The sequence below is a fragment of the Mya arenaria genome, chromosome 3 (genome assembly GCF_026914265.1).
Source record: "Mya arenaria isolate MELC-2E11 chromosome 3, ASM2691426v1".
Classification (NCBI taxonomy): Eukaryota; Metazoa; Mollusca; class Bivalvia; order Myida; family Myidae; genus Mya; species Mya arenaria.
In genome coordinates this window covers 75,666,415-75,738,503 of record NC_069124.1, presented here as the reverse complement: position 1 = coordinate 75,738,503, position 72,089 = coordinate 75,666,415, and the positions used below count along the sequence as shown (strand labels likewise).

The window sequence follows — 72,089 nt, the reverse complement described above, 5'->3', positions numbered from 1 at the left end:
TCAAACATATTTATGTTTAAGAAAATCATACTCACCTGCAACATGATGAAACATAAATTATATTACAACATTTTATTTGATTTTCGAGTTTTCACAAGAAGGAGTGTTTAATCTCAGATTTTTCTCGGCCAGTCGACCACCTCTGTAAGCTCTTTATCTGTCAGGCTTGTTGTTACCGAGACATACTTTGCTCATGTTGCTTGTTCATGTTGTATGTGGTAATCGGTTTCCCAAGTGCTTCAATGAGACTTCCAAAATAATACCATTGATTTTGTTGATTTCTATAGGAGGTTATAGAATGGTATTCAGGGAATAATAATATTATCGGGTATTACGAAGATGTAATGGTTATTCTGAGAAGAAGCCACTGTTTCCATTAGAAAGTTATAAATAATAAATCATACCACCTGTGGATATATTTTGGTTTTGTCTAGTGCACTGTGTTTCCATTTTTTATTTGCGTTACATTATTTTCACACAAAAAGACGTGTAGTCTAAACTCCTCGCGTATTTGATTGCTTATATGGCATTTAAATTGACAACAAATTCAGAACCAGTCACTTGCTCAACATCCACATCAGGATTAAAACGCAGCCAAAAATAAACCATTTACTTGGATTTCAGAATGCTCAACTGCTTTATGTATTACATTCTATAATGACAAACAAAAAACAATAGACGAAAATATAAAAAATAAAATGTCGACGAATTTCATAAAGTACTAAAACAATGGGAACATAAAAAAACTAACATTAATGGGTAAAATTATCGTAGTAAAAACATACGCGCTACCAAAAATCATCTACCCATTCACTGTGCTCGCAAATCCAAGCAAGTATTTTATTGAGAACATTAAACAATCTATCTTCAAGTTCCTTTGGGACGGGAAGCCAGACAAAATAAAAAGAGATATTATGTACCAAAACCACGAAAACGGTGACCTAAAACTTACAAATGTTGAACTCTTTCTTAATTCCATAAAAGCTGTCTGGGTTAAAAGATATTTAGACGGAAAAAACAAAAGTCAATGGAAATTTTTTCTTAAAAAGAAGCTTATCAATTATGGAAATGAATTGGTTTTCGAATGTGAATTAAGCAATGGCATAATAAACACATTTTCAAAAGAAGGTTCATTCATAAATGATGCCCATAAAGCCTGGAGTAAAATTAAACAAATATATGACTCAAACTCAATGAAAACAGCTAAAACAGTGATTTGGAATAACCAAACAATTTGCAGTATAGGAAACACTCTGTTCTTCAAACAATGGTATTAAATATCTTGAACATATTTTTGACTATAGAACAAACAATTTCTACGAATTTAATTAAATAGAATACCTATACAACATAAGGAATACAGGTTTTATAAAGTATCAATCACTTATTCGATCAATTCCAGTACATATTAAGACACAGCTGACTACAGATGGGATTATTCAAACTAATATTCAACAATTTAAAGAAAAAGTTGAAACATCAATCGATTTTGTTGCAAAATATTCTTCAACCGACTTCTGAAACAAAATGGAAAGAAACTTACGAAATTAGTGAAAATCTTGATTGGAAAACTATATATGGTAACATTTACAAATCAACGTAGATATAACATTGCGTAGCTTTAACTACAAATTCCTTATGAGAATACTACCGACCAACAAATTGTTGTTTAAACTCAAATTAGTTGACTGCAGTCTATGTACATTTTGCAATTCAAATATAGAATCAATTGAACATTTATATTGGGAGTGTCAAAAAACACGACAGCTATGGAACAAATTAAACAACTTTATTGCATTGACACCAATGAATATAACAATTTACAAACACGAAGCCCTATTAGGGATAGTAAAAAAGCAAGTACAGTAATATCTGTAATTTTTTAATTATCTTAATTAAATTTTATATAGACTCAACAAAATGTGATGACAGACAATTATCTTTCGATGCATTTTTGCATTATCTAAAACTAAGAATCAAAATAGAAGAGCAAATAGCATTAAACAATGATAAGTTTGAAACCCACAGAAATAAATGGGAAGTACTCGATATTCTAAACCACTTATATACATAAGCAGACACATCTAGCCTAAACAACGCATATCACTTCATTGTTTCTTTTTCCTAATATAAATAAATTTATTTTTTTTAAACATAAACAGGGACATCACTTGAGTGTGTGTGTGTGTTGTGTGTGTGTGTGTGTGTGTGTGTGTGTGTGTGCGATAAAGAATGCCTTTCTACACAACATAGAAATGTTTAGGCATATATATAAATGTTCTTGATGCATTATGTTAATTTCATATTCCAAAATGTTCAGCACGTAGATAAAGCGCATACTAAGTCATCTCGCTCAAATACCTATTCCAGTATTGCACTCTTCAAAATATTAATGAACGCTAATGTCTAATGTCAGTTTTTGAAAAAGGTCATAGTGGTGAGCCAGTCCATGTATATTCGACTGTATTACGAAACTGTTCATCCATAGGGGAAAAAATTGAGTCCTATCGGTTGAAAATCTTTACATACTTTAACATTGTACTGTAAGTGATTTCAAGTAATGTCTCATCGCGCTAAAAACCGATTCTAGTTCATAATATTAAAAATGAAATATCATACTTCTAATCGCGTTGACTACAATGCAAATTGACATCCGTTTATCTTTTTTTTGTTTCTCTAGATACTATTGTTTGCAAATGAAGTAAGCATTTGACTGCTTTGGGGCATTGATTTATCTTTTACTCCACCGAAATACACCAAGTGAATTTCAATTCAGGTGTAATATCCATGGCCTATAGACTTCACACATCTGCCATCGTCAGTCAGTACGCGTATTTATTACGTATCAACGTGGAACTTCTTTCTTAGTCGTGGACTCATACTCCCGAAAAAGTATCATATCAGTACATGAATAGTTTGCCTTGGTTCCCCATCAACCGGCCAATTAAATTGAAGTCTTAAATTACGCTCTTTGAAGTGCCGGAAACTAACTCTTCAAAATCAATTTTTGGGTGTTTGTCCATGCGTTACAAAAAGGCATTTTGAGTACGCCTATATTAGCTGATTGATGAGTACCCTTTACTTAGTTTATTGCAAACAGAAGTAGAACTTATAATTAATTAATGAAAAAAAAATACTTCAAGGAAAACGAGTTATATGTTACAGCGTGTAATGCTCTTGTTAACTGTCAATAATTTATTGATCGCTAGCTTCCGCATTTAAATTGTGAGTGTAACCAGTTGGACACACAGATTTGCATGACTTGTACTTAAAATGTTTCAAAATTGCCGTTTAATAACCATCTGAGCTGAATAATGCTGCCAAACGTTCACCAAAAGTGTACGATGATTAAAGGTTTTTGCTGTCAGTAACATCACTTGATGTATCCATCCAGAATATGACGAAAGATCGAAGTATGCCGCTTCGAACACTGATAAATTACAAGATCAGCTCTTACCTAATGAATGTCTGAATAACTAAGCTTCAAAGCGTCATAATATCATTAATCTTACAAGAGATATGGCTGACTAGGCATTTTCACCACTAATAATTTTTTCCTCTACCGGAAGTTATTTGCAAAAATTGATGGAATCATTAATATTGATACACAGGAATGCCAGTTGATTCTTTGGGTTAAAGTATTCAGCCGTTTTTGTTTACTATTCTACTATTCCCCTTTTTGTTCATACATGAATACACACACATTCATGGTCATAGAACTATGAGATAATATCAAAATACTTAATACTGTATTGTATATAAATACACGTTCCGTATATATCATAAACACACACATTATTATTTAATTAGCTGTTGTTAGAGGCACACTATAGGTTGGCGCAAACCTTTATTTGCAATTCTAATGCATGATAATGGTTAATTCATTTGACTTTAATGATGAAAAAGCAAATGATTTATGTACAGATTAAATATATAATATGATGTTTTTTCTCCCCATTAATAGCTACATGGCCAAACAATATTCAGTAAAAAGGGCCATACTATATCGCTAATAATTGGCATCAACTTATATTGTGACCCTTTTTTTATCTCTCGAATTGACAAAATGTTAAACATCACAACATTTTACAGTTAAAGGTGCCACTTAACCCATATGTATTTGCATTTTTTTCACCGGGCTTGACGCTGTAGTACCATATATGAATTATCAAAGATATTTTTTAAAATGGCCTAGAATCTTTTTAAGGGGATAAAGAGATGCTTATAAATCAGGTTTTTAAACAATTCTTCAGATTACATATTGGCCCTACTAGTAGGAATACTCTTCTGTGCTACTGGTCTCCCCGTACTGTGATTTTCATTGGTATGCAATGTGCTTATAGAGCCGTGAGAGCGTAATTCTTCGCTAGTAGATTTCCCAACTTGAATATGGGTTTATAATTAAAATGCATATAAAACTTTGCATTAATTAATGACCTCATGGTATGGGGTAGTTTTTTTGTTACCGTACAGAAAAGGGCAATTGTCTTCAAATTGGTCAAAACCTATCATGATTATAAGCAATAGTATTGTTCAGTATATATAAAGTGTTCGGTTTTCATTAAATTATTCACAGTAAACCTTACATTTGTTGGAAAAAATATTTCAAAGTAAATACTTATCAGTCTTACTTGTAGGACATTGCTGAAAAATATCAACGTGTTAGTTAAATGTTTTTCATACAATATTTACAATTATGGGCAGAAACATAACTAATAAATATATTTTCCTGTATGAACCAGGAAGATCACGTGTTACCTCAGACGATAATGATTCTACCGGACGTTATTTGAACCATATTTAAATGTTTTCATGAAAAACTACTGTAGTCGAAAGTTTAAACATAAACCTCGTTTAATGACACAGGGTTAACGCCAATAATATAGAGCAGCAAACCAGACATAAAAAACCATTGGATCATTTATGAACCCAGATTGAACTACATAATACTGTACTATTAATACTTTATAATTAGTGGGTTTCCATCTTAATTTGATCTTATTTGATCATTTAATGAGCTTTTTAAGTTTATGAGGTTTGAAACCACGCACATCAAATTTGTTTAACAGAAATTATAGTACATAGCTGCGCAAACTTATTAACATATGAAACACATGGTCTCTCTTATTCCAATGAAATAGTTTTCCTGGACGGAAGTGAGTCATGAACCAGACACAGGCATAATTCAGACAAGCATGACATCGTGCAACAGAGTCGTTGTAACAGGACGGTTTAATTGTCGTCACATTGGTTAGTGGACATTCAGGAATATGGAATCGTAATATTCAATCACTTTTAACATTGTATTAATAATGTAGGCACGCAATTATTGAGACCTTAATATGACATAATTATTTTGATTGACGTGCAATTTTATGTTCGACTTTGTTTTCCCATTAGAAAAAGGACTTTATTTTGTGACTTTTCATCTCCTGTACACAGTTGTTTAAAAGCGAAAGAAAATATTAAGAAATTTAAGGAAGAATGACGGACTAAGATTCTCCTTTCATATGATACATTAAAAAGGGCTTTTTGCATTCTACAATATTTGTAAGGTTAGTGTCATGTCTCAGGATTTTATACCGAGTATATAATAACTAGTGCACTGTAGTGATCATCAGTTAACCATTATATTTAAATGTTTGTTGACTGTCTTGCATGACTTTTGTAAACTTTATGTATTTTGACATTTAAGTCGACAACAAATCCAGCATGTACCCCTTCCTCGACATTCCTTTCCGGACACCATCTCTGCCGCCAGAACTTCACCTCGCCTATATCTAAAAAGATGATGAAATACTTAATCCGAGCATCCGAATGAAACTCCAGACACCCCGATCCCATATATTATGTTCTCATATAATTAACTGTTATAAGTCCATCTAAATGCACATGAGTAAACACTTGAATTAAAAGGTGTGCCCAGAACAAACAGAACGTCATTTATTTGATGGATTTGATTCTCGTGTTATTTATTTTCAATCATGGAAATGTAAGGGACCATTTTTTTTACTATTCTTAAGATCTACCATACATAGTTGAAGAGCTAACTTATTTTATCGCTCAAAAGCCACTTCCAGTTCTGTACAACATAGGCCGCTTCCAGTATTATACAAACACATAGTAGAGCCTGTACCTGTAGTTTTCATTGCATTGTGAAAATCTGCGGACTGTTGTTGGAGGTTGTAGGAGCACAAAATAAATCCTACCGCTTAGATCACTTTTACAAGTTGTTTCAAATAATGTCGTATTGGGCTAAGAATAATTAACTTATGCGCATGATCAAGATTTATCTGCCGATTTTATAATGAAAATAAATATTAAATTGGTATTGCGTTGGCTGTAATCCAGAATTAGATGCTTTTGGCTTCACTTTATAAATTGTTAATATTGCTTATTATGTACTAGAAACTGCTGGGAAAATCCGGGTAAGGTAACAACCTGTGATGATCTTATTCAATGGACAAATATCAAACATGTTTCATCGCTACTTACAAACAAAACAAATAAATTAAGAAACAAACGAACACACTCTTATCATTTCCATCAACGTCAAAGGTGTTCATATACTTAATCTCCCACCTCTCCTATCTCACAAACGATGATTTCACACCAATAATGAAAGACATCAGGTTAATGGTTATATAAGCATCAATTTGTAAGGTACCTTGAAGCTTGGACGAACGATTGCATGTGTGTTTAAGACGAATGCACAGTTTTGCTTTTGTTTCCCGTTTTATGGCCATATCCAAAGTCTATGTGCCATAAAAGTAGACCTTGGAAAATTATTTGTTGTCTATGAAGTCACGTTTCGTTCAGATTGTTAAGTATATTATATTTTGGCGTGTTTAATCCTTCTTTTTTCCATAAAGACAATTCCAACTCATACTCTGGGAATGTTACAAATGGGTGCTGACTTTTGTGTGCTTCTTATTTTGGACGACCTGGAGTGCTATATTATTCTAACATAATTAAAAGGCAGTTAATCTGCCATTTCAGAGGTTATTGTCATCAATCGACCTTACGATGTTTAGGAGTCGTAGTAAAGCCAACGTATTTTGCACGCACTGCTTTATATTTAATTTAAAACGTTTCTGGTGTCACATTCTCAAACATATGATGCAATGTGATTGGGGTCAAAGTGAACAAATTTGCATTTTTAAACCAACGACATGTAACTTATCAAAATTGAATGGGATTGTTTAGTACTGTATAATGTATTATTTCCGCAAGAATAGTAGGACATTAAATAACTGAACAAGTTTTCTAATTAGTCAGCCTAAACATATAAGTTTAAAGAGTTTTAAACTATAAAAAAACAAGTATGAAATATATGAATTATACTTAACCTATCGTATGCACAAATAAAATATTTCATATTTGACCAATTGCACACGAGTGCAACGAATCAGCTGTGTGCACCGTTTGAGTGAAATTTCGTCGTGCAATCCGTGGATTTCGTACATGATTATTTACACCTTTTCAGTACACATTTTGTTAACTGAAAAAACATAACAAAATGGCTAGAATGACCATAGAAGAGCGTGGTTAAGCGGTCAGAATGGTTGCAGTTGGTCAATCTCTCAAACAGTAACGTTATCACATTCTTATAACGTAATTTCTTTATATATGTTAATTCACAACGTGGTGTTCATTTTATGATATGCTAAAGTTTGACCTCCATTTTAGGTTGTCCGAGCCTTCAACAGACAATTCCGGACAATTCAGCTCCTCTGTACCAAATTCCAGTAAACCGGAAGTGTCACTGACCGAAGGCGGAATCCCTAATTCTAGAGTTACCACACGTCGCCAGGATAGGTACACTATTTTGAATCATTTGTGACATCGTTTTCAACCTAACATGTCGACAGCGAGGCAAGCCTTGCGTTTACATGGTAGAAATGTTAGACCGCAGAGTAATAAGTGTAAAAACATCGGTGAGTAAAATTTGTGGAAACTATAATACACAATCCTTCTTGGGTCATTCACACATTCAAAATTAACCCCAATAAAAGTGTCCTGGTCACCATCAGTTCAACGCGATCACCTGCTTTCCGCTACGCTGAACACTCTATAGCCTATCTGTTCATTAGCAGACGCTTGCAATCTGTCCTGCCCTTATATTATAGGACATCAACAGCGACGCGCTTAATTTACTAGAGTCTCATAGCTGAGTGTCCCGCTTACGTCATTTTAATGAAATATAATGAAAAAATCGTTGTCTATATCAGACTTAAAGCTAGAAGCATTGATTATGAATATATATTTATTTGTTTATTATAGATTATCAGTTGAATGTTGATCCACTAAAGTAGCATTAAGCAAATAAATCACAATACTGTTTCACTTTTTGTGGTCTGCCCGCTTCTATATACATCGGCTATGATTGTTTTAGAGCCATTTTGCGCGAAAAAATATTGACAGAATACACATCGCGAAAATCAGTGACATAATTCTTCGGACATTTTTATATACCTTGTAACCGGTCTTTTTTAAGAGGGGGGGGTTGTCTCTTCTGTTTTTTTTGGGGGGGGGGGGTGGGGGTGGTGAAGGGGTGGGGGGGTTTCGCCGTGTACGAACCGATTTAGGTTTCAAACTATTGGAAGCCCTGCCGCAGACTGTTCGTTACCGCCTCCGCGAGGTCGGGATCATATCTAAACGACCAAGAAAATGTATCGTATTTCTCCAAAGGCATCGGCATGATCTGTTGGTGTAGGCGCGACAAGTCAACTACGATTCACGCAAGCAGATTGGTCAATTTTCTTTTTGTTGATGAGACGAGAGTAAAGTTGCAACAAGCTGAAAGCCGGTCGCGGGTCTACCGTTGCCGAGGGGAACGGAAGCATGCGGAGTGTATAGTTCAACAGGAACTAGCATGCATGGACTAGGATTCTCCAGGGCACTATCCAAACATACATTCGCTCCATAAGTTCGCGCTGTCGGGCATGTATTGGTGCAAATGGGGGCCATACAAAATATTAAAGTAATTGTGACTTTTTAAACTGACAGTGGTATTAAATGATTTGGCACAGAGGTATTGTCATTAAACTCCAATCGACCATTTCATGACCATCTGTGATGAAAAGTTCTGTCAAACTTTCGCTATTGTTTAACACTTGCACGTCTATGTACGCGTATTTGAGTTGATTTTTATGTGTCGTGCGGCCCAAGTATATAAATAGATCTGTCATACTCACGAGTCCAACCACCTACCTAGAAATATATTATTCGATGCAGGGCATAGGAGCGTTTTCGAGGGGGCGGGGGCGGTGCGGGATGTATATTCAGGGTTAAGAGGCTACACTAGTGGCATATTTAAATAAAATTGAAAATATATACTAATTATGAATAGTTGTATTAATGCGTGTTTATCATACTACACTATACATATATTTTAACAATGCATTACGGAATTCAACCAAATGTACTAACCAGGTAGCAACACCATTCTCAGGATGCACTAGACTCATTTGCCACTTTGTTTAAGTCCAGTGCATCAGTTATGTAGCACCACCAAGTGATTGAGCCGGTGTAATGTAGTAGTTTGACCCCCATAGAATCATGTCATTATTATAAGAAAACTGCACTACTTTTTGTAATATATTTACCCTCTCTCCTATAAAGTATCGAGTCTCCACGATCGTGTCTATAAAATGTGACCCCCTTCAGAAGTAGTAGCAGTAGAAGTAGCAGTAGTAGTAGCAGTAGTTCAAGTAAATTGACTCCCTGGTCTATAATATTACAACACCTCTACACGAAATAAAATTTTACTTGAAAGTAGTTTTATGGCGGTTTATTTAACTTTGTAATATTGTGACCCGGTAGTCGATAACTTATGATATAGGTTTTTTATTCTAAAGAATTATGACCGAGGGGTCGTGATTCTAATTGTTTCAAAATGCTTTCTTACATCGTTCTTTTGTCATAGTGGTGCGGTTGTAAACATTTACGCGTCGCGGCGCTGCACGAGGCATTGTTCTCAGGAATCACTAACAGGGTTCTTAGTTATGTTTCAATCTCAGAGAAAAGACATACACTCATGATTAAGACCATAAAACCGATGCACGTGGTAAGTCGCGGGTTCAAACTCCGCCGTGTCAAACCGAAATCACCAGTAGCTCCATTGCATAGCTCTTGGCATGTAAAGGATATAACAGAAAAATGTTGTACTCAGAACTGGTTAAATACAAATCGTATCCCGTGAATTGGTGCTTCGCACCATTCGGATTGCGTGTATCTCACTCTGTTTCTGTTATTATTCCGTTATATGGATTTAACTTTGAATTACAGTCGCTTCAATCTTACGTTAACTGTGACATTAAAACACAATTTGTGACGTGATGGCGTCACGGCGGGGTCCAACTATAATGCAGCCAATAGGCGCTGGCAGACCTTGATAAACTCATAATAAATAATTGAAATAGAGTGGCCGATGACAATTTAAGCTGAATGCCGAGGCAAAATACCAAAACAAATGATAAAAATTATTTCTACCAAATCGGCTGAAAAAGTGTTGCAGATGTAACCAACAGAACTTGATAAAATCCCTCCAAAATGTGTGTCATAGGTCGAGATGTGGCCTAAAGAACTCTGATGAATTACAAAATCATCTCTAGGCTAATGAAGGTCTGGATATCTAAGCTGCAAGGTGGCATAATATCATTAATCCTCTAAATGATATATCTCATCTACAAGGATTATTTATCATTGATAATTTCTTTCCACCGGAAAGAGTTTCCACAAAATGACGGTATCATTAATTGTTCAATAAAGAAATGCCAGTTGATTCGCTGGTTTTACAAAATCTACATAAGTACTACAGTCGTTTATCTTCTACGACACACTCTTTTGTACTTGCACGAATAAATTGATGGTAATGTCACATTGCAATATCAATGCTACTATTTTAATTAATCAATTTTATATAAGCCTTGGAACGTGATATTGGGCCTTTTATTGTGTAAAAATAATGTAGCATCAATTTATCCCGGATTGAAACAATAACTTAGAGCAACCTAGCTGTTTGTCACGATCTGTTTTGACGCCTATAAAGAACCTGAAACTTGTTTAAAAAATACACTTATTAAATAACTAAAGATTCTTGAGTTATATTTATATTATATATAAAACTATGATCGGAAATCATTTGCACAATTGACACATGAATTATGCGCATCGTTTCAGTGAAGTTTAGCAGTTTAAATGCGCAAAGCATGGTTATGCTTGTAAATATGTATCTATCGCAATGTTCAAAATATTATGTAGAATACTCAATATTGCTTATCATCATGGTCATGCACGAAGCATATATACTTGACGTCGTCAGCGAAGATGTGTCCAGTTGAGGAAAAAGTTCCACTTTTGCGATATTTTCGAAAAAAACTTCTTAAAAATAAGATTTGTTATAAGTTTGTTTTGTAATCTTTTCTCTTTGTTAACAGTTTTTCTTGTTGATAACAGGACTCATTTTCGCAGACGACGTCACCTATTAAAAATACATATAAGTTATGTATACACACACATACTTTTAAAATGATAGCGTCTCACTTGAAAACCTCCGATGTTTTTATTAATTACTTTACCTTCAATATTTTTGTGTAAATTATCCTATCTTTTATATTCAGTCGTGAGTTATCCTATTTCCGACATTTTTGGTGAATATTTTTTGCGAACTATCTTACCTCCGATATTCCCTCCAATATTTCTTGTGCATTATGATACCTGCGATATTCACCACAAATAGCTAAAATTTGTCCAAAAGGAAGGACATTCTTTTGTATTTGGGAACAAAACTATGCCGGTAAGTAAGATTTACAAACATTTTTTTCCGGTTACATGTTGTTGCACTTTGACATTCAAATATACCAATATGCACATATTAAGTTTATACTTCTTTCTCATACACTCTTTATGGTCTTGTTTACAAATTGGTCGCCGTTTATATTCTTTAGAGATATTTCTTGTATAGTATTGTTCAGTTTTCGTTAATCTGTTACATAGTTATGAACGAGTGCTATAGTGATAATTGCCAATCAACTATTATAAAATGTTTATTTAATGTCTTTTATGCTTATTGCGTTATGTGTTTGTTTTGTTTCATTCTTACTCGATGGATACATTCTATATATTCTTTTGTTGGTCGTTATTCCAATGGAAACTACAAATTACCAAGCCCTACTATGACCTATTTTAAATGGCACATGGTTTAAGAGCCATGCTATACCAAACCTACTATGACCTTTGTTTAATGGCACATGGTTTAAAATCTATAGTATTCCTAAACCTACTGGGACATCTGTTTAATTCTCCAAAGTTTAAAGCCATACCATTCCAAGACCTATTGTGACATCTGTTTAATGCCACACAGTTTAAAGCCATAACATTCCAAGACCTATTGTGACATCTGTTTAATGCCACAAAGTTTAAAGCCATAACATTCCAAGACCTATTGTGACATCTGTTTAATGCCACAAAGTTTAAAGCCATAACATTCCAAGACCTATTGTGACATCTGTTTAATGCCACAAAGTTTAAAGCCAAAACATTCCAAGACCTATTGTGACATCTGTTTAATGCCACAAAGTTTAAAGCCATAACATTCCAAGACCTATTGTGACATCTTGTGACATTTGTTTAATGCCACAAGGTTTAAAGTCAGAAAATAACAAAACCTACTATGATCTTTGTAAATGGCACTATGTGCAAAGTTATGAAAAACAAATGTCTATCTTGACCTTTGTTGAATGGCACAAAGTTTAAAAGCCATGAAATATCAACACCTTTTCTGATCTTAGTTAAATGTCACAAGGTTTTAAAGCCATACAATACCAAAAACAAACAAAAACTATGACTTTGTATAACGGCATATTGTTTGAAAAATATTAAATACCAAGACCTACTGTGGTCTTTGTTTATGTTATAAAATTTAAAAGCCATAAAATAACAAGACCTACTTTGACCATTGTTTGAAGACACTAGGTTTAAAGCCATATGTTTAGTGAAACGATACCACTATTACATGGGGCCATAAGGCATTCAAATATCACATTTATTTAACAACGGTTACCGTATTAGATATTTTGTTGAGAATAAAATCTAGTTTTATTGGTGGCGTATTACGAGCTATATTTGTTTGATGTGTTAGTACGTTTCGATTATTAAAACGGAACTGGTGTTTCTTCTGGATATAAGAATATGAACAGATCTCCAATTGTTTTTCCTGTCTGTGTAAAATTGAAAGTAACTGCCCTTCTGACTAATTTTCAAATCACAGAACTGAATACAGAACTGCTGAAATTTCGCTATTTCAAATGGTCCATTCGCTGAACTGAAAATGGTATAACCAAAGATGATACTATTATAGGCGAAACGCCTTGTCCCTATATATAAAGCGACTGATCAGATATATACAGAGGCGCTTGCAAAACCAATAACCGCTTCGTTTTGAACATGGATTAACCAAGCGACGTGGTTCAACCAAGTTGTGATTAAAAACTACATTAACTTACTGATTATTTGTGAGAAGTGAGTTTTGGCGATCGACACCGTTGGGACTCCCGTATCTAATGACAAACGATGCTTTTATGAAATCGTGATAGCAAAACCAGGAATGAACTGAGCTAACTTTCGCAATAAATTGGTAATTAATTGACCAGAGAGTATATTGGTGAAATTGTGACAATGTAATACACGAATCGAATTTTGTCTACCGATTTCGTCTCCGACAATATTGTCATTTTCATGGAATTTGCAAATACGGCTATGTTCACAAACGCCAAGAAGACAATGCTAAACAATTCTTGGATATTTGTAACCGTGATATTGCTTGTCAATGAGGGTAGGTACAAGATAGTTTTTCTTTTATTCATTTTAATATATCAAATATATGACTTTAAAATATTGAAAATATTGCTTAGATGTCTAAAATGACACGTTTTTAACTCAGTCGCTTCATGTTCTATTTAAAGATTATTTTGTTATATTCATCTCCTGTAAGTTGAATTAAAACTCAAACTTCTATCGTTTGTGCCTTTAACTCACACAATAAAGACTTGTATCAACATTTTTTTCTGTATTTTAATATTTAATATTAATACCACCTTTTGCATCACAACTCGTATGTTATGTTGAAAAGTCGCATTTTGTCTTTTGGAAACAATTATTTTGAAAAGTTTTTGTCAATACAAGTGCGCTCTAATGGTGACACAATATTTATTTTCCCTTATTTATATTGTCATGAACTACATGAAATTGTTGGTCAGCAGACTGTGTCAGTTTGATTGTTTTCCATCAAAAAGAAAATTCGAAACGCCTGGCTGCAAATAACCATACTGCATAAGGACACAAAAACTTGTCAGATAAACTATTAGTGTATAATCACTCATGGACACTATTATATTCGCACTGTGGTAACTATTAACTAAACTGTAAATCATTTACCTGTGTTATTCGTTATTTTGCACTGTAGCTTTCAGGTATTACCAGTATCTTTGGGTTTTATAATTAGGTCCATTTCAAATTAAATCAGAAATGATTCATTGTCGTGCACTTTGTTTGAATTGAAATGCTTATGCTCACGTAACGTCATATTGATAGAGCTGTCTCATTGATTTAAACCCAGAAGTATTGGATTGAACTATGTATGCTTAAGGACTTTTTCTTTTGATTAACAAAGATAAGTACATTTACGCAATTCTACGTTTATCAGCACATTGTATTAATATTCATAGTACTAAAGCTTTTACCGGGAGAGAACGGTAACTGATGTTGGCAAAATGCGTGGCCAAATTTGTGAAATTATGTTCTTATGCAATAGAATGTTATTAAATTATAAAGCTTTGATCGCAATTTTTACTAAACACTAATTAAGGGAGCTTTGTTTTTTTAGAGTTATTGTTTTTTGACATTAGATTTGTGTGATATAAAAATAAATAGGGGATAAGTTAACATTATTGAAGTACACATAATATGATAACGGTTAGTGAATTCATAACTGTTATGTCGTTTGTGTTAGTTGACCTATTAGAAAGTTGTTTGAATGTATAATAATGTCAACTCATGAATTCATATAAGGACTGATAACATGCGTTTCTTGGTTATTCGCTCGCTTATCCTCATATGTTTTTTTTAAATAATTGTAGCCGACAACGTCTGTATAAAAGAACAGCTGATATTTGTTACATCGTAGATTTAATGACGTCCCGCTTATCCAGTCGGAGCGCAAAATTGAAATAAACAATGAATTCATAAATCATTGCGTGTTACACAATATCACCGTTGTATCTGTACAAAGGGCAAGGCGAATGTGTATATCTAAGGATTAATCATTATATATTTTCTTGTGTTTATACTGTATGAATGCAGTAGCGCACGCGAACAAGCTCCATGAATCGCGCTAGCCATACAGCATTTACGCCAGAAAAAATGCGATCAATACCTATATATACATTTAACATTTAAAATAAGTGTCCAATTTAGTTAAAAGTTAGTAGTATCTTCTGCTATTGATTTTTTACTGATATCATAAGTTTGTAAACAACAATAAAGCTGATATTTGTAACAGCGTATATCAATTAGACTATGAGCAGAAAAGGGTTTTGCCCCCCCCCCCCCCCCGGGGGGGAATTTTGTAGACCATGATTTTATGAAAGTGTATCATCTTATAAACATTTTAAGACATGTTTACGCCTTGGCCGTTGGGGCGTTTGGAAATGACGTCGCGCTTACCCAAAATTAGAAATAAACAATTACGTCAAAATCCATTGCGCGTAATTTAATATGAACGTCATATTGCTTTTCTATACAAAGGACTTGGCGAATGTCAATATACACTCACACACAGCTACCCAACAGGAACGAAGGAGCACAAACATAGGCATTGCTTACATGTGAACGGCTATGAAGAAATTAGAGATACTGTGAGCGAAACAGTTCAAAAGAATATGCACTAAAAAGCAGATACGATATATTCGCTTTCACCCCCCGTATCGTTACAATGAATATTTGACGGAAATGTTGTGCATATCTCCGGATTGTTATAAAGGACACAATGCATTGCTATTGTTTAAAATTGCTGATGTATCAATGAGAATAATTGATTGCAGGGTTTTCGTACGATATATAACAACCGAGACATATGATCTTTTCACCAATTTCCTTCTGCAACACCCATTTCTCTCCAGTTATAATTTAGCATTAGATCAATGCACACGGCTATAAATTCGCAGGGGACTATTCTTAAACCTTTAATATTGCTAGCGGTGCCCTGTTTTATGGGAAAAGAGTTTGATGCTAGATCAGTAATAAATAGTGTGACACAAAGTACAATAAAAAGAAAATGATCAGCCCTCATAGCGTTTTACTATCGGTAAAGACATGCACCAGTGACACTTTCATTTCTGAATGCGCTCTTTAATGTAGGGAAGTCGCTGTTTATTTTTTTAAAGTTCAATTCGGACGAACTTGATTGGTTTATTTTGAGTTCCTTGATAACGGAATAGTTATGAGAAACCCACATGGACAGTTCAATGAAGACGTGCACTGCGTTTTTACAAATTTAAAATTGTACGTAGTCTATATAAATTTTATATCACTTCCTTTTTATTACTGTTATATACTCAATAGAGTTAAATTAACGGTAAACATCCCAGTGTAATTGAATGAAATACACACACTACAACTATACACCGTAATTGTCAGCATGGGATTTGAAGGTATTGAAAACATTTGTTTATGAGCACTCTTAAATTGGCTAGATCAATGGATGAGTCCGGAGGTTTAGCGAGTTTCATTGTCGAGCGCAAATTAATGAGAAGGTTTCTGACTCGGTAAACAAAGAGATGGCATATCGCAAAATTCACACATGCATACGTGGCCTATAGAAGGACAACGGAGTGCAGTGAGTATAGCTTTTTTAAGGAAGGTTTCAAGAGAAAACCGAATGGCTATCTGATTAACCGAATGGCTATCTGATTAACCATAACGAAATTCACACATGCACACATGATATATAGTAGGACTTCAGAGTGCAATAAGTATACCTTTAATGATTTTTTCAAGAGAAAAATGCCTGCCTGTTTTACAAGCCAAAAAATGATCATTAGTGCAAGTAGTTCCATTTGTCAAGTTGGTACCAATCTGCAGAGCAAAGCACTTAAAATGGAAAAGGGGGTCAACTCTAAACCCGTATTTTTAGGTTGTAGTTTTGTTGTGAAGGATATGCTAACATATCAGTGATTATTGTAAACGTTCTTATCAGAAATACTTTAAACATTTATAGCATGAAGATTTTGAAACTGGCGTGCGTCTGCCTGAGTACAATGACTGTTTTAAAGTAAATGACACTTTTTAATTGGTGGTAATCGGAATTTTGCTCGACATGTGATAGGAATATTTTTATATGCAATACATATTTTAGGGGTCCATACAAGTATATGTACAAGGTCAGGAATGTTATCAATATATGTTTGGGTTACATGATACATCACATAAAAAGAAACGAACAGCATACTATTAAATCAGTGTGCTGATCTGAAGCGAACTTTGCAAAAAGAGCTCATTATTTGTGAACTTCCTCTGAATTAACCACTGAACATAGTTTCTATCAATCAAAAGCAGTTTTCAGCATTTGTTGGCACTAAATTATACCTCTAGACTGCTTTCAAATTGATTAGTCGCATAAACAATTATTTCAAGGAACCAAGATTATGTTAAGTTGTAAATAATTTATTATAAACTTGTTAAAACTCATTTATGAATAAAGATAACAAAGTTATATCATTAATATAATATATGGGTATTCTTGTCCAAGGAAATTATTTTTGAGTTATTATGGAGCCTTTGATTATAAACAGATTAAAGTATAAAGCCTACACAAGTTTCATATTTAGATCGACAATTGTTTAATTAAGGTAATATGTAATGCAATGAACAATTGTATGGTTATGTGAATTTAAGCTCGTGAAACCAAAGTAAACCAGTATTACAGAGAACTTGGGGTAATCCCTTTCATTTCTTGATTAAGGGAACTAGCTGCCTGTATGATCTATGTTTTGTTTATATGTTTGTGTCTCTAGTTCAGTATATTTTTGGCCCTTAACCTATACATCTAAACAGGGTTATTCGATTATAGGTCTATTTGTCCGGTCCCTGGATATGTCATTGTTGTACTGTTTTCTGTTTTCAATCATTGCCGAATGCTTTTGCTTCAATGATGTTAACTCATAAACCAATTGGAACGATTATTCTAACATCATATGATGTATTGCTTGGTGGACCTATGACAAATATGTTAAAGATATTGTATTCGGTGCAAACCTCCAGTTGCCATGGTAAAGGATAAACATGAACTGGTTGTCATTATATATTTTATAATCACACGATACATCATCCACGAGAAGGCTGTGCTTGATTTCCTTATATGGTTTTGTGAATCACCTGATCAAATTTGTTACAAAGTCGAAACCCCTTTGCACCGCAAGCATGGCTATTATAACAAAAATAATATAAAAATAATCATTGATATATTTACTACACAGTGGATAAAGAACAGTGGTGTGAGCCCTACTCTATTATCTATTTTCAACCAAATATGAATAATATTTTATAAATAGCAGAACGCTTATGTTAACCGAGGGATTTTCCATAATAACGTAGACTTTTACAATTAGAGTACTTCTGTACACGTATGTTTGCACACAAAAAAACAACAGTAAAAACAAAAGAAGAATTGACTTCCAGTGTCTGAGCATTTACCCTATGCTTGTAACAGCTCGCATTTTACTAATGGGTTTCATATGCATTGTGTAATAACATTTCACCTTCAAAGGAACAAAATCCTGACTGTAGAACTTGAAATTAGATTTTTTTGCGATATGTACAACGATCAGCGATTACCTTCAATATAAGACAATATTTACAAAATTGAAACATTTGTTAAATAGCTTTCAACATTCTGGTTAGATTACACAGCGACAAAAATGTTCACCGACTGTCCACACAACTGTACATATACGCCGAAGTAAAAAATTTAAACCAACTGCCTACAAATAGCAAAGGAATTCACTATGTTTTATTTCTTTTATGAAATGCTCTGCAGATATAATTACCGTTACCATGAATACTTGACGGAAATTATGTGCATGACTTTAGAATATTGCAAAAGACACGGTGCATTGTTGTCGTATCAAGTTGAATAATTAATGGCAATGTTCACGTAAGATGAATTACAACCAAGCTTTAGTATCTTTTTATCCAATTCCCTTATGAGACACTTATTTCTCTTCAGTAACAATCTAGCATTACATCAATGCACATAACTATAAACATGAAAGGAACCGTTGTTTAAGCAACACTAGTAGTGCTCTTAGTACCCTCTTAACTTGGAAAGAGTTAGATACTAGGTTAGTAACACACATTGCGGTACCAAGAGCAATAAAATGACAAAGATCAGCTCTATCGGTAAAGGCATCCACCTGTAACAGATCTATTTTTGTGTGCTCTCTATAATGTAGGCGACTAGCTTTTTACTTCAATGCGGATAGTTTTTGTGTGTTTTATTTTTATTTTTTATTATCTGACAGCATATGTATGAAATTAAAGTTGTACTTCATCTATATGATATTGATTACACTTCTATTAAGCTATAAGCGAAATAGAGTATAACAAATGGTAAACATTCCTGTGTAATTAAAAGAAAAATATACAACCTAACTGAGCACAATTATTGTCAGCATGGGATTTGAATGTATTGAGGACCACTTGTTTATGAGCACACTTTAATTGATAAGATCAATGGGTGGTTCCAGAGGGCGGATTGTCGTTTACAAATAAGTTAATTGTCGACAGCATATTAGTGAGAAGGTTTTAGAAACTCAGTAAATAGAGAAATTGCGTAAAGGAAAATTCAGTTTTAGTTACCAGCCTTTCAAATAGGAGAATAAAAGTGCAATGCCAATATAATTATATAAGATAATTTTCAATTGGAAGGCTATCTACCAAAGTATGTTTATTTCTTGGTTTAACTGTTTTAGAAACTGATCGAAGCTCGCACTATTGTTTTGATCCGTTTTGTTCAATTCTTTGAAACTTACTTTTTCCTTACCTTATGTATGTACCCTTAACGTGTTGAAATGGAATCAATTAGAAATATTTCCCCAAAATGTCCGTACTTTTGCTTTCTAAAACATGTGGGCGCAGAACGTCTCACATGCCTTTTAAAAGATTGTGATCTTGTTCTAACGGTTTTCTTGACATAATGCTAGACGACTTTGATTAAGCTATTTGATGTCTGATAGACAATAAAAGGTTACGTTAATATTGATATTAAGTACCTTAAAGGGAGAATATTTAATAAAACAATAAAAACACTTGGACAAACCCAGCAGCCAAAATAGATGAATTTCATTAGTAAAACTATTGACGCCTTACAGATAGTCGACGAGGAACACACCTGACTAAAACATATTAGACACACATATTATCATATCGTTATCAATGTACGTTTGGGTTACCGCCTTGGAGTTGTCAGTAACAGTCTAAGTTCACTGGGAGGTAAACAACGAGTAAATATAACAATTGTACTCAAAAACTACATAAGTGGAGCAACTGGTCATAGTTGGGTACTCAAAATTAGGTATACTTTCATAAGGTATCACCATTAAACACACAAGCAATGGCATGCTTTTTAATCACTGGTGTTGATCAGAAGCGAACTAAAGTAACTGTTCATTACGTTTGAACGTCTTGTGAATTTCCTCTGATTTAACCACAAAACACAATTTCTTTGAATCAAAAGAAGTTTCTTTCTAGTATTTTTTAGCTTAATCGTACCTCTTGACTGCTTTCCAGCTATACAGTTGCAGTTCAAAATAATTCAAGAAACCAAAAGGATGTTATGTTGTGAATAATTCAATAGAAACTTGTAACGATAACACAGTCATATTATAAAAATTGCATATGGGTTTTCATGTGCTAAGGAAATTCAGCTTGTGAAATTAAGAAGCAGCCTTTGATTGTGAGACCGTAAACAGACTGAAGTATAATGGCTTCAACGAATTCTTTCAATAAACCACTTAGAACATTTATTTAACAACTTTATAATTATATTTGGAGTCCCTCTGATAATCATGCTTGAGAAACCGTATTTTATGAATAACTTCGGTTGCCTAAGGCAAGAGAAGTAAAGCTTTTATAAGAAACCGATATACTGACTTTGAAATAACTGTGTAAACACATTTATTACACGTATTGTTTTCCTGACCGTTTTACCATATATATTGAGGCTCTAGCGTACACTCGAGGGTTTCCTTATAATCTTCTAAGTGTAAACCAATAGCTCCATACCGTTTTCAAAAATCACTGAGATTAATTATATAACCTATAATTTGACCCGTTGTCATTGGTCTGGAACACTATTTGAGAAGCAAAAATACATCATATTCACTGTTTGGGGGATTTATATACCATATGCATCGATCAGGCAGTTATATTGGAGCAGCGTTTGATTGTTAAACGGAAACAGATTGAAGTATAATGGATACACAAGTTGGATATTGATATTAGCACTGTCTTATTTATTTTATAGGTTATTTCTAATTCAACGGGTAATTGTGAGGTTTTGTTCCTATATGCGAGTTTTAACCCAAATAAACTAGTGTTCCAGTAAACTCGTCTTTCACTGACCGTTCTTATGCGGTAACCCCTTTCATCTATTAATTAAGGGAATTCGCTGCTTGTATCGTCTGTATGTGTTGTTTGTATGTCTGTGCCTTTAGTTCAGTGCTTTTTCGGCCCTTATCTTTTGTATCTTGACAGGGCTCATATTCCATCGTATGTGTATTTGACTGGTCCCTGTAGTTGTCATTGTTTCACTATTGTCTGTTTTATATGGGCGTCGCTTACTATTGCTTCGGGGGCGTTAACTCATAAACCACGATAAATATACATCATCAAATTTCATTTTATTGTTTGTTTGACCTCTGACAAACATGTTTAAGATCGTTGTAGACCTCTGAAAAGCATGTTTAAGATAGCGAATGCTACGAAATCTACAATGATTGGCGGTTACCTTCAATGTAAAATAGTATTATCAAATTTGATTTATTTGTTAAAAAGCATTCCACATTCTTGTTAGATTGAAAAGCGACAAAAATGTTCATCGACTGTCCACAAAACCGTAAGGATACAGAAAAGTAAAATATTAATACACATACAACCAACTGCCTACCAGGATCGGATGAATTTACTTTTAGCCTTTACCTGCATGCTTTATGAAATGGTATTCAGAAATAATAACTGTTACCATGAATACTTGACGGAAATAATGTGCATGTCTGAATGTTACAAACGACACGATACATTGTTGTTGTCCATCATTAATGACGTATCAAGCTGAATAATTAATGGCACTGTTCACGTATGATGAATTACAACTTAGCTTTAGTATCTTTTTCATCCAATTCCCTTATGCGACACGATTTCTCTCCTGTTACAATCTAGCATTACATCAAGGCACATGACTATAAACATAAAAGGAACCGTTGTTTAAGCATATAACTATAAACCTGAAAGGAACCGTCGTATAAGCAACGATAGTATTGCTCCTAGTATCCTCAAAAAGGGAATAGTTAGATAGTAGGTAAGTAATGCAAGTTGTAGCAAACCTAGTATAAAAAGTGTGATACAAAGAACAATAAGATAACAAATATCAGCTCTTTCGGTACAGGCATCCAACAGTAACAGTTCTAATTTGTATGTTCTCTTTAATGTAGGCTTCTTCATTTGTTTTTACTTCAATGCGGATAGATTTTGTTAGTTTTATTTGAGCTAATCGTTGAAGGTTTTCTTATGACTCACATACATGGGCAATATAATAAGATTGTGTATTAACTGACTGCACATGTATGAATATAAAGTTTTAATTCGTCTATACGCAATTCATTACCAAAAGAAATTACATTTCTTTTATGCTATAAGCTAAATAGAGTTTATTGAATGGTACACAATTAAGTGTAATTAAAAGAGAAATATACAAACAAACTGAACACAATTATTGTCTACATGGGATTTAAATGTATTGAGGACCACTTGAGCACACTTTAATTGGAAAGATCAGTGGGTGGTTCCAGAGGGCGGATTGTCATTTTCGGAAAAGTTGGTTATCGAAAGCAAATTGTAAGTGAGAAGGTTTTGAAACTCGGTAAATAAAGAAATGGCGTCAAGGAAATAGAAGCTATAGTTTACTTATGAGAGATTAAGAATACAATGAGAATAGAATTACATAAGTCTGACTACAATTGAACTGTTTAGTAACTGATCGAAAGTCGCGCCTTGTTTTGATCCGTGTTGATCAATTTCTTTGAAAATCTTTCATTACCTTATGTGAATCAATAAGGAAAAATATATTTCCCGAAAAGATTGTACTTTTGCTTACTAAACATATTGGCACAAAAGGTCTTACATGCCTTTTAAAAGATTCCGATCTTGTTCTAACGGTTTTCTTGACATGATGTTGGACGACTTTGATTTAGCCATTTGATGTCTGATAGACAATAAAAGGTTACAATTGATATTCGGTACCTAAAAGGGAGAAGATCTCATAATACAGTACAACCTAATGGGACAAGTTCAGCCGCCAAAACAGTTCTATTTAATTTGCAAATTTATTGCCGCCTATCAGCCATTCAACGAGGGACACACATGACTACAAGCAGTTACAAACACATTATCATATCGTTATCAATGTATGTTAGGGTTACATCCTTTGAGTTGTCAATGACAGTTGGAGTTCACTTGAAGGTAAGCAATGAGTAAAATTAACAATTTTATTCCTAGTCTACACTGGTGAAGATACTGATCATAGTTTAGTATTCAAAGGTTTGGTATTTTCTTCGATATATTTTGTTTAAAAACACCAAGAAGACCATGCTTTTAAATCACTGACGTTAATCAGAAGCGAAGTCAAATTACTGTTCATTATGTTATGAACGTCTTGTGAATTTCCTCTAAATTAACCATAAAACAAAATTTCTATCAATCAAAAGAAGTTTCCAGCATTTGTTGGCTCTAAATTGTACCTCTTGACTGCTTTCCAACTATACAATGACAATGCAGACTGACTTAAGGAACCAAAATAATGTTATGTTGTGAATAATTCAATAGAAACTGATGTTATGTTATGTTGTGAATAATTCAATAGAAATTTGTACAAGGGTAAAACTCATTAATGAGTAACGATAACACAGTCATATCATTAATATTGAATATGGATCTTCTTGTGCAAAGGAAATTCAGCTTGAGAAATTAAGGCAGCCTTTGATTATTAGATCGTATACAGATTGAAGTATAATGGATACAGAAGTTATTTATTAACGTTTTGAAAGCTATATATGATGCGATGATTTGTTGTCATTCGTTCACGTCGTTAACTATTGCCTTGAATACTTTTTTCTAATAGACTACTTAGAAAATGTATTCAACAACATAATTATAATATTGGGTGTACCTTTGAAAATCATGTATGAGAAATCGAACTTCATCAATAACTCCAGTTGCCATGGGAAAGAGAAGAATACTCTTTTCTCAGAAAGCGATGTCTTGGCTTTGACATATGTTAACACATATATTACACATAATTACTTGATCACCTTTTGCCATAAATCGAGGTGCCGCGACTGGTCTGTCTCAAAATCTTCTCATTCTGAACCAATAGCGGCATACTATTTTCAAGCATAATTAAGATTAAATATATGCCCTTAAATTTGACAGCTTCTCATTGGTCCAGAAAACGATCCGAAAAGCTAAATTTACGTCATATGCACTGTTTGTGGGATTTTCTTTATAAAAGAACAATCTGGTATTTCATTCTTTATCATTTTTAGACTTCGCAGTGACGCTTCTAAAAGAACAATATGTCAATCGCTTGCAATCAACGCAAAATGATCATACTCATGATAAAACTATTCAAAATATATAGAAACACATAATAAAACAGTTATGGATGTTTTTAGTAATTAAATGTAATGGTGATATTCACCAGATCAAATCAATGTGTTACTTCCACAGATGAATATATCACCATAGTGACTCACAAGTACATAATTTTAAAATATGCAATAATCACAAAATTACCAAAACTTTAATAACCCAAGTGTGGTGGCCTAGTACACGGTGACTTATTCCATACGCCGTAAATATAACTTAAAGACAGCTGCAGCGAATCTGGAAAAGATATCAATCGGAATCACACAAACTACATTCCAGCCGTAAAGGCATATTTTATTATCCCAAATGTCCAGAGCATAAACAATTGCACCGTGGACGAAGAACAGGCCGTTGCACTCATCTTATTACCAAACCAATATTTTAATGTATTCATGACATAATGGGCAAACTGGTTGTGTTTGTTTGCCAGGTAAGATCCATGATCCTTGATGTTCATAAATTAATTTGAAAATGTACGGAGTACGTGTGATGTTACTTCAATAGCCTTAAATAGCGTGTATACGTGTTTCCTTGACATTTTTTTTTTTTTTTTGTAAACAAATCCCACACTAATCTAGGTAGTTGTAAAAACAGCACTATACTCATCTGCCAACTTAATCAATACACTTGACAAGAATACTGACAGACAGCCCCAGATATAGCCCCATATACTGTATGAGTTATTGATATGTAACATAATAGTTGTGTCGTAATTTAATGACAGTGGTTATCATTTATTCATACAAAAGAGCTAATGGAACATTTCCAGTTAGTAATAAGTGTTACATATGATGACAAGGCTTTGTTTCTTTGAAATTTAAAACCTACCGTTTGACATTTTGGCATGAGTTACATTTGTGAGAGACAAAGTTCTCATTAACCATTAATTTTAATTTCCCACCCCTTTTATCTCAGCACGCTGAATGAAAAATATAGAATATTTGTTCAACCATACCTTGAGTAAAAGCAGCAAGTATGCTTTGGAAATTGCATTGGAAAGCCTATTGTCTTAAACAGCTCAACCCAATAACATGGCGTCAACGAAAGCCTATTGTTTTCAAAGTGATTTTGGTCATGAATGTTTAAGTTATCTAGAGAAAACGATGTCAAAGCTTACGTTGTTGGCAATAAAGTCAAATATAATACTAAAAAGGTTAAACATTATGTTATTATGTTAATTTATTCAACTGAAAATATAAAACATAACAATTTTATGTACGTTTTAAAGTTTTGTTAAATTTACCTTAATTAAATTATAGAATAAAGTGATGAATATAATAATTCATTGACAACGTTTTAACTTAAGCACGTTACAAAGCAACTGAACCAGTAATTTGCGCTGGAAATAATTGCTATCATTATAAGAACTTCGAGGTTGTAGTATCCAATAAGGAATATACCTTTTATCCATGTATATCAAATTACTATAGAAACAGATGTAATTATAGAATTCATTTCATATACTTTTATTCTATCAAGCACTTGTTTTATCCCAGTGTTGAGTGCCTTCACACAAGATTAATCTGTTAATTTGCTTCATGAGTGGTCATTCATATTTGCCAATGGAAACCCATAAGATTCGTGTGCCATATTAATCAATGGGGGTATATCTGCTACGGGTCTTGATTAGTTTTGGCAGACAGGCTAACACCTAAACAGAGCACTGTATGATGGGCTTGGATGAAACCAAGGATATTGATGTCACATTTTTCATAATAAGCATAAGAGAGATACTCATTATCATTGTTGTCCATTACTATTATATAATTTTAAACTATCAAAAGTCAGTCAGTCGACACTCACAAATATAATTAAAAACTTACAATTATGTATGTACTAATGACAAGCATCAATTGATGGTGGCCCTAATTTATACTTTATAACTTATGTGGTCTGTGATTTTATCCTCTATTGATTTATGGCATTGGCCAATTTCGGGCTTGGCTGTTTGAATTATCCATAATATGTTTTAGTAACTGGTCAAAAGTTGCGCTTTTGATTAGATCCCTGATGTTCAATTTGTTTTCTTTGAAACTTACACTTTCCTTACCTGATGTATGTGTCTATAATGTGTTAAAATGGAATCGATAAGAGAGTTTATTTTCCGCGTATTGTTTATACTTTTGCCTACTAAAACATTAGGGAGCAAAACGTCTACCATGCCTTTAAAAAGATTGCGATCTTGTTTTTACAGTCCCCTTGACATAATGTAAGACGACTTTGATTACATCATTTGATGTCTGATACACAATAAATGGTAAAGCTAAGATTTATATTAAGTTAGTAAAAGAGAGAATATTAATAATACAATTAAAACTACTGTGACAAGCCCAGCAGCCAAATGAGCCACCTTTGATTTGCAAATGTATTAACGCCTAACAGCCATTCAACAAGGAACACACTTGAACACAAACAGTTATCAACATATTATCATATCGTTATCAATGTACGTTGGGGTTACCGCCTTGGAACTGTCAGTGACATTTTGAGTTCACTGGGAGGTAATATAAATCGAGTCAATTTAACTATTTTATTCCGAGTCTACGTTAGTAAAGATACTGATCATAGTTGGGTATTCAAAATCTGGGCATTTTCATCGATTGTTCACATAGCTGATCAGACAACTGCCTACCAGACGCAAAGGAAATCGCCTATAGGCTTTGCGTTCACGTTTGTTTTTAAAGAAATACACTTGAGAAATAATAACTCAAACCATGAATACTTGACGGAAATTATGTACATGTCTTTAGAATATTGCAGAAGACACTCTGCATTGTTGTTGTCCAACATTAATGACGTATCAAGTTGAATAATTAATGGCAATACTCACGTATGATGAATTACAACTTAGTGTTAGTATCTTTTTTATCCCATTCCCTTATGCGACACCAATTCCTCTCCTGTTACCATCTAGCATTACATCAATGCATATGACTATAAACATGAAAAGAGCCGTTGTTTAAACAACACTAGTAATGCTCCTATTACCCTTTCAAATGGGAAAGTGTTTGATTTTTGGTCAGTTATAAAACTTGTGATACAAGGAACAATACGATAACAAAGAAAAGCTCAATCGGTGAAGGCATTAACCAGTAACATTCTATTTTTGTATGTTCCTTTATGTAGGCGATTTACTTGTTTTTAATTCAACTCTTTCATTTTTTGTTATTTAATTTTGATTTTATTGTTTATTTTTGTTTAATAAAATGTGTTTTATCTGATAGAATATGCAGACAATTAACGTTGAACTTCGTCTATAAGATATTGATTACAATTCTAGTATGCTATAAGCTGAAAATAGTTTGATGAAGAGTAAACATTCCAGTGTAATTAAAAGAAAAATATACAACCAAACTAAACACATTTATTGCCGGCATAGGCTTTAAATGTATTAAGGACCACTTGTTTATGAGCACACTCTAATTGGTAAGATCAATGGGTGGTTCCAGAGGGCGGATTGTCGTTTTCAAATAAGTTGATTGTCGAAAGCAAATTAGTGAGAAGGTTTTGAGTTTCGGCAAATAGAGAAATGACGCAAAGGAAATTTCTGTTATAGCTACCAGATATAATAATAGGAGAACAAGATTGCAATGAAAATATAATTATATAATATTTTTTCAATTGGAAGTATCACTACCAAAGTAGTTTCATTCATGATTGAACTGTTACAGTAACTGATCGAAGGTCACGCTATTATTTTGATCCGTGTTGTTCAATTAATTTGAATTATACTCTTTCCTTACTTTATGTATATTTCCTTAACGTGCTGAAATGGAATCAATACTTTTTCCAGTCAAGTTTGCACTTGTGCTTCATAAACAATGCCGGCAGAAAACGTCTCGTATGCCTTTTAAAAGATTGTGATCTTGTTGTAACGGTTCTCTTGACATAATGTTAGAAGACTTTGATTAAGCCATTTGATGTCTGATAAACAACAAAATGTTACGATGATATTGATATTTAGTACCTAAAAGAGAAAATATTTAATAATACAATAAAAACCTAAAGGGACAAGTCTAGCAGCCAAAACAACTAGATTCGATTTGCAAAAGTATTGACGCCTTTCAGCCATTCAACGAGGAACACGCCTGACAACAAAACTATTATGAACATATTACAAACATATTATCATATCGTTATCAAAATATGTAAGGGTAACCGCCTTGGAAATGTCAGTGACATTAAAAGTTCAATGGCAGGTAAATAATATGTAAGTTTAACTAATTTATTTCGAGTCTACATTGGTGGTGATTAGGGTTAAAGTTAGGTATTTAAAATTGGGAATTGTTTCATACGGTATATCGCAATTAAAGCACACATCAACAATGACATGCTTTCAAATCACTGGTGTTGATCAGAAGCGAACTAAAATAACTGTTCATTATTTTTGCACGTCTTGTTAAATTTCCTCTGAATTAACCATAAAGCACAATTTCTGTCAATCAAAAGAAGTTTTCAGCATTTGTTGGCGCTAAATTATACCTCTTGACTGCTTTCCACTATACAGTTGCAATGCAGAGTGATTTAAGGAACCCAAATGATGTTATGTTGTGAATAATTCAATAGAAACTTTTACTAGGGTAAAACTCATTAATGGATAGCATTAATATTAAATATGGGTTTTCTTGTGCAATGAAAATTCAGCTTGAAAAATTAAGAAGCAGCCTTTGATTATGAGACCGTAAACAGATTATAGTATAATGGATACAGACGTTATTAATTAACAGTTTGAAGGCTATATCTGATGTGATGATTTTCATGTCCTTCGTCTACCATTGTCGTTAACAATGGCTTCAAAGACTTTTTGTAATAAACCAGTCAAATAATAATAATATTTGGTGTCCCTTTGATAATCATGTATGAGAAATAATATTTTATGAATAACTCCAGTTGCCATGTGAAAGATAAGAACGAATTTTCTCAGAAACCGATGTACTGACTTTGAAATATATATGTTTAAACATATATTACCGACGCCACATACCACTTAACGCCAGCTGCAGCGAATCTGGAAAAGAGATCTATCGGAATCACACAAAAACAATTCAAGCAATTAGAGCATATTTTATTATCCCAAATGTCCTGAACATAATTTACTTCACCGTTGACGAAGTACGGGACGGGGAACGCATTGTAATAACAATCCAATATTTCATTCTATTCAGAGCATACTAGGCAAACTGGTCTTATTTATTTTACCAGTTAAGATCCATGATCCATGTTCCTTATTGTTTTTAAAACATTTGCAAATGTGCGGAGTATGTGTAATGTCCTTTAAATGGTCTTAAATAGTGTGTAAAGATTTTTCCTTGACATATATAATTTTCTAGTAGACAGGATCCTAACTAATCCAAGCAGTTGTAAAAACTGCACTAGACTCATCTGCCACCAAATCAATGCCCTAGATAAGAATACTCACAGAGAGCCCCATATATAGCCCCATATACTGTTGGGGTTCTCCAAGACATGTAGTTTAATCGTTGTTTCGTAATTTAATGACAGAGGTTATCATTTATTTATACAAAGAGTTAATGCAACATTTCAAGTTAGTAATTAGTGTTTCCTATGATGACAAAGCTTTGTTTCTCTGCAATTTAAAACCTACCGTTTGACATTTTTTGCATGAGTTATATCTGTTATATCTGTAAGAGACAAAGTTCTCATTGGCCATTTATTTTAATAACTCTTCCCTGTCATTTCAACACGCTGATTGAAAAATCTAGAATATTTGTTCAACCAAACCTTGAGTAGGAGCGGCATGTATGCATTTGGTTCGTTTGCTTAATGCTTAACCGGCATCTTTAGACAAATACCAGGTGGTTTGAATAAATAACACGTTGCATTGAAAAAGCCTTCTGTCTTAATCAGCTATTGTCTAGAAAGACGTCCAAGCTTACGCCAAATGTTGACAATAAATTCAAATAGTATGTTTAAAGATTAAAAGTCATTACAATTAATTCCGCTGAAAACAAAATTGACCGTTAGTAATAGAAGAAAAGTTGTGTTTTAACATTAGCTCTTTAAAAAGCTACAAAACCAGGAATTCGCAATTGAAACTATTGCTTGTATTATACGAACTTCGAGAATGTATTACTCAGTAAAAATAATATCTATAATTCATGTTAATTTAATTGCCATGGAAACAGATGTAATTATAGTATTCATTACATATATTTTTATTGGCAATTATCAATCTTATAATCTATCAAGCACTTGTTTTACCCTAGTGTTGAGCGCCTTCACACAAGATTAATCTGCTAATTTGCTTCATGAGTGGTCATTCATATTTGCCAATGGAAACCCATAAGACTCATGTGCCATATTAATCAATGGGGGTATGTCTGCTACGGGTCTTGATTAGCTTTGCCAGACAGGATAACACTTAAACAGAGCACTGTATTGGGGTCTTGGATGAAACCAGGGCTGGTTCTGTCACACTGGCATTTCCAATTATAAGTGTAATGGCGATTGGCTTTAAAATTGTCATACATTAAGATTAAATACATTCAAACTGTCTGAAGTAAGTTAGTCGACACGCAAAATATATAAACTAACAACTATGTATACACTCATAACACGCATTAGTTGATGGTAGACTTCATTTATAATTTATTACTTATGTGATCTTTGTTTTTTATCTTCTGGGTTTTAAGGCCTAAGCCTTAAATTATTGTGCTTTTAAACAATATCTCTGCAATTTCGGACTGGGCTTATTGAATTGTCAAATATCATAGTTGGGAGGAATTTATTAATTTGGCTACAATTGTAAATAACCGCCTTATAAACACTGCTTAATATATCTACACACTGCATTAGAGCTGTTTTTGCCAACAAATACACTCTACACGAAACACATGAATCTGACATGCAACAACATGAATGGAGCGTTTATAGAGAGTAAACATGACAATTAAAGGTAATCGGGTACAAATACGCAATAAAAGTATGCACAAATTAACATGGTGAATGCCTTAAAATATATTAAGTATCTTCATCTACAAATCAGGCAGTAAAAACATAACGGATTGATGTACTATCCTACACGAGATTGTGGTTCTTATTAGGTGTGGCAAAGAATTGTTTCTATAAGTCACTTGTTAAAAGCCCTTATCTGGAAAAGAGTGTCATTGATTCAGAGCTTTGTCTTCTGAAATACGTGCCATCAGTACAAAATCATTCTACGATGAAACGCTTCATGTTTTCTTTCAATCAATCAGTTCAACAAGAAATCAATAATAGAAGAATCACAACCATCTGGAAGTCAGTGACGCAAGACTATGTCATATAAGGTCGAACTCAGCATGCACAAAGAAAATAAATATGCTCAACGCTGTGCCTATATTCGACCAACAGATCAAGAAACATAAACTATTTAGTGCGTCTGGAAAGGAGTAAGAGAGAGCATCGCTGATTGATTTTAACGTCACCTCCCAGTGATAATAGTAATTAAATTGAAACATCACTGTCTTACAGGAAAAACAATCGATGTAATATAAACACAAAACAAGTTCATGATACGAAAGTAAAAGCGATGAAATGAAATTCGAATTCGTTTGGGAAGGTCACAACTTTTTGCAAATATTTTTTTACCTAACGGAAGAACGTTCCTGTTGCATTATGTATTGTAACGTGTTCATTACATGGGGTTAGGGATTACACAATATAACACATATAATAGTTGGAGATGCATGCGCACTTGTATTCGTTGTGTTCCAACAGTTATCCAAACATCCCTCAACGTATGTGTTACATGTTTTCCTTTATTGACGAAGTTGAAGCCCAACACGACCGTATTGCAGAATCTCTTTAGGAGCGTTTATACCAGAAACTTAATTTCATTCCTCTCTAAACCTGCGTAGTGATAACATGTTATCAATTATACAAATGAAAAGAAGAATAAAGATGATTAATTACTAGCTCGTTCTTGTTTCCAATACTTCTCAAGGGATGTAATGAAATTAAATTGTCACCACACTCCTCTCAAACCATTTATTGCTACACCTTTACGACTCGCAACCATGGCAATGTCAGTTTGAATTCCAGAGAATTAAACTAGTGAATGACATTATTCAATTAAGGATACCTTTAATGAACATACAAACCTTTAACATTCATCTTGAATGCTTACCACAAACAATAAAACAATTCAAATAGTAAAATAATTATTAATTAAAATTTAACTGAAACGGAATTAACATATTTTACATTTGGAAGCATCACATTTAATTGTATTTGTGTTTGGTATATATTCCCTAAAAAACAATTTCATGGCATATCTTATCTTATGTCTTGGTTTTAAATTGCAGACATTGACATATACTTCTTGGGGCTCAATTCGCAATATTGAAGATGGTATGACTATATTGAACGTGAAGAGAAAATGGTATCCTTGCATGCATCAATCAAATTCAATAAGGCTACATACACTTAACTCAACTCAACAAAAGTTAAGAATATCTTGCTGTTAGACAAATGCGACACTTTCATAGTACTGTGAGAGTACAAATGCATCACCATGTTACATATTATTCTTTCAGTACGGCCTTTCCAGTCTTTCTTTTTAAATCTCTATCGTATTCACATTCTCTCTTGACGTTTATTTCGTAGACCAGTCTATCGATATACGTAGCAGATTGTCTATCGAACCATGTCTGGTTCAATATCACTTAGACGCAATGTCAATTTTAATTACCATAAACTGTCAGATTTTCCATAAACAACACTATTTCCAGAAAGTCTGCCGCTCAAAAAAAGCAGACTTACTTATGAAGGCAAGTCCGTGATTGTTCCGAATATGGCCAATGACAGGGATCACTGTTGTTTATGGATTTGGTGAATGGAAGCACTAATTACACACATTAACACGGTTTATAGCCACTTGAGAAGGGTCCACAATATTTGAGATAAGGCCAAATATTGCCAAAGTCAAGTCGTCACCGAGTAGTTTGAAATAGTAGTACATGTATATCATTAAAAATTGAAACACAATTAAAATGTTTTTTTGCTAAATTATTGATATACATGTATAGCTATAAGTGAATAGTTTAGCTATAAAAGGACATAGTAAAAATGTAGATTGTAGATGCAGAATCATATTACGTAGTCTACTTTAACCATTATATATTTTACAACGATTGTGAAATAAGCTATGATAGCTTATACTAAGTCACTCTCGTTGGCACGATGTTGCGCGAGAGTGTGGTCTTGTGTTGTGGGGGAAGCCGGAGAACCCGGAGAAAACCCACTTGTCCGGTTTGGTGACCACTAACCAAACTCACATGCGCCCGGGCCGGGAATCGAACCCGGGTCGCCTTGGTATAGCGAGTGCGAGTGCGCTAACCACTGCGCTAACCGGACAACCTAAGTATTAAGTAGTTTATTCTGTAATGTATTTATTTCTAAAAAGATTCCATATACTTATACTCAGACACTTACTTTATATGTGTGTCAAATACGTGTCAAATAAGTGATGCAATTGTATGTAATGAAGAAATCTCATGAGCATATATATGTTTGAAGTTATGAAGATCATGTTAAAAACCAATAACAAGTATGGCCAATTTTGCGTGAACATAAACAATCTGTTAACATGATGTAGATGATTAACATTACAGGAAAGGGCTTTATTTATGGTTTCCGCCTTGTTCATTTTCTCTTCGTCGTTACGTCTACACACGGTATTACATTGCGTGTAATCGTTTGATACCATAGATAATGAATATAACAGACTTGTCAATGTTTGCCTTTTGTTAAGCTACTTTGTATTGCGATGCACATGCCTGTCGATATTGAAGTTGCTTGTCAGTGAATTCGACGCCTTCATGAGTAAGGAAAATACTTGTTGAAAATTTTGACTTTGTAAATGCATATAATATCATGCATTCCAACTACCGTCTACCTCCAAAAGGAGTGTGTGGTGTTTTGCAAAATCTTAAGACTTAATATTTCAATTTTATCAGTTTAATTATCAACAAAGTTAAGTGAGTTTTAAGAACATTTAAATCACATCTCAACTTTACAATAAAAGTGTTCTGTTTTGTAACTTTTGTCTCATAATGTATTTTGTTTCTCCGCCCTTTTGTCCAAACAAGTTCATGGTAAGTGTTTGGGCTGCCAGACTCACCTAAAACATTATGCAAATATTAACCTTTATGTGTTTGATTTTTTTACTTTCATCTCTATAGTATTGGCATTAGTAAACAAAGCGACTCAAAAAATAATAATGACCGAATAGACCTAGTCGAACACAGTGAAGTAAAGTTATGTTGAATATTTTTTCATGGGCGCTATTAAGTACAAGACTACACAATTCTGTATTGACATCTCTAAAATAGTTAATTAATTAATACAATGTTTTATATACCTTATAGAAATCTTGAGACGTGTTGTCTACAGCCCACAAAAAGGTCATCTCTGTGGCAATACAATGTGTAATTGAGTTACGTTAAGTGGCTAACATGGATCGAAATAACATGGCTTAATTGACTTGTCAGCAGACATTGTATTTCAGAATCAGAAATATTCTACATCAGAGACCCATTATTTTACCATAAAACAACAAAACAGGACAGGGATAAATGGCAGGACAATAAAATACAAAACTATAATTCTAATGTACCAACTAGTTACGTGGAAAACTTTTAGTTTTAACTTTTATATAGTAATATAATGAAGTGCATTGTTTTAAAATAGAAAGTTTTGCCATTTTATATTTCATATAATACAAGCAGTAACCATTATCAAATTTAGTTTCTTAGTTAGTTAGTTGAATACATATAGTCTTGAATTAGCACATTCATTAAACTTGAACAAAGAGGAAACAATTATTTAATATAAATATTTCCTACGACAAATAGGGACCCAGATATAAGGGATTGATCGATTCACGCTATTTGGTCCCGTATATGAAATGTTATATGATGTATTTCACATCTCGTGCAAATATTTCATATGCTGTATTTTGAGTATTTGATTCAATTTGACCCGCCCTCGTTGTTTTTACATTTTAGTCAAACGAGAACGTTCATAATGCATAAGGCTCAATCAGTTTTTCGAGACTAACAGTACAGTTACAAGGATTGGTTTAGGCTAATTTAGGAACAAGTAAGACAAAAACGTGGTAATTTCAGGAACAAGAATCTATGGCCCAATTGGTATATGTGTACATCACTGCCTAAGACAACTTAAACGAATTGTATTTGAAACTTGGGTAGAGGTTTCGTGAGACATGGGTTCTGTTTGTTTTCATTGTGTGTGGCATCGGTTAATCAAAGAGGTTCAGAAAGTTTCATAGTGTTTGTGATTAACACTGCAGCAAACATCCTACTCGTTAAGCCACTTTGCTTCTTTGATTTAAGTTGAACATGTTGTTTGTTTGGGATGTAATTTACTTAAAAGCTTTTTTTATTTTACAAGGATTGTCAAACAGGTTATTACGAGATTATATATATCACCCTCGTTAGCACGTTGGTAAACGAGAGTGTGGTCTTGTCTTGTAGTAGTTAATCGGAGTACCCGGAGGAAACCCACGTGTCCGACATGATGTCTACAAACCACACATGCGCACAGACGACCGGGAATCGAATCAGACAAGCCTTGGTGAGAAAGCGCGTTCTAAAAACAGCGCTTAACAGGTCAACCGATTCATTCAATTTGATTCTTGTGTTGCGACATTTGTTTTGCTACTTGGCTTGTTCCTTTACTCCAGTTGACATTGCATCTTGAAGGGTTGGTTTTCATAAATGTATGCAAGATGACATAAATAACAAGAACAAAAAACATAACCATTCGTTTCTAATTGGTCTGCTCCAACGTTCCTCTAAGTAATGTTTAATATTTCGGGAAAGTTAAATTCCATACGTATTTGATAATAGCATATCAAGATATTGGTTAGTATTTTTGCATGGAACTTGGTCAGGTTTTGCCATTGCATCAATATTGTAAAAATACACATATTTATTGGTTAAGAATATCTTAGAAATAACATTAACATATAAAGCCATATAGATGGCAACGTATCATTACGGATTATCCTTTTAGATGGAACTCGTAATTTTACCTCAGTAAAACGTTGTAAATTCGTTTGTCATTGTACTCTTAACAAAACTTTACTGTGGCCTTCATAATGCCAATTAGAATACTACATCAGGTCAATTAAGCGCTTCAATCGCTCCTGTTGTCTCATTATTTGCAGAAACAATTGATTAAAAGGGGATCACTCTTGTTGTTTGATCTTTCTATAATCGCGACACAAATTAGCGGGCTGTTCAATCAGGCAATGAACAATTATGGTTGTTAAAATGCTCCCCCTTAAACAAAGACTCAAGCCATAGGTTATTAATTGTGTTTACTTTTCAAACTATATCAATAATACACCACTCGTTAGCTATGCTCCTCACCTACTCACACTCTGTTAAAATATTTAAAATTTGCAGCAATTGGTAAGGCTTCTGTTTGTAGTCTTTGAACTAATGGAAGCTTTGGGTAGAAATTTCAAAAAGCAAATATGTAGAGATTGAGTAAAGACAATGCCATATGATATGCAATATAGTATGGCACAGAAATGGAGTTAAATATTCCGTCCCGAAAGCATGTTATATCTATTGGGGACAAACATGATTAAGGTCAATATAACTGTCTGGTATTGACTCCATATCAATTATGAATGACTCACACATGAAATCTGCGATGTGTAATTTCGAACAATAATATTATGATAAACGATAGGCCACAACTCAACAGTCATTTCAAATGTTAACTTCATAGCCGAATACAGTGATAACTAACTTACCTTCCGGTATATTTTCAGTGGGCAGCATGAAGAGGGACCTGTGGGAGGAGTGGTGGGGCTACGGTTCGGGCACCTCTGGTAAGGACGGGTTTACTGTGTTCTGTTTTGCTTCACTTCATTCAGTTGATAAACTGTAAAGTAAACAACGGCGTATTACGAACTTTACCAAAAGTCTTGAAAGTATTGACTCACTATAGAATTACTGTTTTGGGTACTGCCGTTATGCCTAAAAAGAAAATTTGTTTTTCAGCAGGTTTCACATAACTTATGCTCGCTGTTTTGGCTTTGTCATATTTGATTGACATTGAGCACTGAACTTTCAGCCCCAAATGCATACAACATCATGTTTAGGGTCCACGGACGCTTGCTTACCTTGAGTTAAATACTATTGATGGAAACATCTTCTTTTTAAGTTTAGTTATTCAGGACACAGAAAACACGTTTGAAGCAAAACAAATGCAAACAATGTCTTATCCCTAAGTTAATTATTACGTTGCAAACGTTTTTTTTTCTATCTTGTTTACCGCTACGTTACTAGAACTTCATATACCCTTGTTATCACACTGTTTCATCGCAATATGCCATCCCTAAATAAAGAAATAAAAAGGAAACTACATCAGGACCCGACAACCCGTACTTCAACTCGTTATATCGTTCTAGTTTTACTGCCTTATAAAATGAATCAACACGCATCATATACAAAATTACGCAAGGTATCATTGTACAATTAATCCGACGGCGGATGTCGAGAACCTTGCATGGCGGTACATTAAAAACGATTTTGCATATAGATAACTTTTCTATTTCTTCACCATCTTAAAAGAAACATAGCGCAGTCTACGTCGCTTACACAGCCCGTCTTTGGTATTTTACCAGAGTTTGATTGAGAGTGTAGTTTCTTAAAACACTTCGACAAACCTTTTCACAATACGGCCGTCTGACGGAGCATTGTCAAAACATTATCTTGGAAACAGGTTTGTCGAAGTGTTTGATGGAACTAATCACCTTATCAAACTTCGGTAATAAAACGAAGGCGTGGCCCTTTGTTTCATTCAAAATGGTATAAGTTATCTTTGATTTAAGCCTTCATTTTAAGCAATATATATATAGGATATATGACGTAATTTATCACGTGGCATACACACACTTGTTTAGAACGGGACACGGTCGTAATAGATTGTATTGTAAATTTATCTGCGCTGAATTCGTAAATATTCGTTGATATTCGTACTGCCGGTTGACATTTTCGTCACCGTTTTGCATATTATGCATTGGCCCACAATCGGTCCTCGATTCACAAAATCTTGGTGAAATGTAGCTAATGGCAAATTGCGGGTACATAATCGACGGTATCTGCATTATAATTGACCACTCGGACAAACCAATTATATATCGAAATAGGCCACACACCTGGTTAAATGTTTGAATTAGCCGTTGTTGTAGCAGGATTATTCTTTAATTGAAGAGCAGTCATAGCCTGATTGGGACGTGATCTTGAGTATTTGTTTATCCATCGTAACCACATTCGGTGTGTTCAGTAGCAAATCATGGCTGATTCCTGGTCATAGTATATTATGCTTAAGTGCGGACTAAATCAGTTCCAAAGAATTTGAAGCAAACTACTTGTCCGTGGCTAATCTCACTCAAAGATACGTTTCCATGTAAGATGTATGTATACCAAATTGTATTGTTTCCCGTTCTCAGGTTATAAAGTGGAAGTCATATTGTTCCATGTGTATTACCGAAGACCATTGACAAACATGTCGCGTAATCAGGCCCATGTGTTTTCTACAACGCGTTATGTCTCAAAAAGCCGTTCACCAAGGACAACATAGTACACCAACAAAGGCTTATTTCTTTAAGTTAGTCAATGACATAACTTGGATTTAAAACAACAGAACATCGTCTGAAATAACTGTATAAACCATTTATATTACAATCTGTATTCATTACAACATAATACGATATTTCCCATTCAAAAGCATTGGCAGAATGTCTTAAAGAACATAGACATCCAATGAATTAAGCCTTTATATCTCCATTACTACTCATATCCTTGCATGTTTATGCAATTTGTCTTTGTTTCCAACTTAACAACTTCTCCCAAATTAAGCTCTCATCAAATAACTAAGGAATCATATTACACTTCCATTTATTCACGGACTTTTTCTCACGGCTCTAGATCCATATATTTCAAAAAGATTGCAATAAATGAAGTTCAATAAATTGAAGGTAAGGGATATATGCAAAAAACAGTTCCACTAAACGGAGGGGGACTTCATTTTGACTGCTTTGCTTGTCCAATGCGTTTTTTTTATTTCAATTTGTCTTAATATTTCTTAATACTGAGGTATCAAGAATCGTTGTTTTGGTAATTTCTAGATATATAAATAGATTGTTACCAGAACATGAAGCGTGTTGAGGATAGGACTTCACTCAGAATGGATATGTTCTAATCGATGTCAGTCGGATACGTATAAATCATTCGAAATTGAATTATACAGAAGTGCTGGCTTATACATTATGTAACGAGATCAATTATGTGTTAATTAATATAAATCATCGAAGCCATAAATGTCCATTAAGTCTTAATATGGAATCATGAGATAACCATAGGACGATTCGCGTAAACTGCACAGGAAGCAGTGTGATGTCGGAAAAATATTTAGTTTATTCGTTTAGATAATTAAAGATGCACTCTTACTCCCAAATAAGATTTACCACAATTAATAATATTGTTTTAATATTCCAAAAAGGATATACAAATGTAAAATGGTTCTTATGAAGGATACCTAGATTAATTTGAAAGAAATGAGCATAAAACACGCTATTTTTACCTTAGAATACTGTAAATCTTTTAGCATTCACCAATCATTTAATATTTTTGCGCTTTCTGCTTTTAAATTCACGGTTACAATCTTGTTATCAGTAGTTAATTTTTTCCATAAATGCATTATTTAGTAAGTAGTTTGAGGTTTATCAGTCAAAATTTATGTTTGTTATACATGTGTATGCATTGATTTTGAATAAGAGTGTCATTTTAAAGGTCCGTGTGTTTTTCTGTTATATTATTACGACCTTTACCCGCTCATGTATGTATTCTCTTTATACCATTGTTGTAAAAATGTGGCATACAGTTATTATCGCCTTTCTTTTCTGAAGGAAGTAAATATTTACAAAACAAAATATAGATCAAATATATTTTCGTAATCAAGGTTCAAGCGTGGTTCTAATATTTTAAAATGTACCTTTAAAGCTGCGCTCACAGATTGAACGTTTTGACAACTTTTTTATGCTTTGTCTTGGAACGAACCAATTTATGCAAAAATGCATGGAAACCAGTGATATAAGACTGCTGACAAAATCGGATCGTAGATTTTCATTTTGAAGTTCAAAAAATTGATAGTTTATGCATTTTTCTTAAACCGTTAGTTGCGCTTTAGGCCATTAAAGGTAATTTTCAAACAGAGAGATGAAAATCTGCGATCTGATTTTTTTCAGCAGTCTTATATCACTAGTTTGCAGATATTTAGGCAAAAAGTGGCTCATTCAAAGACAGAAAATAAATATGTTGTCAAAATGGTAAATTTGTGAGAGTGCAGCTTTAAAGCGTCTGTTTTTTCTGTAAATCGCTACTCCAAACACCAGACATCAGTTAAACAAGATCATTCGTTGTGCAAAACATCTTCAAAGTTTGACACTCCTGCTTTTGATAGAACGGTCTAAACTGATATCAACTGATGATTTGTCATTAAACAAGATAATCATAACTCTTAGAGAGGTTTGAATCTTTTCTCATTTTTCCAATTAAATAAGAAATACAACTTTTCACACACTACTGCGGTACAATCAACCTATTATACGTACCCGCACACACGTCATTGGACTGTTACATACTTGCAAACTTTCTGAAAATCATTGTTATCTTATACTGCGCTAAGTGTTATCTCATGCTATGGTATATAGATACTACAATAATCAATAACCTAATTTCCAGAATTACACTATCTATTTTGTTCTCATATTGTCTCTTAAACAACTCTTGGCGCCAGATAACATTAGCCATCAATGATACAGTTTCAATAATATAATACACAATATATCATTACGTAAGATAAGCACATGGCCAACAGTTCCTGTTCCACCTCAGGTCCAGCGTTCTGGGGACGGCACGAGAAGTTGTTCGCCCTTTGCTCCATGGGCAGGTTCCAGTCGCCTATCGATATTCGCCCCGAGACTCTGATCTACGACCCAAACCTCACAACCATCAAGTTCCAGGGCAATGCGGTACGTCATTTTTGGTAGCGTCGCTTGAGTTAAAAAAAGCATCAATTGACCACCAAATTTTGTAAATCTTTGACAAGTTAACACCGTATCTCTTTTTTAAATAATTTGAATGGCTAATAGTAAGCATTGGATAACCATTGACCAATCAAAACTTGCTTAGACCAAGTTGAGAATTAATCAGTGTTATACAACTAGGTGGTTATAAGATCAATCGAGTTCAGATCAGTTGCTTGACTTCAATAGTCGAACAACACTTGGGGTCAATATAACCAAGAACGGTAATATGCATTTAGGGCACAATTTAAAGAATAAACCCGAATAAGTATTCTTAATTTTGGATAAATATCATGTCGTTAAGTATGTTTAAGCTTTGTATTGTTCCATTTTATGGCAGATGCCTCGAATTATACAATTATCTTTATATTGAAGTTTTATTTAATAGCCAAATTTCAAACAAAACAAAAATCTTGAAAGTGTCACATGATATTGCATTTCTGAAAAAAGAGATAAGAATGATTGCAATCCGCTAAAAGAAACAGGTCAAACAAAGGATGAAAATCAATTTGTTATCTAGTTTCCTTTTCCTCACATGATTGTCACGTTGTCAGAATTGGAGTCTGTAGCAGGTATTGGAATCAAGAAAGCAAATTTGATTTTTGATGAAAGTTTGATATCTATTTTACCAAGTAATTGGGTTATGCCCACTAAATCACATTAATTTGATAGAATGGGAAGTCATTAAGGAAATAATTATTTGACTTTGAGAGAACAATACTCCCATTAATTACTGGGGTTATTACTGATTTGCAGTATCTCCTTGACATCGCCATCGTATTTAAGTATAGATTATTTGGAAGTCTTTATATGGAGATAAAACAGTCTAGCTCACCGTTGCTGAGCGAACGTTTAATATCAATTTTGGCATCTAAATTAATGAAGACGTATATATTTTTTGTTTACTGACAAAGCATGCTTTTATTTTTTCGCCCCTACCCCTGAAAGGTGTACGCGTAAGAAATCAAAGGAACATTAATTCAGTTATATTTATTTTTTGAGAGTTTCGCCAATTTAACAAATGTATTATTTTACATATTGGTTTCTTCTTTGTATATTAATGTGAAATATGGTGTCACTGAAAGAAGTTTTGGATTAGAATTAGACTTAACACATTCGAGATTAGGCTGTTGTTGTTGTTGTTGTGTTTTATTTATCTCAAAAATATTTCAATGGTGTGTGTTTCATGCTAACAGCCAAGGCATTGTTGTCGTAATGAAAATATTTTATAATGTTGATTTTTAAAAAAAAAACAGTTTTAGAATACTTTCATTACTGCACACAAATCTATAAATAACATTTAATGATAACTTTTCTGGCTAAAATATACATGATTTGATTTATGCTCCCTGACTAATTGACGAGCGTTGGCGTCTGCATGCAATGCTCTTGTTTTTATGTCTATGCTTCACAACAATACACAATTGGCACTTTAAAATATTGTTTTATCTAGGAAGAACAACAGTATGGCAAATACCCGCGTACTACTTACAACACTGTTACAGAAGTATGACGCTTCAGCTCTAATACGAACGCCTAATATATTAGCGACTTAACCAATAAAAACGGCAATAACAAGTGAAACTGAAATTTAAAAAATCATGATTTCAACCAATATTGTTGACTTGTACTTTTAAAAGTAATTGGCTTAATACAACGCAAGGCCGCAGGCCGAGAAAGCTTTTACCATTCTCTGAAGAACGCCAAAATGAATTCCCTGGTGTTCGCACATATTTGTGATACTCAAGGATTTACCCCATTTACTGTAGCTCCATATATTGTAGAGCAGATTTGACGGATAATACAAACTTTTATTTACGTAGAGAGTATTTTTCGGTCAATCTGATTTGGTACAGTCATCTATTTTTCATAGTTCGCTCTGTTCCCTCTGCACAGGCGCGATGCAAAAATAATTGACAACTAGAGTGCTGTTAAAATTTACGTCATGAACCCGAATTAAACATAGATGTGTTATCAACTATCGTATCGTATTGACAACTACATGTAGTCAGTACACATTCAAAATATTTATGTAACAATATTCAAATAAAAATTAAGCATTTACGTTAGATCTTTACTTCTTTTTCTATTTCCTTTCTAATACACATTCAAGCAAGCATTATTCAGAACCAAAATGTGCGTTTTTGTTCATGTCCATTCTCATATGAATAGAAATCAAATTATCGTATGTAAATTTCTGTAGATCGCAAAAAAATGATATCTAACAAATTCATAAACAGAGTTAACGACACCAAATGCGATACGCAACAAGCTTGCTCTTCGTGTGAAACAAACAATTGTGTGAAGGTAACAAGCTGTTATGGGTTTACAAATACAATATTACATAACACACACTCTCCCATTACTATGGGGTCCCAGTGGGACCCAAGGAACAGTGATACAATTCTGCAAATGTTTTTAAATGGAAAAAAAGCCATTATAGGAATGAAATCCATGGCCCCATTTGCTCATTGTCGCGTGAAACGAAATAAATCTTTCTCCATTCAGAGAGTGCAATGAAAGCAATTCGTTATGTAACAAGGACTCGTAAAAATGATGTTGCTTAGTTGTAGTTCCATTAAAAAATAACATTCAGTGACATGTGTAGGTGGTGTTTGAGAGAAAAAATATCATTTTCTACCAAGTAACAAAACACCAAACAAAAACACATGGTTATTTATAAACTTTGAAACGAGTTATGACCTAACGTTAAGTGTTATTCAGAGGCAGTAAAAGGCCCCGCACTTCGTCCATAGTAACTCTATTTATTTTAGAATTAAGTTACCTAGGTCGGTGCAAGGGTGCGATGAGAGTGTTGCATTGTCATAAACTCAACCTCGGAATGGTTTGTCCTCGAGAAAGTATTATTAAACTGTCAAACAGTTTAAATATTGTCATTCTAAACGACACCATAGCATCAATAAAATGCCTAGCTATAAATTACTCATTTTTTTTATACAAACAGATAAACGGCACGCTGCACAACACAGTGCATGACCTTACGCTTGACGTGAACTACACAGACACTACTTCCGGTCAGTTCAATTTTTCGAGCGGGCCATTTTCCTACACGTACCGGCTGTTCAACGTGAAACTTCACCTTGGTATCTTCAACGACGTGGGATCAGAGCACACAATCGCTGGAAAGCAGTTCCCTATTGAGGTAGGTATTTGCAATTTAATAGTAAGAAGAACAGTAGGATACATTTTAACTTTAATTATATTTAAACGTTAAACGAAACAACAAAAAGCAGCTCATCAATATATGTATATATTGGTACATTTAATTATTATGCGAATATTCCACACACGCAAATATGCATTTCCAGTTGGAACCATTTACTGTTTGAAAAAAAAAGATCTTTAAAAAAACCCGTCAGCATGCAGTTATAAACGGCGTAGATTGAGCCTGCATTATTGTTTGAGACTCGTTATATGCCAAGGGTATATGGCAAACGACTACGGTTATGTTTATTATGTTGCATATAAACATTGTCTTCCATGATGTGGTTTTGAAATACAGTTTTGTTAAAAAAGTACTTTGATTGAAAACTGCCTACAGAAAGAAAATATATACCCAAGACACACCATAGTGCCTTATAACCTAGACGTTCACTTCCGGTTAAAAAAAACGCGTGCTCCCACTAGTTAACTGTATTGAAATTGTTTTTATACATTCTCATTTACTGATATAGACTTTCGAACCCAAACTTATGCTCATTCGGATCGTAAGTCAACGAGGGGCAGATAACTGTGGTCTTGAGCCATACGTACACTATACCCGTTTATGAGCCTGGACAGATTTACGTCACAGTTCATACATAAGTCAAAAGCACAATGACAGGCCAAATAATTAAAAATAGATATTAATGCAAGTAAAAGTACACGTTTTAACTTGTAAAACTGACTGTACGCAAACCTATACCCGTGCAGATGCACGTGCGCGTAGTGTTTTGCAATCTCGACATTTGTCTGTAAAGTTTTACTTTTTGAATTAAACATGTCTAATCCTTTATGCATTAGTCAATTGTAACCACGGCTCCCTCAGGTCCGGTGAATAGCGGGGACTTTGACTTTCGGTCCAGCCAACCCTGGGTAAAATCCCCGGCCTGCGGGGACGAACACGTGGTTAAATCCCGACCAAATGCCCCCGAACCCCAGGGACCCTAGGTTAGGCCCATTCCCCGCTATATTTTTGCGGAGACAAAACCACCACGTTCACCCGGCACTGCGAGGCCACCTGGAAGATAAAAACACGGCCCATTTCCCCGGCTATCCCCGGTATACCCCCGGACCTGGGGGGCCGTGGTTACAATTGACTAGTGCATTATAGAAACACTCCACACAGTATACAAATGTGGATATTATTCTTGAATGTGGATTGAAGTGCAAAAAGCGGTACATTTGAGCTCTTTAAATATATTAGACGGATAAATATTTGAACTGAATGCTGACAATATTGCAAATTACACGTCAAACGAATAAAAAATACAGTATTGAATTATGATCCCAATACGATCTTCGGTTGCATTAAGCCAACGATATAGCGAAGTTATGATACTAAATTACGCTTTTTCATTTAATATCTTTGTGGAATTGCATCAATTAGAGTTATTGAAAATTTAAATGCCATAAACCGACGCCATTGTGCTCAATTATTCAGTAGAATTTATTACTTTATTATTCATTTGTCGGAGTATTTAATCAGACTCCCAGGGAAAGTACAAAAGATTGTGACTTCTAAAGCAGTCGGGAGACAGTAATTAGATATAACTTCCGAAATGTTGTCAGACGGAACCGATATATGGAAAATAAGCTGGTTTGCATTTGTCAAGATGGACACCTCCAGGAAGAGAATTTTGACTATGATTGACTTTAACTCGTTTTCTCAAGCACAGATGAACAATACCAAATTCAGAGGGATTTGCATGGTCAAAGTACGTTTATTGACAAATTGGCATGCCAATAATTTAACAAAATAAACGGCGTTGTATGTTTAGAATATTAAAAGGTTTAACGTCTGAGAATTACTTAAGGAAGAATGACTAGTAAACAAGGAAGACGAGGGAATGAATATCTCCATGTTCCCTTGTTAACAGTGTTGTTCCAAACTGCTATATCTTTACATCTGACTGGACCTAGTTCGTTCACAATGTTTATTACCAAAACAAAAATCGAATAGACTATTGCTTTACTTGTGACATATTTCTGTTTCGATCAACGTCATTGGATTTGCAACTAATCAACGACGTGCAAGAACTAACAGTGTGTAACGTTGACGTCACTTCCTTTTATTTTTATGATTTTTAACTACTGATGGAGGCGTAACGCCGAAACGGTTAGATATAAAAATCTAAAAAAAAGACATGATAGTTTTCATTAATACAATGATTCATAATAAAATTATGAGATTCAACAGATTTTGTGACATGCTTAAATAGAAATTCCATCAATAGAATACAAATAAGAGGTTTCAAAACATAAATAAAACTTAACACATGCGTCGTTTTATACCAAATAGCTAATCCGGAGGTAAGGAGCTCATAATTAAAGCCCATGCTCATACAGCATTTAACATGATTAACTTATATCACAGATCCAGCTGATGGGGTTCAACAGTGACCTGTATCGGAACCATAGCGAGGCAACCATGTCCACCCATGGACTTGCAATCATATCTGTTCTCGGGTCTGTAAGTATGAACTGCTGTACTCGGGTCTGTAAGTATGAACTGCTGTACTCAGGTCTGTTAGTATGAACTGCTGTACTCAGGTCTGTTAGTATGAACTGCTGTACTCGGGTCTGTAAGTATGAACTGCTGTACTCGGGTCTGTAAGCATGAACTGTAGTACTCAGGTCTGTAAGTATAAACTGCTACACCTGGGTCTGTAAGTATGAACTGCTACACCTGGGTCTGTAAGTATGAACTGCTGTACTCGGGTCTGTAAGGATAAACTGTTGTACTCGGGTCTGTAAGTATGAATTGCTGTACTCGGGTCTGTAAGTATGAACTGCTGTACTCGGGTCTGTAAGTATAAACTGCTGTACTCGGGTCTGTAAGTATGAACTGCTGTACTCGGGTCTGTAAGTATGAACTGCTGTACTCGGGTCTGTAAGTATAAACTGTTGTACTGGAGTCTGTAAGTATGAACTGCTGTACTCGGGTCTGTAGGTATGAACTGCTGTACTCGGGTCTGTAGGTATGAACTGCTGTACTCGGGTCTGTAAGTATGAACTGCTGTACTCGGGTCTGTAAGTATGAACTGCTGTACTCGGGTCTGTAAGTATGAACTGCTGTACTCGGGTCTGTAGGTATGAACTGCTGTACTCGGGTCTGTAAGTATAAATTGCTATACTCGGGTCTGTGGGTATGAAGTGCTGTACTCAGGTCTGTAAGTATGAATTGCTGTACTCGGGTCTGTAAGTATGAACTGCTGTACTCGGGTCTGTAAGTATAAATTGCTGTACTCGGGTCAGTGGGTATGAACTGCTGTACTCGGGTCTGTGGGTATGAACTGCTGTACTCGCGTCTGTGGGTATGAACTGCTGTACACGCGTCTGTAAGTATGAACTGCTGAACTCGGGTCTGTAAGTATGAACTGCTGTACTCGGGTCTGTGGGTATGAACTGCTGTACTCGGGTCTGTGGGTATGAACTGCTGTACTCGCGTCTGTGGGTATGAACTGCTGTACTCGCGTCTGTGGGTATGAACTGCTGTACTCGGGTCTGTAAGTATAAATTGCTATACTCGGGTATGTAAGTATAAACTGCTGTACTCGGGTCTGTAAGTATAAACTGCTGTACTCGGGTCTGTAAGTATGAACTGCTATACTCGGGTCTGTATGTGTGAACTGCTGTAATCGGATCTGTAAGTATGAACTGCTGTACTCGGGTCTGTAAGTATGAACTGCTGTAATCGGGTCTGTAAGGATAAACTGCTGAACTCGGGTCTGTAGGTATAAATTGCTATACTCAGGTATATAAGTATGAACTGCTGTAATCGGGTCTGTAAGTATAAATTGCTGTACTCGGGTCTGTAAGTATGAACTGCTGTACTCGGGTCTGTAAGTATGAACTGCTGTACTCGGGTCTGTAAGTATGAACTGCTGTACTCTGGTCTGTAAGTATGAACTGCTGTACTCGGGTCTGTAAGTATGAACTGCTGTACTCGGGTCTGTAAGTATGAACTGCTGTACTCGGGTCTGTAAGTATAAATTGCTATACTCGGGTATGTAAGTATGAACTGCTGTAATCGGGTCTGTAAGTATAAACTGCTGTACTCGGGTCTGTAAGTATGAACTGCTGTAATCGGGTCTGTAAGTATGAACTGCTGTACTCGGGTCTGTAAGTATGAACTGCTGTACTCGGGTCTGTAAGTATGAACTGCTGTACTCGGGTCTGTAAGTATGAACTGCTGTACTCGGGTCTGTAAGTATAAACTGCTGTACTCGGGTCTGTAAGTATGAACTGCTGTACTCGGGTCTGTAAGTATGAACTGCTGTACTCGGGTCTGTTAGTATAAATTGCTGTACTCGGGTCTGTAAGTATGAACTGCTGTACTCGGGTCTGTAAGTATGAACTGCTGTACTCGGGTCTGTAAGTATAAACTGCTGTACTCGGGTCTGTAAGTATGAACTGCGTCTGTGAGTATGAATTGCTGTACTCGGGTCTGTAAGAATAAACTGCTGTACTCGGGTCTGTAAGTATAAACTGCTGTACTCTGGTCTGTAAGTATAAATTGCTGTACACGGGCCTGTAAGTATGACCTGTTGTACTCGGTTCTGTAAGTATAAACTGCTGTACTCGGGTCTGTAAGTATGAACTGCTGTACTCGGGTCTGTAAGTATGAACTGCTGTACTCGGGTCTGTAAGTATGAACTGCTGTACTCGGGTCTGTTAGTATAAACTGCTGTACTCGGGTCTGTTAGTATAAACTGCTGTACTCGGGTTTGTTAGTATGAATTGCTGTACTCGGGTCTGTAAGTATGAACTGCTGTACTCGGGTCTGTAAGTATAAACTGCTGTACTCGGGTCTGTAAGTATGAACTGCTGTACTCGGGTCTGTAAGTATGAACTGCTGTACCCGGGTCTGTAAGTATGAACTGCTGTACTCGGGTCTGTAAGTATGAACTGCTGTACTCGTGTCTGTGGGTATGAACTGCTGTACTCGGGTCTGTAAGTATAAACTGTTGTACTGGAGTCTGTAAGTATGAATTGCTGTACTCGGGTCTGTAAGTATAAATTGCTGTCCTCGGGTATGTTAAGTTTTAACTGCTTGGCGTTATTTGCTTTCTAACTTGTTAACACCGGTAAGAACTGCTGTACTCGGGTCTGTAAGTATAAACTGCTGTACTCTGGTCTGTAAGTATAAATTGCTGTACACGGGCCTGTAAGTATGAACTGCTTTACTAGGGTCTGTTAGTATGAACTGCTGTACTCGGGTCTGTAAGTATGAATTGCTGTACTCTGGTCTGTAAGTATGACCTGTTGTACTCGGTTCTGTAAGTATAAACTGCTGTACTCGGGTCTGTAAGTATGAACTGCTGTACTCGGGTCTGTAAGTAGGAACTGCTGTACCCGGGTCTGTAAGTATGAACTGCTGTACTCGGGGTGTTAGTATAAACTGCTGTACTCGGGTCTGTTAGTATAAACTGCTGTACTCGGGTTTGTTAGTATGAATTGCTGTACTCTGGTCTGTAAGTATGAACTGCTGTACTCGGGTCTGTAAGTATAAACTGCTGTACTCGGGTCTGTAAGTATGAACTGCTGTACTCGGGTCTGTAAGTATGAACTGCTGTAATCTGGTCTGTAAGTATGAACTGCTGTACTCGGGTCTGTAAGTATGAACTGCTGTACTCGGGTCTGTGGGTATGAACTGCTGTACTCGGGTCTGTAAGTATAAACTGTTGTACTCGGGTCTGTAAGTATGAATTGCTGTACTCGGGTCTGTAAGTATAAATTGCTGTCCTCGGGTATGTTAAGTTTTAACTGCTTGGCGTTATTTGCTTTCTAACTTGTTAACACCGGTAAGAACTGCTGTACTCGGGTCTGTAAGTATAAACTGCTGTACTCTGGTCTGTAAGTATAAATTGCTGTACACGGGCCTGTAAGTATGAACTGCTTTACTAGGGTCTGTTAGTATGAACTGCTGTACTCGGGTCTGTAAGTATGAATTGCTGTACTCTGGTCTGTAAGTATGACCTGTTGTACTCGGGTCTGTAAGTATAAACTGCTGTACTCGGGTCTGTAAGTATGAACTGCTGTACTCGGGTCTGTAAGTATGAACTGCTGTACCCGGGTCTGTAAGTATGAACTGCTGTACTCGGGTCTGTAAGTATAAACTGCTGTACTCGGGTCTGTTAGTATAAACTGCTGTACTCGGGTTTGTTAGTATGAATTGCTGTACTCTGGTCTGTAAGTATGAACTGCTGTACTCGGGTCTTTAAGTATAAACTGCTGTACTCGGGTCTGTAAGTATGAACTGCTGTACTCGGGTCTGTAAGTATGAACTGCTGTACTCGGGTCTGTAAGTATGAACTGCTGTACTCGGGTCTGTAAGTATGAACTGCTGTACTCGGGTCTGTGGGTATGAACTGCTGTACTCGGGTCTGTAAGTATAAACTGTTGTACTGGAGTCTGTAAGTATGAATTGCTGTACTCGGGTCTGTAAGTATAAATTGCTGTCCTCGGGTATGTTAAGTTTTAACTGCTTGGCGTTATTTGCTTTCTAACTTGTTAACACCGGGAATGTATTTTACACGATGTACTAACATATTGTACATGAAATCATGATAAATTTTACATGATAATAAGTAAATAACAACTTGATTTTCAGTTGTAATAATGCAATGAAAATGGTATCTTTTGCAATCTAACAACCTTTAATAAATTTACTATCATGTTACGTTTGTTGGTCCTCCTTTCCCCCCATATAGTCAGGATACATTGGTTTCAATAAAAATGCCAAATGTGGGTCGAATCTTTGATCTCATGACTTTTTATTGCACGACTCCATTCAGCTAATTGGTCTTCATTGGAGAATCGATTTATGAACAGACATGCCATTAGTTCCATGGCCTATTGCTAAATGTTTCAAATATGTGTCGCACCACAGGATTGTTTTAGAAAGCCTCAATTTGTTAAGAAAATATTTACCGTTGCGCTCAGGTTTAATTGAACTGCAATTACGTAATATCGATAACTCACTTTCCTCAAAAGATCGGTCGGGGCAATTTAATTACGCAGGCTCCCCCGGATTCCCCCCTCTAAAAAATCTTCGACATTAATTCCCCTCCCTATTGTAAGATATGGTGAAACATCTTGACGACAGACTGACACGAGAACTTCCTATTATATATCAAAACTAGAGTGCTTAGTGTCTTACGTTTTCAATTAAATGTTGCTATTTTATTTTCAGATAGATGAGATGTTTAACTTAGAATTCGACAAGGTGCTAACTGCTGTCAAAAATATGAGTTATAAAGGTATGTCAATCTGCAACTAGCCTCTAGTCCTAGATAAGATGCTTCTCGAATCTTATAACAGAAAAAATTCGGGTAACGTGATTATGTAAGAACTGATTGTAATGTCTATGCCTGCTGGCTACAGCGTTTTAAAAAAGAAAAAAAAAGGTGTAATTATCTTCTTATAAGACACTCAGAGTAAAAGAACTGGGACTCTGGAGGACGCAGATTGCTACAACAGTGCAATAGACACATTCATCAATAAAGGATATGTTAATCTAAGGCGCTTTACCAAACAGTTGTTAAACTCACAAGCTATTTGATCAAAAGCAAAGTCTCAAAATGTAAAAATTGACCCCTAATACTTCACATATAAAGATATCAGATTTTATTTTATTTCAACTGAAATCGGGTCTCAGTCGCGTTTCCAATATTTGTTTTCGTATACATATTACACATTCTTTATCAGCTCATGAAAAACTTTCAAATCACACCAAACAATATGGGGTCACCCTCCAGCCAAAATAAACATAATTATACATCGGAGTACTAAGTTTCGCTGAAACTACGGATAAACATGCTTACACTTCACATTTTTTTCAAACGTTATGATAGTTTAAAAAGAGAGTATTTTACAGAGACAAGGCAGTTGATTTACTTCAATCAGAGAATTCTTTCCCTGTAAAACTAGACTGGCCAAAGTGTTTACTCACATTTTGAAACTTTTCTGACATCAGCAGAGATGAAATCCATTCCAAACTACCTTGGGAACGTCGAACCCGTTAAAATAAGCTTGCAAACATGGTATTTACTCTATTTGCTAAACATTATGTGAATAATTTTTGTCTGATGCCGCTAGTGCCAGACTTTCCCTGATATAATCACGATCCATCTTATAGTCGAACCCCGAGGGTATTCGTACACCAGAATGGGCAAAACTATCTCAGCGATGTTACCCTTTCAATTTACTCTCTTGTTTCCAATTATAGACTTATATGTATGAGGATTCCTCCCATAAGGCAAATGACAGCATTACTGCCATTTCGGAGTGTCTTTTTTACTTAACATCAATATAAATGCCACAAATAAGTGCGATCGGCCCATAATTCGGCAGATAGTATGATATGACGAATCTAATATCTGAAAATGATAGCAGTTTCAATCCTCACGAGATGAAATTTAACTTCTCTTAAAATCCGAAGACAACGTAAGCATTTTCTTAACTGATGTGTTAAGATGTTTCTCAGTTATGTCATTGTGATATTTCATCCATTTGTAAATATAATAAGCTATATCTTTTAAGTGCATATGATATTTATTTGATATTTCTTGTGCTATTAGTTTTAATTTTGCTCACCAATCCTAACCAAAGTCTTTCACTAATATTCGCTGTCTTTTACTTGGCAATGTTTTCGTAACATGAAGATATTTAATCTTTATGCCGATTTGATATGAGTGATTAAGACTGATTAATAGTATTTTATCCATAATTCATTCCCATTGTCACAAACACTAATGACATATAACGTTGATTTAGATAAAAAGTATTACAAATATAATTCTATGTTTCAGGTGAGAAGCAATTACTCAAGAACTTCAATATGCTTGATATCATTCCTCGGTCAGAGATGTTCATCACATATGAAGGGTCACTGACTCAGCCTAGTTGCCAGGAAACGGTTACCTGGGCGATAGTCAACAAACCGATGCGTATAACCAAACATCAGGTAAGGTGATATGAACTAAAATATACAAGATGTGTTTGATTTGATGACAAAACTTATCGTGGTAAAAACAACGAATACTTGTCTCCTATGCTGTATTGCTTTCCTGAGACCATATGTTCTTTGTGACATAAAACCAGACTTGTATACATGTTGTGCAACTGTTTGAAGTACAAAGAGAAGGTGAAATTTGTTTGGGTCTCTTTTTGCGATCATCACCTTTTGATTTCTTGCAGCAGCAAAACCAGACCTGTTTGGACCTTTCGCAATTCTGCTTTTCTCTGTAACTTAATGTGATTCAGATAGATACTTGCACAATAAGTATGCATATTTTATAAGAAATAGTCATAAAGTCTATGTTTTGAAACACGTAATGCCTTCGTTGCAGATGGCCTCCCTTCGGGAATTAAACCAGTGGCGAGAAGGACGGCCGAGTCTCCAGCCCAACAACTTTCGGCCGCCACTTCCGTTCAACAGGCGGCCTGTTCGCATCAATATAAGTCCACACACCGAGGTATATAATATAAAGTTTTAGCTTATTTTAGTGGCAATATGTTAGACGTCGATATACAATACTATGTAAATAACAGGGACAAGATCGTAGGTCCTATATTTTACAAAGATCATGTTATAAAACACAGATATCAACACCTCAACATAAATTTACCCATCACATGACAACGTACAGAACTTAAAAAATCATATGTTTATTAACATATGTTCACTTAATGTTAGAACGTCCGGTGAAAAACCGTAGGTAGAAATATATAATTTATCTAAATTATTAAGTCTTTTTATAATAATTGTTTATCATTTCAGGCGGAAGATTGTGCAATGAAAATTACGAAATCGTATACAGGTACTTTTTACATCAGTGTTTTTCATTTGATTGTAATTGTATAAAATATGTCGATTAACTCAAATATGCATTTCGTCTGCTGCATAAATAAGCAATGTTTTCCTATTTTCAGTCAATAAACGCATGATCGGATCCTGACATAGAAGTGCCTAGTTTGATCAACAGCCGTGTTAGTATTCCGCAAACATGTAAGACGTTTGTTGATAAATAATATCATTGACTGCTTCGAAGTTTTGTATTACATTTAGTCATAGTAGAAAATAATGAGTATATAATGCACCAGTTAATTGTAACAACGGCCCCTCAGGTCTGGGAAATAGCGGGGACTATGACTTTCGGTCCAGCCAAGCCATGCCGGGTAAAATCCCTACCCTGCGGGGACGAACTGCTGGTAAAATCCACGCCAAATGTCCACGCACCCCAGGGACCCGAGGTAAGATCCATTCCCCGCTGTTTTTGGCGCAAGACAAAACCAACGCATTCTCCCGACACTGCGGGGTCACCTGGAAGGCAAAAACAAGGCCCATTTCCCGAGCTATACCCGATATACCCCCGGACCTGGCGGGCCGTGGTTACAATTGTCTGGTGCAAACCATTACCATCTTGTGTGTAAAATAATAAAGCGTAAACATGAAAACAAAATTTAAGTTATGTAGTGTGTCATAGCTGTTCATATATTTCAGGTAGTTAAATGGTGCTACTAGGAGTTTCAAGTTGCCAATGTTTTAGAAAGCGACCAAGATATATTAGTGCTTCAAGGGACGCTACTGTGTTAGTTAATAGCAGTAATACTGACAGGTTTATTGTGGAATGGCTTAAAATGGTGCAAGGGTATAAACGCGTAAAAAGTGTTTGTGTGTGTCTTAAAAGTGCAGTTGACAAATGTGTTCGTATATGTACATAATTGACGATTTCTTTGTCCATACCCTTTGTTATTTTTATATAAAATGTATCGCTTTCTTTGTCTTGAATTATTGAAACGTAAACAAAAATATGTTCTTGAAAAAACAATTAAGTAGACGCAATTTAAAGCTGCACTATCACAGAATTACCGTTTAGACATTCTTTTGTCTTGGAATGAGACAATTTCTGCGTAAATATCTTCAAACCAGTTAAATGATACATCAATTTTGAACTTAAAATGAAAATCTGCGATTCGATGTTTTGTGAGCAGTCTTATATCACTGGTTTTCTTTCACTTTCGCAAAATTTGCTCGTTCGAAGACAAAAAAAAAACAGTTGCCAAAACGTTTAATCTGTGAGAGTGCACCTTTAAAGAATTCCTAATATTCAAGAAGATCTGTCAAAAATAGTTATTGAATGGAGCGATTCTTGAGTTCTTTGTGTCCCGAATCGTTGGAAATATAGTAGAATAGATTTTTACATTCTTTGTCACGTGAGTTAATGTTTTAAATTAAAACAGTATCTAGACAAGGTCCCACGGCGTACGCTGTGATATATATTTATTTTACTGTATATATGTAGATGTTAAAGTATTGCCATAAGTATTCAAACTGCTGATTGTAAATAAAACATGAACACGTGTGTGTCTTTGTAATTGTAAATAAAGTGTGGCATTTAGGTCTTGAGGATAGAACGGGGGAAAGAAGACTTCTACGATGTACAAGTTCTTTTCAACGTCAACATGCAACTATTTCTATTATGATTGTGTATAATTGATTAAAAGCATACCCACTGTACCCATGTTATAAAGATAAAAAGATAAACATTAATCTGAATAATTTTGGAAATTTAAACAAGAGTTTAATATTAAAATGCAACCGTAATAATTGATTCACTGATATGTTAAGATACGTTGTTTAAATCCAAGTAACTCGTCGTTTTAAATCAAACTTCACAATAGTTCAAACATTTAACATGGACTGTTTTAAATATATTTACATTTTATGTATGCCACTTTCAAACGGCTTAACGAACTACTCAAATTTCATTTAACTGGTTTTAGAACAATGCGATACTTCAGGTTCTTTATTAAATCCCAGTTATTCATGAAGAGGTGTCTAATTGACACGTTTAAATAATCTTTAATTTTCCAATAACATTTGATTAAATTATGGATTATGAAATCGTCCTTGTTTTAGCCACAATTCTGTTAAATACAAATAGTATAGGTAAGTAAATTTTGCTTTATATACCGAATACAAACATTATTAGAAAATAATACAGTTTCAAGTTTTATGTTTTTAAACGTTATTCAGCTCCGTAATGAATACAAAATTGGGGTTATAGAACCGGCATAAGGATCACAACTTTGTTGAGAGGAGAAAACCTTTACAATGATTTTTAATGATACTGGGAGAACGTTATATAAAAATCGTGGGACTAAAGAGCAAAGGCAAACTTGTTCGTCTTGAAATAACATGATTTGTGTCATAATGTACAGCACAATAAACGAGCTCTTTCAACCTAAAAGAATCTTACCATAGTTTGTCCGCCTCAGGTGGAGTCGGTGTATGTAATTGGCCGGCGCTCCTGCAGGACAGTATATGGGTTGACAGCGATAAGGGATCCCTGGACTTTAACACAAAGACTATGACGGGCCTCACTTATGTGGCGATGGGCACCATCACTATCGACTCCTGGCGCTGCTACTTTTACAACGACGTTGACACGTTGATAATGAAGTAAAACATGTATTATGTAGTTAATTCAAGCTATTCTAAGATACTGTTGTTCCACATTGATCCCATGGAATGTTTGTCATAATTATTATGATTAGCTTCAACGGACTCGCTCATAGTATAGATCATTTTTTGTTATTACGAAAGTGTGGCAAATCATTCGGAGTATTAATTAAATGGACAAGATACCAGATAATACAATTGCATCACAAGTTCAAATCATGTATTTGATAAAGGCCACTGGCCCAAAACAATCACTATGTAGTGAGTATGTACAGTGTTACAATAACAGGTGAATGGTGAACACAAGTAAAATGTAATATCATGGCTAAATATTTTGCTTTACAAACTATGGAGAAAATCATTTTATACATTTATGAATTATAATTCACGAGTATGGTGTTTTACACTGTTACTGTAGATTTTTATAAAGCTAAAAATTATTGTAACAAAATCGATGGTGATGACGTTGATGATGATGATAATGATGATGATGATGATGATGATGATAATAATAAATTAATAATTATGATAGTTATGATGATGCTGGCGTTGGTAATAATGATGGTGGTGGGGATGATGATGATGGTGGTGATTGTAATTGTGGAGATGATGGTGGTGGTTGTGATTGTGGAGATGATGATGGTGGGTGTGATGATGATGATGATGATGATGATGATGATGATGATGATGATGACGATGATGATGATGATGATGATGATGATGGTTGTGGGGATGATGATGGTGGTAGTGGTTGTGATTGTAGTGATGATGATGGTGGTTGTGATGATGTTGTTGATTATGGTGATGATTAAGATAAGGGCGATGCAATGCATATTACTGTCATATTAAAGAAAATATGGGAAAAGTTGGCATGCAAGTTGAGCCAAAATGGAAGTTGAAAATAAACCCTTAGAGTGTTCAAATGGCTAGTGCATTAAAACACAATCAATGACAGAAAGGAGTCCATGATGACCTTATTATTAGTTTGAAATGACGTTGAAAGTATGTAGTTAGCGGCCTAGCGGCCTAAAATGATATCCTATTTTCTTATAAAACAAAGAAATATTAACTGTGTATAAAGCGTCTTCTTCTATTTATTTTTTTATATATTTTCTGTGTTTATGCCCAAATTATCACTCTTAAGCAATTGTAAACCTTATAAACAAAAAAATGTCGATCGAGCACTTCAGCGGCCTAGCGGCGTGAAGTTAGCGGCCTGGCGGCATAGCAGCCTAAAATGGTATGTATACATGCGTTTTCTTCCAAAAAAATGATAAATCTATGGATTAACAATTTTGCTAAATACAAAAAATAAAAATGCTGATATTCGCTGGATTTTTTAGGCAGCTTGATCGAGTTTTGGGCGAAATGCAGACATTCGTTAAAGGATGGTGATTTGTGATAGAAACCATAACTTTGTCATTTTTTAGACAAGGAAAGGCATGTATAAATGGTTTATATTAGAAACCAATTTTAGGCCACTAGGCCGCTAGGCCGCTGAACTGCTTGATCGACTATTTTGAAAAAAAGTTAGTTGCTTAAGAGTGCTTATTTGTGCATAAAACTAAAAATGTTGATAATAGCTTCAATGTGTTAATTTTTTGTGCATTAAAACAGTTACTATGTCATTGTTTTAAGAGAGAATGCATGTATACATGCTTTGAAATAGGATTAATTTTAGGCCGCTAGGCCGCCAACTTCACGCCGCTAGGCCGCCAGGCCGCTAACTTCAAGTTGCTAGGCCGCTAACTTCACGCCGCTAGGCCGATAACTTCACGCCGCTAGGCCGCTAGGACGCATGTCCGCTTACTTTACGTACATGTTGAAAGTGCGCATTACATAAGGGTACATGCCCGTCAGTCTGACAATAAGGCAAGAATATATGTTACGTCATAGGACGATTCAGTTTTTTGAATGTCCCTAATGACGGTGTTGTGCTTTGTCGTAACATTTATTCCATCCTTTAGTCGGGTTAAACGTCATTTCAAACATTTACGCAGAAAGATCAATTGGTTTGGTTCACATTTAAACCGATCTTACTAAATCTTAGTCAAAATTTACGTCTCTAAAAGTCTAGTTCAAAGCTTGGTTAAGTGGAGATAAAAAACTAAGACCGATCTTGATGAAACTTTATCACTATTGTACTAGTATATGTTTTAATTGCTTTTTCATGCGTTGAAAATCACCGCATAAACGAAAAAAACACGTTTATGCGGCGATGCCGCTATGCGGCGTTACAGTGCTATCTCAAGTTGTATTCAGTTAGAGATGAAGTTCATGCATGTCCAGATTAATAAATTACTTATTGGGGAGATATCTGAATAAAAAAGCAAAAATATGACTTCTAATTGAATTTTAACGAAACTCCATTACCAATCTTTAAAAACGTTTATGAATGGTATAATTAAGAAAAAGTAAATTACGTTTTTTTGTATTAAACATCTCTAGGAAACATTTACAACAGGCAGTGATTTAATATTGTTAATCCCATGGAAACTTTTCTACAGAGCAGACACACTGGTGACGATCTTCAGCACGTTCTATCAACCCTTCCAGTGTTGGAAGATGACCCAGATAACCGAAAACTCGTACTATTACTATATACAATCAGGTACTCGTGAAACATTAGAGTTCCGGAAATATAATTTAATTCCAAAATGTTAAATTGTATATAATATACTTATGTTTGTTACACTTATCGATGCCAATTTTTTTTTTTTTTAAAGCAAATGCTATTTTACATATTTAATTAAGATTATATGATTCACCTGAACGCGTGACTTTCTCTTCACAGAAAAACAAATTCGTATAAATATGGAGCGAATTACTCTACGGGACAATGAAACCATCACTGACATGACGGATGCTAACGTAATTAGCCGACTGTGTAGTGACGTGGCCTCAGTCAATGAATACCATCTTCTGGTGAAAGACAGTAAGCGTAACTTTAATCTTATGTTATATATTTTATATAAACATATAATCATATATTTTACATGCTCTATTCTCAACGTGAATGCAATGGAAATAATTGTTAAAATTCCATTTTTAAACGCAATGTAATTGTTACCTTATCGACCTTATATCGTTGGTCGGATTATTGGGACACATTAGTTAAAAACGAGCAAAAAATGACTAACAACAGAAGATTTCCTTATACGTATTGGTATAATTACTAAAATCATATTTATAAAATCATATGCTCGTAAAGAGCAAATTTTATTATCATATTATTCACAAATTTCCAGACCAGGAGGCCAACGCAGCAGTGGCGTGTCCGTCAGTGTTCCAGGACGACTTCCACTACAGTGTGAATGGGACATGTGGCCAGGGGATCGAACAATGGGAATCTTGCCAGGATACCACCAGGATGACCTTCAACTACACCCTCTGTGACACACAGATAGCTTATTCTAGTAAACAAATACTTATCCCTTTAAAGATTGTACACTATTTGTTGAATTAAGAATGAGCAAAATGGACCTTTCTCATACAATATGTGATGACATCCTTAAAGCAGTGTAATTGCGTCATGCTTAACTCAATATCACCGACGTTGTTGTCTTTCTTGTAATAGTTTACCCCGAAAATTAATTTGCGTACTCATTGCCTAGGCGGAGGAAGCGTCGTGTGCTTGGTGTCCATTGATTCTAACGGCGTTGTCCTAACTACAGTCTGGAATGAAGATGCTGGAACCACGCAGTACCAGTTCACATGCTTTGTAGGTACATTTAGTGACTTATTATTCTTAGAATATAACGTCCACTTCCAGCCAACGAAATCGCTTATCGGCCTTTAATAATTACCGTACTTAATCACAGCCATAACGCAACAATGCTGTTTAATGCCTGTTGAACACAGGTTATAATCTTTTTCTGATAGTTTAAATCCAAAATCATATTGTTATAATTTGTGGAAAACGAGATGATTTTTTTAATTTTACAGATGGCAGTGCAAAACTCGATGGGTCAGTTAGAAGTATCACAGTCTCCAAACAGTTGCACGGAGAATCAGACCACTGTTGACATTCCAAAGCATGAGGATGGTACTATAGGAGTAATCATGGTTCTCACCCCATATCCTACCTGTAAGTGTTTTACAGCACTTTTGTAAGGGCCGTGTAGGGGTTGTAAAATGCCACCCCGCACTTCCGTTGTCATAATTTCCAGTTTTACAGAGATTGAGAATGGTAGTCTTTAGTTGCCATTAAGCGGGGTTTATGTTTAAACCTTCGACTACTAAGACATGTTTCTGTAGTTTTTCATATACATATTAAAATGTCCTGTTTAGTTACGTTTTACAAGTATTAAAGTTTGTCCCTGTATCTTTTCATTGAATTATTAAAACATATCAACCATGTAAGTGAAACTGTTTGTTTAAGGTAGTAATTAAGATACTTATTGTCCGAAAGAAATGAGCTATTCTTCATCTGTTTTAGAATTCAGATTAGTTTATTTGAACTTTATTGAGGTATTACACTACTTCAAGATGTTATTATGCTATACATTTGCAATTACTACAGTAATTTCTTTTTTTTGTTTTTCAGCTGTGTGTGGTATGTAATATCAATGATTCTCAATACATGTCAAATAACATGTTTTTTTGTATTGCAATGACTTGAATCATTCAAACGCGAAATAAATTACAATTTATAAAATTGAGTGTGGAATACGAAATGATAAATTACATGTAACTTAAACCTTTAATAACCAGACCCTACCACAACAAGCACATCCACCACAAGTAGTACGACCACATCCACTACCTCTTCTACTGTGTCGTCCACAACTAGTTCAACAACCAGCAGCACAACAAGTTCTACCACTTCAACAACATCTTCTACAACATCTTCAACCACATCAAGCACTACATCTTCCACATCTTCGACAACGACGACACCAGCGCCAACTACCACTACAGCGTCCCTAACAACCACAGAGAAACCTTCAAACACTCTTCTAATAGTGGCGATTGCCATAGGTGAGGGACCTGCTTTTGTTATGGTATTATACACAGGGCATGATGCACGGACATTCAGTATGACATCATGTCATTCAAGGAAAAGATATTAATATATTTGTAACGACAAGTTAGTGCATCGTATTGTATGTCTAAATGATGCGGAAAATCAGTATTGTGAAATGACTTCTCTTTGGTTGTATAAACATACATAGAACATGAGATTGCAAAATACAAATTACCATTATGTAAACAATAATTTAGTATATACATTGCTCAAACTTCTTAAAGATGAGAAGTATAATAAAACAGCAAGTAACTTCGCATTCCAGGAGCTCTTGTACTTGTCCTCCTCTCGGCCATTATGATTGGATATTGCATCTATAAACGTTGTCGAAGGACACCTGTTCTTAAAGTCAAGTCACCAACGCCTGAACGTAAGTTTAGCTGGTTAGCATATTCATGCATATTTATTTCAATAACATTCTTATACAGAAATTAACAATATATTTTGAATACGAGTTTGCTAGTCATATAAGAGTTGAAAGAGATAGGTATACTAACTATTTGCTTATCATTACATCGTCTGTGAAATATTTTGTACTGTGAATACAGCCAGCTAAACTACTCTCATGTTCTTCTACTGCTATTACCGCTGCTACTGCTACTGCTACAGCTACTGCTACTGCTACTGCCACTACCACTTTCACCATCACCATTCTTCTTCTTCTTCTTCTTCTTTTTCTTCTTCTTCTTCTTCTTCTTCTTCTTCTTCTTCTTCTTCTTCTTCTTCTTCTTCTTCTTCTTCTTCTTCTTCTTCTTCTTTTTCTTCTTCTTTTTCTTCTTCTTCTTCTTTTTCTCTTATTATTATTATTATAATTATTATTAATAGTGATAATCGATTTCAATCATTGTTTTTGTTTATTTCCTGACATCAATTTATAGCTGACCTTATCATCGAAGCGATGCCACATAAGCTAATTGGTTACTCAGTTGCCGCATCAGAAATAGGACCAACCGAAACAGCCATAACAGACGACAATAGACCGACAACAACCTTTCATCCGACAACCAGTTTTCAAACCTTTCACGATAAGAAAGCTAACTGGAAATTCACCATGTCGAGGTCCAAATCTGTCCTCACTCACGGATCTGTTAGGGAACCAACATCACACGAACGTGCTGGACCAGTTATACACAGTGGACCTAGTCGAGATATGGACCAAGGAGTTTCTTTATTCGGAAAACCTGTTCGAAGTCCTACTTCGCTAGAATTTATCTCAAGTAAAATTTCACGTATTTCTCACTGTGGAATAGGCTCATCAGCTGAATATGTGAGATATCGCACATTTCCTGGGGATGAGACAATAAAGTCACAGGAAGAACACGCAATGCGTAAGGAAAACATATCTCCACTTAAAACAATCAGTGTATCAAGTATAGAAAGCTATAATAACGCAATTGTGGATAAAAGTAACAACACACATGCGGCCGAAGATCTGGAAAAATTTCAAACTCGAAATAAAACTCTTGGAATTTCTACATATATGTCTTCTTCAGCAGCTTCACTAAAGACTGAAATAAATTTACGAAAAACAAATTCAAACTCAGGATACAAGGATGTCAAAACATTGCTGGCAGGCAAGAGGAGTTCAACAAAAGAAACAAATAGTGTTTTTATAGATCTTCACAAAAAAGATGTTACCGAGCTCATCGCTCAAGCAAAGGATCCGACCGTTTCTACAACTGAAGAGAAAGCCATCTCGAAGACATCGAGATCTGAAGAAGACTTTATGTTAACATATACACCGGATTGCGTACTGTCAGGAAGGACAACTGTTAACGACGTGACTCTTCCCGATATCCCATCTCCTGTCGGCATGCATAACACGGAGGGTCGGGTTGTCGGGCCTCCACAGTTCGCGTCTTCCCCAACTGTACCGTATTAATGTGTATACTCAGAATTGTTGTTGTGAACATGTTTCCTAAAATATAATTTGCTTTTGTTTAAAAACAAGCGTAAGTATTCATGCTTTTATCGTTTAAGTCACTTTGTAAAAACACAACAGCGTTCTATTGATTTTATAGTTTATTTTCGAATAAACAGTCAGTAAATCTATAAGATGTGTTTTTAACATGTGCAATAAGCATGATGAACTACGAGCAGAAGTGACATTTATCACAAGTGTGAATAAGTCCTGTTAAAGTCATCTCATTTTGTTTTCATATGATTGAAATCTTTCCCCATATTCTGACCAGCTGTTGGTCCAAGTTTATCATCTTTTGCTCTTCTACATATTTTTCTGATAGTTTAAAACCCAAATGTGGATCAAAGTTGTCAATATGAATAAATGGTAATGGATCCTCTTTCCAAATATCTCGCAACCGTTCTCTCCAGCTATCAAGCATCCGTTTCCTGTCATCACTAGCGATCTCACCTGGGGCGTAGAATATTTGAGGGGTTAACACTTGAAGTCCTGTCAGGCGTAGAGAATTCTGAAATGTTGCAAATACATAAATAAATTAAATTAATTGAGTGATTTGGTTAGCATTCAAATTTCAGCAAATGCATATACCCTAAATTTTGAAAACTGAGCAAATCCTAACAGTGATTGTAACTTTATATCACTGATATAGCTTGAGCGTTTTTTGCCAAATCATATTGAATTTGATTGTTAAGTCATTTTATTTTACAAATTCATCACTGATAATCGGGCATTTGTCAAGCAAGATACTCAATGTGTTGCTTAAATAAATCGTTCAGTCAATTCATATCATTCATATAACATTTGGCGTGAAATGAGTGTACATGTGTGCGCCATAAATAGCGAAAATATAGGTAAAAAGCGGCGCTGTAAATTATCAAATTAAAGTTTAATGTTATAAATTGATAATAACACTCATGGTCATTTAAACCGAAAATAAAAATCGTTTTGAATGACCACACGTATAATATCTTCTGTATTATATGTAGTTATATAATTAATGCATTATTAGATCGTTTCTATGGAAGGTTATTACGTGAATTGGCCAGAGAAGTACGTCCATATCTCCAAACACGCCAGTGTTGGAAAAGTATGACGCAGAACCACCAGTTGTAAAAGACATGACAAGTTTCTTGTTGACAAACGGCCCATTATCAAACCATTTCATTTTCGTTGTGTCAAAAACGACCCGTTCCGCAAAGCACTTTTCTATCCAACCTTAAACAGAAAAGCAAAATATTTTATAATTTAAAATTAGAAAACACTTAAATATGTTATATTTTCAAATGTATGAAAAAGGGTAAAATATTCTAAAAGTTAGACGAACGATGTTTCACTAAATGACCAAACAACTTATCCAAGTAATCCATGCTTTTGTAAACATAGTACAATAAAATAATACCGCCCCGTACAGGTTCGCAAGGCCTACTTGTAACCTTTAAAGCAATATCGTAAACGCGCTGAATTGAATCAATGATTGAAATATATTAAGGAAGATCTTATAACGATCACACTGTAAACGTGTTTGCCTTCATTTGAATTTTGCCCGCTTTGGTCGAATGCTCTTCATCTGTCTTTCTGTATTCGGATTCAGTTTATTAACTAAGAATCAGGTTTAGACGTTATTATCAGAGGCTGTTATTACAATAATACTGAAACATTATAGAACAAATGGAATAGTGCTCACAAAAGAAAAACACTCAATTTGCGTTCAGTAGAGTTCAGTGGGGTTTTCATTTAAATTTATGTTGTTAACCAACCTTTCAATATTGCTGGTAATCCCAGCCAGTACATCGGAAACTGAAGAATGATCAAATCTGCTTGCAACATTTTCTTCATTTCCATATCTAAATCGTCTGCAAGTTGCCCAGTTTCTGCTGCGTGACTTAGTTCTTTTTGAAAATTGAAATATTTGGGGTCCTTCAAGTCTAAAAAATAAGAAATGGTATTTCAACAAAAACAATCAACACAGCTTACAACAATTAATGAAAAAAAGGAATTGAAAAAGTATTATTTTTTAGACTTAAACTGTTTATAGCTCATGTTGAGTAGAGTTAAAGATCGATAACTTTAACATTATGCAAATGCAGTAAAAAATAACCATTATCTAATGTGAAAGTACAAATACCACCCAATAACTACACTTTACACTTCAATTTATGTCTTATTACAATTATTTTTAGACCTTATTGAATACTTCCATACCTATAAACATGTTTTTTGAAGCCACCGGGTCAAACTTCATGGCGTACAGATCAGAGACATACACGTCATGTCCATCTTCCTCCAGCGCAGACACTGCAACGTCTCTCAGAGCGCCGTTAAATGACTTTGGTTCTTGGTGCGCGTACACTATCAACACGTTTTTCTTTTCCATTTGTTGTTATAATGATAAGCACTTATTAAATCGTAGACTTTACTATTTAATGTTATTTTTTTCTATTTCACTTTTTTATGACTTAGTCCAGCGTGTTTTTTGCATGTAAACAAACAACATGTATACACTATCCACACTATCGACCGCGTGCTTTTGCTTGATATTAATATATACATATTGAGGTTAATGGAGTGATAAAGTAAAGATACATACATGCCATGCTTTAGTGATGACGTATATTACCTTCTTGTTCAAATTAATGAAGTTTAAACATAATATTTCTATTTTAGACGCTTTCAAGTGTCTTTTCTAAAGGGATTAAATTATATCTTTTTCATTGCATAATTATACTGAATAAAATTAAGCTTGCATACAAAACAGCAACAATAAATCAAGTTTGACAAAGATTTAAAAAAAAAATCAACAACGTATAAATTATTTGGTTTATGCCTACATTATTTAAGGTAAGAACTACATTGAAAAGTGATGAAAATATTTAAACTTGCTAATTTATAACAATAAAGAAGAAGTGTAAAGCTCATAGTTTAATTTAAAACATTCAAAACATCTTAGTTAGCATCATATTTTTTTTACATGGAAGACGCACATGTGCTAATTGTGGGCGTATTTGTTTTATTTCCGCTTTTTATCTTACTTATGTGTGATATAATCTTAACAAAACTTGGCAAAATATCTTTTAAAAAAAACTAGAGCAAATTCGATCGTGAGCAAGAATACACTATTCACTATAGATTCTTGATCATTGATTTATTAAATTTTAACCTCATTCGTTATGTCCGCTCTCAAACCTGAGCATTTCTTTGGGCGACAACCCCAGCATTTATTAATAGACGTATTTTGATGCATGTGTCTGTCATTGTTATTTTGTCGCATTTATGCATCGCGTTTAGTGTATAAGGCTTTTACATCGAGCCTCGTAACAGGATATTTGGTTATTTTGCTTTCTCATATTCTTTTTTGCATACAGAAAAACATAGCGCATTCATAGTCAGAAGCACACGCCAAGGGCCCCATGCACACGCACAAACAAACACAAACACAACCCATGTATACGTACATGCACAGTAACGCACACACACACACACACACACACACACACACACACACACACACACACACACGCACCCCCCACCCCCAACAAAGTGTGTTTATGATAAAGTGCAAATGGCAATTAAAAGTACACACACACACACACGCACACATTGCTACTATATTGACATTCTTTGGAATGTTAAGGTTACATTTTTACATTCATCCATACTAGAATTATCCATGCATTTTTCTTCGATGTTACTTTCTTTAGAAGACTGTATTGGTATATTGTACCAATTTATTCATTGTTTTTTTTGTTTGTTGCAATTTTCCCATTTACAATATCACTTGCTTGTTCATAATCATTGTCTCGCACTTATTTCTTATTTACCAAGAATTGATGATATCAAAGATAAAAAAGTCTTTGTTCAGCAGAATATCTTTGCCAGAATCCAGTACATTGCATTTATTCGTGGTTTCTAGTACACACGCTTCAAAAACATAATATGTCTTGAACTTTCTTGTTTTCCCAATGATGTTTTATTACAAATTCAAAATGAAACAATTGCAACTGCCTTGTATATATCAATATTGATGTCGAAGTTAATTTATTTTCTAGTCGATGTAAACCGACTGTAGGCATGAACAGAATGACAAGCAGATGGAGCCGAACTATCAGAATTACCGTTGCTTTAATTGTTATCTCAGTAATGTCTTTTGTCTTTATTTAATTATTACAACACAAAGTAATGCGATAATGAATACAAGTTTGATCTTTAACGAATGGAGGATCCCCATGAGCAGTCTCTTAAACTCAACAACGTGACATCAGTATGATCCCATGTCGAAACCAGTGCTACCAAGGTAGGACAACGACATAGTATGGCTATATTGTGTCTTCCGTATCCGGTTATTCGGGTCCCCACATGTCAAGAGTGAGTAGCCGTGTTTAAAAGTGCGGACTATGAAAGGAAAAATGAAAGCTGATTTTACCCAATCTCATTAAGATAATATCGTGATATTGGCTTCTTTTCATCAAGCTGTGTACGAAAGCCATAGCCAAAGCGCTTACTGCTTTTAATGAGAAATTCCCATTTTGACAGTCCAGTTTCATAATGATAAAGAAAGAAGGTGTTGTTTACAATAATGACAAAAAATTTCATTGATAATGCTTAAATTATGTGTTTATTTATTTCTTCTCAATAATTGGTAATACAATTATAAACACATGTAATTTGTTGGTGAAAACTTCATTTCTTTAAAATTGGCATGCAAACCCTTTAACGAAGTCCCAACACTATAGATGAAAATATGACCATGCGATAAAAATGACTGATGGGTCAAGTTTTTATCTGTAGATTCAGTTTCTTGTATTTTAAGCACAGATTTCACTCTTTATCAGAGTTCTTTTAATTTACAATTAAACCATAAACATTGCGCGGTAAAGTTGTTTATAAATTATTGAAGATACGGCAGGTAATACTGATTTCCAATATCTTAAATATACTTAGGGAAAAGTTTATACAGATATGGGACCTCTGGGGCGGGACCATTCTTCACCACTGAGACATAATTTGAACATATTGAATTAATTGAATTAAACCCTGATGCTGCACACCAAATAACATAGGACTGGCACGAATGGTTTCAATTAGAAGATGTTTTTAGTTTTAAAATGTAAATGTCTGAAAAACCCACTTGTCCAAAACCAAGGACGAGTAAAAAATCAGTAGGACAAGTAGAAATTCCAACTAATCTGCCCGAACGGGCAAGTCGTGTTTAAATTCCAGTTTGACTTTCTCCAAAAAACCCTGTCAAAAAGAATGATGAGATATTACGCAAAACGATTTTTTGATTGGTTGTTATTCCGATTAAACGTGTAACACACACATTTTAATTCATGAAACGAACAAGTCGATTGCATTCACCTCTTCCGTTATATATAATGAACTGTTAGCATTAGAAAAAACGTAATTAGATAACAAACTATATTGGAACGAAGTGATGGTTGGTCTTCGTTATGTTGAATGGAAAAGTCAGGAAAGAAAAGGCCACCAACGGCAAGTCAGATAACAGATGGCGATAATATAAAAGGCTAAACGAAACTATAGGAACAAAAAGGGAAAGACAATCCAGCCATCTTGCCAAGGTACTAGACCGTTGCTCATGTATGAAAGTTATACTAATGCCATGTGTTGGTCTTCATGTTAATAAATGTGAGGCAATCAAATGAAACTGCATTTAAAACCAAATATTTTAGAATAAATATTCCATACAGTTCTATTTAGAAAACTATCCTCGATCCCTGTAGGCCAAGTTTTTACTATTCAACATGGCTTAAAGGAATTTGATAAAGCGCCACCTTAGGGCCATTTCTTTGAAAGTATTTTGAAAACAGGCCAGTGGTTTCTTAGGAGTCAAAACTCCGAAACGGTCTATGTCGGCATAATCACCATCGGAATCTGTTTTTTCAACATAAATCGTTTCGTCAAAAAAAAATAAAAAATAAGAGATCATGCAAACTGAAACAAGATATAACACAAATGGTCTGTATCCGAATTCCGGACAATTTAGACAAACACGATGTAATACTGACCTAGTAGCAATTTGGGAATCTGTTTTGCATGTGAGTAGATTGTTACCTGTGTCTGCATCAGTTTTAATGCCCTGTCATTTGTTTTATTTGACGGAACAATCGAAATTTTGTTATTCCGATGGCGATCCTAGCGGTAGAGGCTAGGGCGAGGTTATTATGTGTTGTTTGGGGAGTTTTGAACTGTTGTTTCATTTTTCTTCTTAGGGATTTTTGGTTTATCAGTTCTATGTCTTTGGCGTTTGTCCTGTGCCATTAAACTGGGTTTATTTTTTTAACTTTTGGCTACTGAGCTTGTTTCTGTAGCTTTTCATATAAATATTTATACATATTTTATGTTTGTCATTAATTCATATCTTTTTTTTATTCACAATTTCACGTATTTTCATAATGAAATAAAATGTTCAGTGCCGCTTCTATTTTAATTGTACAATTCAATGATAACAACGGGCTTTATACGTCGCCACGTTTATCTTTTGGTGGAAGTTTCGTTCCTACTGTAGTATGCAAACGAGTGTTTCTTGAATTGTTTTTAGCGTTATCTTCTCTTGATATGTTGCATAGTAAGGTATCGTAATTATGTCTCATATGTAAATAAGTGTAATATCATATAATGATTTATATACCAAAACAGCTGTTTGACACTTGCAGCGGTTTTCAGATCTTAGCCATTCTAATTTTTCTAAAAAGTTCTGGTATATTTGAAAAGAACTTCAACTTTGGCAGATCGTATTTGAAGCACATTTATTGTATTCACAAGTGATTGCTTATTTCCTCCTATACGCTGCATCAATTGTCAAAAGTTGGAAGTTTATATGAGGTATACTTCAGAATTCTCATTAGATTGAAGTTAAGATGTAGTTTTCTTTAAAATGGATTCCTTTGCATTTATTTTTTTGCAAACAAAGACTTGAAAAATCCATACAAAGAATGAATCGATAATAATAATTCAGGCATATTTTTATAATGATTTGGAGAAGGTTACAATGTATTGTTTTTATTTTAAAATATTTTTATTTGAAAACGAACTATGCTCTTAAAATGTGTAAAACTGATGTATTAAATATAGTGTTTCTTTTTAAATATTGGGGATAGTTGATTGTTTCAGTGTAAGATGACCGAGTGTACACCAAAAGTAATAATTCAAGAGTGGTCAAATATTTTCCTATTTTACACTTAAAAACATTTTTTTCTTTGTATAATATACCTTCAAGTGTAATTGAAGACGTTTTATTACAATTTACAAGGATAACGCGAGATATGTATACACACGTAACGTCATTTCGGAAAAAACGTCGTCGATATTGTGCCCTGTGAGC

General features: G+C 34.7%; 4 protein-coding genes across 5 annotated transcripts; 3 read left to right on the top strand and 1 right to left on the bottom strand.

The window, feature by feature from the left end:
* The first annotated feature begins 37,797 nt into the window (after positions 1–37,797).
* On the top strand, positions 37,798–55,849 carry LOC128226277 (putative carbonic anhydrase-like protein 1). The gene is made up of 9 exons (XM_052936158.1): positions 37,798–37,849; positions 41,922–42,058; positions 45,078–45,275; positions 47,709–47,804; positions 52,530–52,596; positions 54,148–54,302; positions 54,688–54,813; positions 55,119–55,158; positions 55,842–55,849. Exons 1-9 carry the CDS (start codon positions 37,798–37,800, stop codon positions 55,847–55,849), a joined length of 879 nt encoding a protein of 292 aa, XP_052792118.1.
* A 656-nt stretch (positions 55,850–56,505) lies between these two features.
* LOC128228402 (uncharacterized) lies at positions 56,506–62,467 on the top strand. 2 transcript variants are annotated; one of them, XM_052939703.1, is made up of 8 exons: positions 56,506–56,554; positions 57,620–57,803; positions 60,311–60,414; positions 60,598–60,738; positions 61,052–61,219; positions 61,418–61,524; positions 61,749–61,890; positions 62,350–62,467. In XM_052939703.1, the coding sequence occupies exons 2-8, from the start codon at positions 57,712–57,714 to the stop codon at positions 62,364–62,366; spliced, it is 771 nt and encodes a 256-aa protein (XP_052795663.1). In that variant the 5' UTR covers positions 56,506–56,554; positions 57,620–57,711; the 3' UTR covers positions 62,367–62,467. The 2 variants fall into 2 exon arrangements, with proteins under 2 accessions (XP_052795663.1, XP_052795662.1); XM_052939702.1 differs by lacking the exon at positions 56,506–56,554 and adding an exon at positions 57,179–57,290.
* LOC128228401 (uncharacterized) lies at positions 62,458–64,734 on the top strand. The gene is made up of 3 exons (XM_052939700.1): positions 62,458–62,783; positions 63,095–63,199; positions 63,708–64,734. Exons 2-3 carry the CDS (start codon positions 63,127–63,129, stop codon positions 64,709–64,711), a joined length of 1,077 nt encoding a protein of 358 aa, XP_052795660.1. The 5' UTR covers positions 62,458–62,783; positions 63,095–63,126; the 3' UTR covers positions 64,712–64,734.
* Positions 64,735–64,925: 191 nt separating this feature from the next.
* LOC128228403 (ribosyldihydronicotinamide dehydrogenase [quinone]-like) lies at positions 64,926–67,430 on the bottom strand. Its single transcript, XM_052939704.1, has 4 exons — positions 66,953–67,430; positions 66,508–66,675; positions 65,784–65,965; positions 64,926–65,258 (listed from the first exon to the last, which is right to left on the bottom strand). The coding sequence occupies exons 1-4, from the start codon at positions 67,122–67,124 to the stop codon at positions 64,986–64,988; spliced, it is 795 nt and encodes a 264-aa protein (XP_052795664.1). The 5' UTR covers positions 67,125–67,430; the 3' UTR covers positions 64,926–64,985.
* Positions 67,431–72,089: the final 4,659 nt, after the last annotated feature.

Coding starts and splice junctions, on each gene's coding strand:
- LOC128228403 (XM_052939704.1), bottom strand. CDS start 67,124: ATGGAAAAGAAAAACGTGTTGATAGTGTACGCGCACCAAGAACCAAAG. Junction 65,966..66,507: donor ATTACCAGCAATATTGAAAG/GTTGGTTAACAA, acceptor TTTCTGTTTAAG/GTTGGATAGAAAAGTGCTTT. Junction 65,259..65,783: donor TACTTCTCTGGCCAATTCAC/GTAATAACCTTC, acceptor GCAACATTTCAG/AATTCTCTACGCCTGACAGG.
- LOC128228402 (XM_052939702.1), top strand. CDS start 57,233: ATGGATTATGAAATCGTCCTTGTTTTAGCCACAATTCTGTTAAATACA. Junction 61,220..61,417: donor CACACAGATAGCTTATTCTA/GTAAACAAATAC, acceptor CTCATTGCCTAG/GCGGAGGAAGCGTCGTGTGC. Junction 61,525..61,748: donor AGTACCAGTTCACATGCTTT/GTAGGTACATTT, acceptor TTAATTTTACAG/ATGGCAGTGCAAAACTCGAT.
- LOC128228401 (XM_052939700.1), top strand. CDS start 63,127: ATGATTGGATATTGCATCTATAAACGTTGTCGAAGGACACCTGTTCTT. Junction 63,200..63,707: donor CAAGTCACCAACGCCTGAAC/GTAAGTTTAGCT, acceptor ATCAATTTATAG/CTGACCTTATCATCGAAGCG.
- LOC128226277 (XM_052936158.1), top strand. CDS start 37,798: ATGAAGAGGGACCTGTGGGAGGAGTGGTGGGGCTACGGTTCGGGCACC. Junction 47,805..52,529: donor TCATATCTGTTCTCGGGTCT/GTAAGTATGAAC, acceptor TTTTATTTTCAG/ATAGATGAGATGTTTAACTT. Junction 54,814..55,118: donor ATATAAGTCCACACACCGAG/GTATATAATATA, acceptor TTATCATTTCAG/GCGGAAGATTGTGCAATGAA.